A 70,660-nucleotide genomic window follows, 5' to 3' on the forward strand; every position below is an offset into this window, starting at 1 on the left:
TGGTGCTCCCCAGCCAGCCTGGGTCCAGAGGAGACTTCTCCTCTCCAACTCCCTGGCATGTCTCGGTGCAAGCCAGGCCCAGCATAAGAACCCAGGATCCTCTCCGTTTCTCAGGTTCTTCTTTCTCTCCTATTTTGAAATGTCTATTAGCTAGTTGGGGTCTTTGAACCTTGCAGAAGTCCTTTGTGGAACAAGGCAGTGTATCAATAAAAGAATAAAGCAAGCAATTAGTGTTTGCTGAGTTGATTTGCTCTATCTTTTGACCCCAAAGCATGCTAGTCACAGAGGAGAGCTTGGTGCGGGGCAGGGGTGTATGTGGGGGGGCGGGGGTTGCTAAATGAATGTGTGACCCCTGAAATTAGAAAGCAAAGCTGGGTCCCAACAGCCTTGGGGTAGATGGACCCTTGGTGCTAAAAGCCCCATGACTGGGGCCTGGCAGTGCCACAAAGAGACCAAGTCACATGTATGTAGGATAGCATTTATTTAATCATTACTTCACTTAGCAAATATTTGTTGAGCACTTACTGTGTGCCAGTCACTATTCTAGGGGGACACAGCAGTGAACAAAACGGACCAAACTCCTTGTCCTTCAAGTGCTACATTCTAGGAGAGGGACAGACAATGCGCAAAGACGGAAATAGGTACATGATTCGTCTGAAGTGCCCAGAGAGAGATTCAGTTGGGACGGGTGTGGCATGTGCTTTTGGAGGTTTGACAGGTGGCCAGAACTGACCTTACCTGACTTGGTCTCTTTTCATGAAAGATTTGAAGGAGGTGAGGGACTGAGTCAGGAGCTGTTGGGGGAACAATGGTCCAGGTTAGAGGGAACAGCCAATGCAAAGGCCCTGAGGTGTGTTTAAAGAACACACAGGCCATTGTGGCTGGAGCAGAGTGAGCCAGGGGACAGAGGGTGAGGCCAAGGGAATTGAGGGCAGGTGGAGGGCCCTTGCTGGCCACAGTGAAGGCTTCAGCTTTTACTCTGAACCAGGAAGGAGCCATGGGACAATTTTGAGCAGATCAGGGACATGACCTTAGGGTTTTGTTTTGTTTTTGTAAAACATTGGAAAATTTCAAACATATATGTAAATAGAGAGAATAAAATGAAGCCCAATATCCAGTATATACATCATGGCTGAAGTTTTTGTTTGTTTGTGGTTTTTTATTTACAAAATTTAAGGTAGTATTTACGTGCAGTAAAAAGTACACTTTTTGGGGTATGGTTTTGACAAATGTACATCCTCATGTAGCTACCAGCACAACCAAGTTATAAAGCAGTTTTATGACCCCCAATGCCCCCGTGCCCCTTTAACCCTCCCCCACTCCATCCCCAATCTATTTTCTGTTCCTATTGTTTTGCCTTTTCCAGCTTGTCGTATAAATGGAATCACGCAGCACGGGGCCTTCAGTGTCTGTTTCCTTTAGTCAGCATCACGCCTTTGCGACTGACCCACGGTGCTGTGCGTGTCAGCAGTCCGTTCTACGGAATGGCCTATCAGACTATGTTTTGAGGATCCCTCTGCCTGCCCCATGGGGGATGAACCAAGGAGAAGGAGGGTGAGAGGCCGGGGAACCCTGCGCTAGTCCAGACAAGCAGTGGCAACAATGGCCAGTGCCTGTTTTCCTGAGCTCTTCGGTTCGCATAGAAATGCTATTGTCAGCCTTCTTTTACAGATGAGGTTAAGTGACTTCCTTGGGTCACACAGCTGGCAAGTGGCAGAGTTAGATTCAAACCCAACACCTCCCTGCTCTGTCCCCAAGAGTGGGACGGTCTCTGTAGGGCATCCTGAGGGGCTCTGTGCACATTTGCAGATATTCTGACCCACTGTGGCAGGGCCAAGGGCCACCACCTCCAGGGAGGCAGCCGAGCTTGACCTCAGATCCTAAAAGCCAACCTCAACTGCCACCACCACCAGGGAACCCCAGCATGTGCAGGTAGCTCATGGGTTTGGCACCCACTGACACTACCACCCATTGTAGGAGAGGGGAACTGAAGCTCCATGAGGAGGAGGCTCTCAGGAGGGCTATGTGACAGATTTAGAATTTGAGCCAGTCTATCTCCAGAGCCTCGTTCTTAGCACCTCTTACTCTAATTACTGGACCTCGGTTTTCTCATCTGTGAAATAGAGTTACGGGGTATGAATAACTTCATCAACTGTCCAAATGTCCTGATGTTGGAGGCTGAGATCTGAGCAGGCCCTGCTCTGTGCCCCCAGGCCAGTGGCAAGTCTTCTCTGACCCTCACCATTCTTCCTGTGGCCCTAGCCTCACCAGGACCTCAGGTCTGCCAGGCCTGAGTGGAATGAATGTGGGTGGGGTGGAGTGGGATGCCTGCCCAGGTCACCAGCCCAACGTTCTTCCCAATGAACCCCCACCTCCTCACCTATCTGGACCCCGGCCACCCCATGCCCACAGGCAGAGGCTTCGCTTTTCTTTTTAATGCCTTCACTGTTTTTCCTTCCTTCTACCTGAGGGGTGCTCATTTAAAATTTTCAGCATACACGGAAATGAAGAAAATAAAAGTCCCTCATAAACCCACCTCCGAAGTCCACCACTGTTCAGTTTGGTGATGTGTCCTTCTATACATCTTCTTTGTCTTGTGTTCATTCATTCATTCATTTGCTTGCTTGTTCAATGCTTATTGAGGAACTACTATGTATTGTAGATTCCAGGAACACAATAGTGAATAAGGCAGATAATACCTTTCACATGGAGCTCTGTACACAGAGTCTCTTTTCCAACAAAAATATAAGCACATTCACTGTTTTGCAGTCTTTCTTTTTTCCACTGAACAACATACGGTGAGCAATTTGTATTGTTAATATATAGAAAACCACAGAATCATTCTTCAAGGACATTTTAATTTCATTTTTGATAAGGTCATAGAGTTACATGTTTCAAAAACTAAAGCAAAATATATACAGGCAACCGAGAACAACCTGCCTCATTCTCCTATCTTCCGTCTTGTCCCTTCTCCCCACCACAAAGAGGGAAGCATTTTTACTTTTTTCTTACCATTTTTTCCCATTTTTCTATACATAAACCCATGTAAATACAAATACATAATCATTCTTCCCATTTCCAACCCAAAAGTTAGCATCTACCATGAAAGGTAATCTTATCACTTATCAGTGTGTCCTGGAGCCCCATGTCGGCCACGGCCAGTGTCCTCAGCCTTCTCTCCAGCTGCGACATCTTCCACTGAATGAATATCATGATGTCATAACAGATGACAAGACCTGAACCATTCTCTTTGACACAATCCTTTATTGATGGCTATTTGGGTCATTTGTAAATATAGCATCTTTGTCTCAGCTGCTGATTCTTCCACCTTAAGGACACAATAATTATTTAACCAATTCCCTGTTGTTGGGCATTTAGGTCAATTTCCAATTTGTCACGGCACTGAGGTGAATACGTTCATGCAGATGTTTTTGCCCTCCTGCATGACTGTCTGCCCAGGAAACTTGTAAGGCAGCAGCATCTATTGTGCGCTCCTTACGTGGCAGGCAACGTGCAGAATGCTTCGTGTGCAGGACCTCATTCATCCTCACACCCGCCCTTGGCACCAGGGGTCATACAAATGAGGTCACGGGGCTCTGGAGAGGCTGAGAACTGTCCAATGTTCTCCTTGGTGGTAGATAGTGGAGCCACGATTCAAATCTGGGTCAGGCGAAGTCCAGAGTCTGACATCCGGGTGGAGGACAAGCCCCCAGAATGGCCCTGACTAATAGGACCCTCCTGAAGGGATAGGATGGCATCCTCCCGAGAAGACCTGGAGGCCTTCGGAGATCATCTGGAGAGGTTCTGAGGTTGAAAACACAGTGGCTGCAGGACCCAGGCAGGTTACATGACTGAGGATCTAGGCAGGGTGTCAGACAAAAGGGAACAGTGTGGAGTGTGACAAAGTGGGAGCTCCCTGCCTGACCAAAGGGGCAGCTACTGTTCACCCTGGCTGACTGGTCCGTATGGCAGACCTGTTCTGGGTCCTCCAGTTTTTCAAATAGGAGCTGGAAATTAAAGAATAAAGTGAAGTCTCCTGATTTTAAAGTGATGGCAACTGATTAAAAACACAATTACGTGTGTCTGCCACTACCTCTTCAATGGTTAGGTGAGACAGAGCATCTGGCAAACTATTAATATTAATAATTGATGGATCCAGAAAAAATCCTTCGTGTATATTCGTGGCAGGATTCTGGTTAATTTTCTGGAGATATAAGTTTTTTCAAAATACAAAGTTGGGGGGAAAAAGGGATAAAACCAAATAAAATATGCGAATCTAGATCCTGGTTCAAAAAAATTCAGATCCTGGTTCAAAAAATTTAGCTATATAAGACACTTTGGGGTTAATGTGGTAATTGAATATGGACCATATATTAGAAGTCTGTGGAAATATAACTTTTCTCTTAGGTGGGATAATCATACCATGCTTATAAGGAGAATGTATTTGTTCTCAGGGGACACATGCTGAGGGTTAAGAGCAAAAGGTTGTGTCAGAAACTTACCCTTAAACAATTCAGAAAATGATCTATATCTACATGGGGAGAAAGAAAGGCCAAGAGTGAGCGATGGCCATCCCAACCTTTAGTTTCCTGTGTGCTTGAAGTTTTTTATAATAAAAATTTGGGGGAAAGGGGAGAAACAGCAACCAAGGGGGTAAAACAAAATGTTTGTGGGTGCTAGAAGTGGACCCCAGTCTGCCAGGTGTCATTTAGCCCAATTCACTCCCGCTGCAAGATGGGGAAACTGAGGCCCAAAGAGAAGGAGAGAGTGTCTTTTATTTCCCCACTGATTTACCTTCCTAATTCATTTTCCTCACCCAGTGTGAGAGCTGGGTGTTTGGGCGGGTGGGGATGAAGCCAGAGTCAGCACTTCCTAACCCTTTGTTTTCCCTCTCTAGTCCTAGGGCTCTATGAGGGTGATTCTGTTATAGCTCCACTTTACAGAGGTGGAAACTGAGGCCCAGAGAGAAGAAATGGATTGACTGATCAAGTTGGGGAGCGAAGCTGGTCCTCAGGGTCTCCCATCTTCCCTTCTGTCCCGAGAGCAAGAACACTGACTTTGGAGTCAACAGGCCCGCTATGTACTGGCTTTGCTGTGTGACCTGGGGGACTCAACTAACTTCTCTGAGCCACAGCTTTGTGTGATGAGTAAGAAGGCTCCTGACCCCCCTGCCCTGTGCAGTCAGTACTGTCACATGTCCCTCTGCCCCTGCAGTCCCTGAAATCTCAGCATATCCAGGTCTTGTGCCCACACAGGCTGCCTCACAATGCCAGAGCCCCTGCCTCCAACTCTTCTTTTACCCCAGCCCCAGACCCACCTAGCTGCCGCTCCCCCCAAGCCTCACTGCAGGTCTCTGTGTGTCCCCTCCTGTCAGGGTTTGCCACCACGTCATCCTTCTGAAATTCAGTTTCCTCATCTGTAACACAACAGTCATCGGGCTGTTTTCCTTAATTAAACAGGCGTCCCTCCTCCTCCAGCTTTAATAAGGTATAATTTACATACAATAAAATTCACCAATTTAAGTGTGTGTGATGATTTCTGACAGATGTATACAGTACCACAAGTATCATATAGAACCTTTGCCTTTTACTCCCAAATTTCCCTTATGCCGTTTTGTGGTTAATTTCCCTTCCCCCCGCCCCCCAAGGCCCTGGAAACTGCTGACCTGTTTTGTGTCAGTATAGTTTTGCCTTTTCCAGAACGGCATACAAATGGAATTATACTGAACGTTGCCTTTTTAGTCTGGCTTCTTGGACTTGGCATAATGCACTTGAGACTCACCCATGTTGTTGCCTGTATCTGTAGTTCATTCCTTTTTTGTTGCTGAGAAGTATTCCATTGACCAATATACCATAATTTGTTTTTCCATTCTCAAGTTCATGGACATTTGGGTTCTTTGTTTTAGTTATAATAAATCTATTATAGTCATCCAGGTTTTGGGGGTTTTTTTTTTGGTGTGTGCAAATATAGATTTTCATTTCTCGTGGGAGTGGAAGGCCTGGGTTGTAGGTAGGTGTATATTAAATTTGATAAGAGATTGCCAAGCTGTTTACCAGAGTGGTCATGCCATTTTGCATTCCCACCAGCAATGTGTGAGAGTTCCGGTTTTTCGTTTGTTTGTTTGTTTCAGGTGTATAAACAATGTAATAGACATTTACATCCCTCACAAAGTGATAACCTCCCCCAATCTACTACCCTTCTAGCATCATATATAGCTGTTATGACTCCATTGACTCTATTCCCTATGCTGTACTCCATATCCCGTGGCTATCTATATATTACATTATCGTTGACATTCAATATTATTCAGCTTCAGCTTCAGGTGTACAGCGCAGTGGTCAGGCATCTACACCGTCCATGAAGTGGTCTCCCTAATAGGACAAGTGTCCATCGGATACCCTACAAAATCTTTACAACATTATTGATTATATTCCCCAAACTGTCTTTTATATCCCCATGACAATATTGTGGCTACCAATTTGTACTTTCTAATCCCCTCACCTTCTCCCTCATCCCCACCACCCTCCCATCTGGCAACCATCAGTTTTTGTCTCTGTATCTCTGAGACTGTTTCTGTTTAGTTTGCTCATTTATTCTGTTCTTTGGATTCCACATATAAGTGAGATCATATGGTATTTGTCTTTCTCTGTCTGACTTATTTCACTTAGCATAATGTTCTCTAGGTCCATCCATATTGTTGCAAATGGTAAGATTTCACTCTTATTTATGGCTGCGTAATACTCCATTGTATAAATGTACCACAATTTCTTAATCCAGTCATCTACCGATGGTCATTTAGATTGTTTCCAGGTCTTGGCTATTGTGAATAGTGCTGCAATAAACATAAGGGTGCATATATTTTTTTCAAATTAGCGTTTAGAATTTTTTGGATAGATACATAAGAGTGGAATTGCTGGGTCATAAGGTAGTTCCATTTCCAGTTTTTTGAGATACCGCCATACTGATTTCCATGGCTGCAATCCCACCACCAGTGCACAAGGGATCCCTTTTCTCCACATCCTCACCAGCACTTGTTGTTTGTTGATTTATTGATGATGGCCATTCAGACCGGAGTAAGGGGGTATCTCATTGTGGTTTTTCTTTGTATTTCTCTAATGATTAGTGAGGTTGAGCATTTTTTCTTCTCTGTTGGCCATCTGTATGTCCTCTTTAGAGAAATGTCTCTTCATGTCCTCTGCCCATTTTTTAATTGGGTTGTTTGTTTTTTTGGTGTTGAGTTGAATGAGTGTTTTATAAATTTTGGATATTAACCCCTTATCAGATATTTTTGTTTTATTGATGGTTTCCTTTGCTGTGAAAAAACTTTTTAGTTTGATGTAATCCCATATGTTTATTTTTTAATAAACATAATCCCATATGTTGATTGTATGAGGGGATATATCAGTAAAAATATTACTAAGGGTAATGTCTGCAAATTTACTTCCTATATTTTCTTCTAGGAGTTCTATAGTTTCAGATCTTACATTTAAGTCTTTAATCCTTTGAATTTATTCTCATATATGGTGTAAGGAAGTGGTCCAGCTTCATTTTTTTGCATGGGTCTGTCCAGTTTTCCCAGCACCATTTTTTTTTTATTAATTCATGTCTTTTATTAACCCATATATAATTACGTATCTTCTGGTTTGTTGAAGTAGTAGGTCAGATGACATTTGCCACAATAATGTCTGTCAAAGTGGCTGGCCGTAAAAACTCCAGCACCCCATTCATCTGAAGGGTACTCCCGACGAAGGCGACTACTTTTGCCATCATCATCCACCTTATCGTATTTCAGGACAGCCAGCTTAAACGTTCTTCTCTTTTGCTTATTCTTCTTGGTAGTGGTGTAAGACTTCTTCCCTTTCTTAACACCATCACGAAGTCTCAACACCAGATGAAGAGTGGACTCCTTTTGAATGTTGTAGTCAGACAAAGTACATCAATCTTCCAGCTGCTTGCCAGCAAAGATCAGTCTTTGCTGAGCAGGAGGAATTCCTTCCTTATCCTGGGTCTTGGCCTTTATATTTTCTATTGTACCCGAGGGTTCAACCTCAAGGGTGATGGTCTTCCCAGTAAGGGTTTTCACGAAAAGCTGCATCTTGGCGGAAATTCCACCGTTGATGGTGGATTGGAAAGGAAGCAAATTTCAGTTTTTGCACATCCTGGCCAACATTTGGAATTATCAGTCTTTCAAATTTTAGCCCATTTTAATAGGTTGTAGTGGAATCTCATTGTGGTTTTAGTTTGCATTCCCCTAGTGACTAATGATGCAAAGCATCTTTTCATGTGCTTATTTGTCATCTGGATATCTTCTTTGATGTGTTAAGGTCTTTTGCACATTTTTTTTTATTGAATTGTTTGTTTTCTTATGATTGAGTTGTAAGAATTCTTTGTATTCTGGGTATAAGCCCTTTATCAGAGATGTGTTTTGCAAATATTTTCTCTCTGGATTGTTTTGAGGATTAAATTACATAAACACTCAGTAAGTGGGTGCTCTTACTATTATTCTCACTGCTATTGTTATTTTATGACTAGGTTTTGTCATATAGCTAGAAAGAGGTCTCATGCCTCTCAACCCAGAACTCCCAGTGGCACCTGCCAATGGAGGCTCCTCGGTGCCAAAAACCCACCACTCATGTCCCCTTTGCTGGACTTCCCTGAGAGAGACTCAGACTCTGCTACAGCCCAGGACATCTCTGTGTCGTTTGTTGTTTGTAAGTGTCATTTATCAAAACCAACCAGCTGGCCTCAGCTGCTTGGCTGGGCCCAGAGGAGCCCTTGGAGATGGCCTCGCCCTCCCTACGCCACCCATGTGACAACGCTATACCCTTCCCTGTCTCCCAACCCACATCATGGCAACTGTGTGCCATGTGTGCACAGACATGTCCCCGCATTCGAGCCTAAACAGATAAGCCAGGATCTGGTTCTGACTTGTCAGATGAGACAATTGAGGCTTGATAAAGTGATGTGGCCCGCCAAAGTCCCACAGCCCAGAAGGGCTGGCACAGGTCCTCTTGCACTGACATTGTCATTTGCTCACACCCGCATTCAGCTTGTACATTACTGCCAGCTGAGCAGAGAACGGGAGGCAAACAGTGACTATCTATTGAGCACCTAGTAGGTGCCGAGCACTGGGATCTGAATGAATTATCTCACTCAAGGGAGTAGCTGTTAGTGTTCGATTTGACAGGTAAGGAAACTGACACTTGGAGAGATGACGTGACTCACTCAATAAATTAGTGGCAGAGCAGGATTTAAATCCAGGCATGCTGTGCCCTCAGCCTGAATGCCTGACTGCAGGGCCAAACTCACGGCCTCTGTCCCTTCCACGAGGCCTGCCCCAACCGGTGCAGCCAGCAGTCCTAGGGGCGCCCAGGCACGGCGTGTGTGCATCCTCACCAACCATCATGACAGCCCCTGGAAGTGGGTCATGCTGTCCCCGTTCCACCCCCTTCCTTTCTCCTTTCAAACTCATTATGACTCCCCATCTCTACACCTTATCCATGATGCAGTTCTGCTTCTTGGAGCACCCTGCCCACCCAAGTATCACTCTGTTCTTTATCATCTTCCAGTGGAAACAGGCTGACCCTGTCTGCTGGGGACCCTATGTGGAGGCAAGATCTGCCTATATTAAGATGCCCTTTGCCCCAGCTATCCCCCTTCTGGGACTATCTTCTTCAGATACACTCGCATGTGTGGGAAACAGTGTTTGCACGAGGATATTCATTGTAAATGCCAAAGACTGGAAGGCACCCAAATGCCGCCCAACAGGGGACCAGCTAACTGCAGTATGGGAGTCATTTGGTGGATACTCTGCAGCTAAGAAAAGCATGAGGCTGCTCCCCTTACACTGAAATGTAAAGACACACAGGCTCTCAGTGGGCTGTGCAGTCCCAGGGAGAAAAGAACAGACGTCGCCTCATACATGCCAGGATGTGCAAGGGGCTGAGTCCTGGGAAGGTACCCGAGTGGCTGGGGGACAGAGGCAGAGACACTTTCATTCTACACTTGTCACCTTTTGAATTTTGAGCTGAAATTTCCCCCTCTCTTGGGAAGCCACCTCTGATTCCACCATCTGAGGTGTCCCACCCACAGTATTGTTTTGAGTAATTTAGAGGTTCTGCCCTTCTCTAAATCTGGCTGCCCCAGGAGTTTTGGGGAGGTGCCTCCCACCAGCCCTTCTCTTGTGTGTCTTTGGGGCAGACTGAACACCCCTGAGGGAAGGCCAGGCTGAAGCGTATCCTTCAGGAGAGCCCAGGCGTGCAGCTCAGGACCCTAGAAGGTCCCTGAGTCAGCCCGGTTCCTGAGGCTTCCTCCTGCCCCCAAGCCTCGGGAGTGGGCTGATCACAGCCCAGCCTCACGGAGTTCCAGGCACATTCTAATCCTCATCCTAACTCTTTAAAGGGAGTATCATTCAAAACCCCACTTTACAGAGGAGGCAACTGAGGCTCAGAGCAGTTATGAAATCCCATAACTCACCTGAGGTCACACACTAGTAAACGGAGGAGCCAGAATTCAACCCTGGCTAAGTGCATTGTGGGTGTCATTCGGTAGCCTGTTGAGGGATACTGGGAGGTCTCTCAGCCTGGAGGTACCTTTCTCTTGCCCTGGATGAGGCTGGGGACCCAAAGATGCATCAGGCCAGGGCTTTTGGGTTCCTAACCATTGTGATCAGGGCAGCACAGGGTTTTCGGGGGAAGAGTAATTCCACCTGGAGCAGCAGGGAAGGCTTCCTGGAGAAGGTGGTACTGGCTCTCAGCCTAGAAAGATGAAGTGACCGTCAAACCCTTCAACTTGACTCACCATGCTCACTATCTTCTGTTTCCACACTTATTGCCCCACAGTTATCTTTGTGACTGGCACCCTCCTCCTGAGCCCAGAGGAGATTTCAAGCCTCCCCATGACCCTGGCCTCCTCCCTCAGCTTCCACCCCATTTCAACAAGCCAGTAAGGGTCTACATCTTTCTCAGATCCTGTCCCCACCTTCCACCCCCACAGTGGTCCCATCTGGACTTGCTCCAGCCTCCTCACTGGAGGAGGAAGTCCCCACCAGGATCCCTACGCTGGGAGACATGCTGACACACTGGAAAGTGTGGTAGGTGGCTCTGTGGATGATCACTGTCCGAGATCAATTGCAGAGGAGTGTGGAGGTTTTAAAAAATGACTGCAAATTCTGTCATTTCTCCCATTTCAAGGCAGGGTCTATGTCTCTTCCCCTTAAAACTGGGTTGGCTGCTTCAACCAACAGAGTAAGGCAGAAGTGACACAGTGTGACTTCAGAAAGGGCCAGGCAGCTTCCACAGGGTTCTCTTGCCACTCCTGCTCGGTGCCCTGAGGAATGCCCTGAGGCCATGCTGTGAGGAAGACCTGGCCAGACACAGAGGTTACATGCAGATGCCCCAGACCACAGACCTAGCTGGGCCCAGCCCTGGAGGCCTCCAAGCCCAGGTGCCTGACATAGAAGTGAAGGGGCCTCCAGATGAATCCAGCCAGAGGCAGATGCAGGACAGAGGCAGGCCACCCCTGCTGTGCCCTGAGCATAATAAAATAGTCACCTTACACCACTGAGTTTAGCAGGGATTGTAACGCAACACAAGATAAGAAGAGGGGGGAATTTGTGATTTTTTTCCATCTCTGATCATCATTCTTTTCTCAACATGTATCTTCTGGGACCTGTGCGGGGCTGGGGGCTGCAGAGGCAGTGCTGGCTTGGAACTCCGCCCAGGGTCAGAAGCTAGAGCCACTGTTTACCCCTTCCCTATGAAACAATGAGGCCAGATTAGGATCAGAGATCAGTAGCTGTGACCCCCTGCTAAACCCAAACCATTACACATACCCAGTCCTGACATCAGTGGAGTCTGATGCCTTGAGTCATGAGGTCCTGTCAAGTCCCATGAGGATCTCAGTTTAGAGATCCAGGAAGGCTGCATATAAGAGGCAGGATTTGAGTTGTAAAGAACAGGCAGAGTTAAAAGTAATTATGGCATTTGTTCACATTAAAATATTAAATTGACATTAATTATATTAACGAACTTCATTAATGCATTAAAATACTATGTATTTACTATATATTCAAAATAACAGGAGTCTTGCAGAAATGTTTGGCTGAGAAAAGCATAAAGAAGACAACTACATGCCTTGTAATCTCCATGCTCAGAAATCACATGGCTGACTTGTTGGAGTATTTCTTATATTCCCACCCTGCAACTTGGACCGGGCTAAAACGTTTAGCCAACTTCCCCTTAAGCTTCAATCAAGGCATAGACCAGATGGCAGAAGGAAGTTTCTACCTGCCGTGGAAGAGGTCATGTTTGGGGCATGTGGCCCAAAGGAAGATACTGGTTTGGTGCCCTCGTTCCAGCCCCCTGCACAGCTCCCAAGATCAAGGTCATCACAGCAGCTCCCTCTGCTGTGGCCCAAGCTCTAAGTCCTTCACAGAACAACCCGGTGGAGGGACACCTCCAAGTGTACAAGACCAAACACCTTTTCTGCCACTTCTTGGCTCACTAGTCCCCCAAGCACAAAATAAACTCTGCTAACCTAAATATAAAAAGGCCTTTCAAAGTGGGAGGCAACAAGCATTTATTTGAAATCAAAGAATGCTATTCGGGAGGCACTGATTCAAGCAGAAGCCTAAACAGTGTTCCGATGAGGAGAAAAGGCAACGGGCAAAGGGGAACAACTACATCAATAGAAGGAAAGCATTTCTATTGGTGCAGATAAGCTAACTAGTGATGTTAATTCTAAACAATGTTTTTAATTTTCAGTCTGGTAGTCATCAGTCCAGTAGTCATAATAACTACTTTCTTGTTATCTTTGCAAACAGTTCTTTGGGACGCAATATTGCCCTAGGCAGACTCCAAAGGCTATTTTGTCCATTTTTAACATTCCAAAGGTTTGAGGCCTAGATCATACAAGGCAATTCCTCTGGCGTGGCAGCTCCGCCTCCATTTTGAAGTGTCTCCCTTTATATTATTTATACCTCCAGACCCAGGGCCGTGGAAATCTATGCTTAGGAGGGCAAAGAAAATCACTTATCTAAGTGAACTTGGGACACACTGACCACCCGCCCATCAGATGTCTGAATCAATCTGAGTGCTGGGCACCAGGGGAGGAAATGAATTCCTTCACTGGAGGTCTCAAGGGCTCCCCAGCACCCCACCTTCCCCCACCGGACAAATTCTTCTTTCCAGCTAAGAATGCTTGCAGTTTCCCAAGATCAACCTCTCGAACACCCCTTCTCCCCTGATATGAGGAAGACCTGTTGGTTGCTGGAAAGGATCTGGAAACAACATTTGTGAGGCTGGAATGGCTGAGCTTTTGCCGAGCAAGCTGGGGTGGCAGCCAAGGGCATTTTGTGAGGCGGAGCATCTCCAGCACAAATCAGTTAGCAGCGCCCTTGCCCAGCTGGTCGGGAGTTTTCTCCTGAGGAGACACAGCCTCTTCACTGTGAAAGGAGGTGGGAAAAGCTCCTGAAAAAAAATCGATATTGTTTCTGCTAGAAAGCGTTTGTGAGCTCTGCGAAGTACCGTTCAGTTCCGGTCTGGGGCTTGACTTCGGGTCTGCATGGCTGCTTGGCCCAGCTATCTCCCCAGCAGGCCCCTCAGAGAGGCCCTTGGCCCCGAGGTAGCGTCCCAGCCAAGGTTTGCACCAGCAGCTGGAACCCGGACAGAGGCCTCCCCCGCGGATGGGCGTGTGGCCCTCCTTCACCTGACCCGCAGCAGACACTGCCCTAGGGGCCCCTCCACCTCCCCTCTCTCCCTGGCTGGACCGCCTCCACTAGAGACAAGGGACACGCCTGACCCTGCTGTCTCAGCGTGCTGTGCACCACGTGACTGGGCGCAGCCAATAGAACAGTCCTGGGCTCCGCGTGGAAACCACACTGGGGCCAGGCGGGGGAAGAGGGGCGCCCGGCCCTTCAGCGGGGGCGTGGCCGCAGTGCCAGGCCTGGTGTCTTTTCCCACGTGGCTTTTCCTCTTTTCCTGAGCGTGTGGCTTGCAGGCTGGAGAATCCCTGAATGACTCAAGATCCTCTAAAAATAGTGCTTTTTTTTGGTTTTTGGCCTTCCACCACTTTACCTCATGTCTTTTCTACCTCTTGTCTCCTCCCCCTCCCGCTTGTGCTATGCTCTAGACACGCTGTTCTTTTAATTGTTCCCAAAAGTTTCCTGTTTATTTTTATTAAAGCAATGCATGTACATAGTGTTAAAAGTCAAAGAGCACTACAAGACTTATATGAACAACAACAAAAACAGCGCTCGCACCAATGGGCAAACAGGAATTGAGCATTTACTGTGTACCAGGCTCTGTACTAGGCCCTGGGAATACAGCGGTGGCCCAAACCCACCAAATCCCTACCCTCCCACAGCTGATATCATAGTGTTTCCAACCCTTTTAGCTCTTCCTTATTTCTCAATCACATGCTTATATTGCTATTTCTTTTTTTTATTTCTTTTCAATTTTAGACAGTATCTGATGGTTTCCTACTACAGAAGATGAGGATTTAGTTGTCTTACACATGGATCCCTGCACTTCTCCCCCGAGTGCCCACTCTCATTTCAACATAACTTTTGGATGCATCAGTGTTTACAGTATTATGATTATGTAAATATTGTTCCCAGTTGAGCTGTGCAGTACTTTATGACCACATTTTCTATTTTGTGTTATTTTTCCAGGAGTTAGTAATTGCCTTGTTTTCTTCTTGCATCAAGCTGGGCACTCAGGATCTTTTCAACATGGGGACTCATGACCAGTGGTTCTGGGAAGTTGTAATGCATAACTCCCTTTACAAACTCTTAATTCATTTTGTTTACGTCCTCACTTGCTCCTCCACCTCCAGAGGAACCTGGTGCCTTCCAGGCTAAGTGTTTCTAGGGGGCCATAGTGGTCTGGCCTCAGATTGGCTTCCTCCCCCTGCACACTTCCATTTCACCTTCCTCCACTGTGCTACATTAGTTACCATGTTTCTGTTTATCTTCCAGGTTTGAAAAATTTGTAGGGCCAACCTGGTGGCTCAGGTGGTTGGAGCCCGTGCTCCTGACGCCGAGGTCGCCGGTCGAGGTCACTGGTTCCGTTGCCACATGGACCAGTGAGCTGTGCCCTCTACAACTAACATTATGAACAACAGCTCTCCCTGGAGCTGGGCTGCCCTGTGCTGTCGTGAGCTGCCCACCCACTACTGGTGACCGACTGCCTCAGCTGGGGGCGAGCGCGAAGCTCATAATACCCGCATGGGCCAGGGAGCTGTGTCCTACACAGCTAGACTGAGAATCAACAGCTTGAACCAGAGTGGGGAGGAAGAAAGGGGGTAAAAAAAAATTTGTAGATTCTTTTTGTGCCTGTCATTGACTTTCTCTTTTTCTTTTTTTTTTTAAAGGTTTTATTGGGGAAGTTTTATTAGGGAACAGTGTGTACTTCCAGGTCTTTTTTCCAAGTCAAGTTGTTGTCCTGTTTCAGTCTTAGTTGTGGAGGACGCAGCTCAGCTGCAGGTCCAGTTGCCGTTTCTAGTTGCCGTTTCTAGTTGCAGGGGGCACAGCCCACCATCCCTTGTAGGACTTGAGGAGTTGAACTGGCAACCTTGTGGTTGAGAGCCCACTGGCCCATGTGGGAATCGAACTGGCAGCCTTCGGAGTTAGGAGCATGGAGCTCTAACTGCCTGAGCCACCAGGCCGGCCTGTCATTGACTTTCTTGTTCTCTGTGCCCTTGTGAGTTTATGCCTTAAAGATTTTGTTTGTTTGTTTGTTTAATTAATTTTACTGTCATTTCAGTGGGTTGGGGAAAGGGAATATCCCTGTTCAGTTCACGGTTAACCAGAAGTTCCCCCCACCTTCTGTCTGAGCATCTTCCCATCTTCTGTGTACCATGGACTGTTTTAAGTCAGTTAAAAATAGATGCTTAAGAATTTATGTCGAATAGATGGATGGATTTGAGCTTGGGATCTCCAGGAGACAAACTTCGGCATAACTTAAGGAAGAAGCTGGTAATGGTCAGAATTTCCTGGGAATGGAAGACATTGCTAATGAGAGGGTGACACCCTCATCATGGGAGAGCTGTAACCCCAGGCTTGGGGATGGCTGAAAAGGGACAGAAACATTGATAAGAATGGATGTGATGATCTCAGAGGCCTGGCTGAAACAAGTGATTGGCTCAAGGTCACTCAGCTACTTCCTGAGGGAGCCAGGACACCCCTCAAATTCAAATACAGCACTTTGCGGGCAGATATTGGGATGCACCCAGGTCGTGGAGCCAGCCTGATCTACATGCATTTCTGCCTCTCTTTTCTCTGGTCGTGTGATCTTGAGCAAGTTGCTTGTCTCTGTGTTTGCAGTACGTCTCCCCCACACCATGGTGATAAGAACAACCCCGAGGTCCTGGAGTCTAGATAACAAGCATGAGCCTTCTAGTAAAATGCCCAATACATAGTATGAGGTTCTGATGATCTGGATTAGAAGCCTGTCTTCGTCTTTCCTATAAGTGGGACCTGGGCAAGCTGCTTGAAGCCTGGGCCTCAGTTTCCTTGCCTGTGAGATGAAGGTCTAACCACACTGGCCTCATCAGGTCATGCCAAGTGTCAGGCTTGGAGTGCAACAGGTGTCAATCAATGCTTGTCACCACCTCCCAGGCAGGAAGTACCACATGTGAGGACCAGACAAGGGACAGACAGGCTCTGAGCTGGGGCTCCTGGGGTGCTCCTGAGGCAGTCTTAGGGTTTCTGTGCAACTTTGCAGGGTATGGGACAGAACAGACCTGAGGGCTCCATCAGAAGCAAAAGAGCTTAGCATCGTTCCAGAAAGCTCAGGGGAAAGTTCCAGGGAGCTCAGGGGTAAGTTGTTTTGCTCAGAAGGGTCTTGTACACCATTTTAATGGAAGCATGTGCAGGAAAAGGCAGGGAAAACTCTCTCCATCTGACAGTTCCAAGAAAAGCTCCACCATTACCAGTGGCCTCCGGCACCTCTCGGAACCTCAGTTTTCCCATCTGTTTCTTACCTTGCTAAGGTGAGGTGAGTCTTCCTCCATTCCACAGTTGTTCACTGAGTGCCTGCTCTGTGTCGAGGACACCTCAGTGACCAAAGCAGTCACTGTCTCGATGCATCTTGCAATGGATTGAGTCTGTGAGATAATGTGCTTTAAGGGATTAGCACCCTTGCTCTAAAAATGGTACTGTTTTGCTAGTGGAGCCATCCAAAGCGTATGAATTCACCCTCTGATATCTGGGCATGGTGACAATTTAAATAGAGCTGTTGAGCACTGCCCTCCCTTGCAGTTTTCTCCTTCGTGTGCTGCAACTTCAGAGCCTGACCCTAAGAGGCTCACACCTCCCTCCAAACTCCTCAACCGTAGCTTCTTACTGCCACCAAGCACTACCTCTAGCCAGCCCGAAGTTGGGCCAGAAGGAACCAGCCACAGCCCCTGCTTTGGAGCAGCACAAGTCTGACGGAGAGGCAGATGGGGATGTGGCCACTGGCAGAGCTGGGGTCCCTGGTGAGAGGGGCCAGAGTGGGGGTACTGAGAGTGGTAGTGCCACGGAGAGTCTCCCCTCCTGGTTTCAGAACTGGCTGGTCCCACTTGAAGGGGGATGGAATGAGTCAGGTGCAGAAGGCAGGGAAGGGCATTCCTGGCTGCAGAAAGAGCCTTTGCAAAGAAAGGTCCGGGGAGGAGAGCATGGGTTGGGAGTGGCTGGACTGGGGAGACGTCTGGGGCAGTTCCCCCACTTAGGGAGCCTCGGCAGGGTTTGGAGCCTTGTGATTTGGAAGGCTTTTTCTGGCTGCATTGTGGAGGAACTGGGGGCAGAAAGCACAGAAGAGGAGGAGGGGCAGAGAGGGTCGATGACACTGCCCAGGGCTCCACAGAGTGACCAGCTCACGTCCAGCGCCATACAAGGACTGGCCACCAGAGGGCGCTGTGGGTCAGCAAGCCGTGGAATCCCCTGCCGGTGCCAGGGAGGTGTGTGGACACAACGTGCATGTGCATTGTGTCTGCGAATGTACCTGAGCCTGTGTGGCACGCCCCGTGCATGTACACTCTTGTGCACCACGCTGTATTCATGAGCGTGTGCGTGTGTATTACGGTGTGTGGACTTAACACAAGTGTGAAAGGGGGAATGTGAGGTTGAGACTGTGCAAAGGCCTGTGAATGAGCATGTGCAAGAATGCATAGGTGAGAATAGGGGCCCCATCATTTCCCACTACTCCAGCTGTACTGTTGTTTCCCTACAAGCCACCGACCTCAGGGCCTTTGCACATGGTATTCCCTCTGCCCTGGCATGTCTACGCCCAGACATCCTCATGATTCCTCCCTTAGTTCTGTGCTTACATGTCACCTTCCAGTGAGGCTTTTCCTGACCTCCCTCTTTAAAATTACAGTCCCCCACCCCCAGACACACTCCTTGTCCCCTTCTCTCCTTTTCTCCATAGCACTTATCCCCTGGCAAACTATAATTTCACTTAGGCATTTTGCTTGTGTGGTTCGCCCTCCAGACCATCACCTCCCGAGGGCAGGGAGTTGTGTTTGTATTATTCAGTATTGTGCTGTCTATAGTAGGCACACAGCAAGTGCTCAATAAATCGGTGTTGAATGAATGAATGAGCTTTCCCGATCCTGGGTTCAGACCATTCTACATCCAGCCCTCTGTTACCCCAGCTCCTGCCCACCTCTGCTCACACCCACGTCATGACTTTGGTCATATTCCTTTTTACTTGTGTCTTAGTTTCCCTGAGTCTACATGTTTGGGACTTTTCTTCTAGGAGTCAGGGTAAGGGGCAGCCTGTTGTGACCCTGTCAAATGCCCCTCCTGGTTTCTTGGTGGTTGTAGAATTCCCCAGCCTTACTGTGCTACTTAGAGGCAGAGGGAAGCCAACAGATGTTGCTGCAACCAGCAAGGAAGAGAAAAAGCAGCTCTCTGGTGGTGCTCCCTACCCCAGCAGCAATGCAGCTCTGCATCCGAGCCTGGCCCTCATGTGTGGTCCCTTTCATACCTCCAACCCTTTGCAGGGAGACTCTTTCTTGCTTCTCTGCCTGACAAGCTCCTACTGATCCTTAAAGGTCCAGTCTCAAAGTCATCTCCTCTGAGGAGCCTTCCCTGACCTCACCCAGGTGGAGTCTGGGACTCTTGCTCATGCGTCTATTTATAGCAGCCCACATGGAGTTTTGTGATTCTTGGGCTCTGTCAGGCTCCCTGACTAACCTTGTCAACTCCTCCAACTGGAGGGCCTTGTCTGAGTCATATGGGTGCCTGGGAGGCTGGTATGGGACTAGAGTTGTTTCATCGATGTCTGTGGCATGCCTTCCATCCTTCCTTTGTTCATTCCTCAAGTATTTATTAGGCACCTACTATGTGGCAGGCCTTGGGCTGTGCATCAGGAATGCAGCAGAGAGTGAGTTGGCAAGATTCCTGCCCAGGAGGGGCTGACAGTGTAGAAGGAGAGCCAGATTAAAAACAGTAAATAATAAAGGTGTTGGTGACACGAATGCTGTGTAGAGAATTAAGACCAATGTGGGACATGACTGGGACGGCCTCTTAGGGGAGTTCATTTACGAGGAGGCCCGTAGGATGAAAGGGAATCAGCCCAGGAATCATGGTGGGAAGGTAGGGGGGAAAGATGTTCCAGGTAGAGGGAATAGCAAAGTCGAAGGCCCTGAGGCAGGACTGGTATTGGTATGTTCAAGGGGCAGCACTAAGACCCTTGAACATAGCAAAGAGCAGAAAAGGTGAGGGGAAGCATGGGAGGAATGGAAGTCCCAGTGGTTGGCAGGGGCCTGAAACCAAAAAGCCACCGAACAAGGCTTACAGTACTGGTAGGGACATAGCTGCTGCTGGGTGCCCATTTTAGAGATGGATAAGCGGCAGGTCCTGAGGGGAAATGACTAGCCCAAGGTGACATGGCCCATTTGGGACACAGTGCTCTGGGCCACTCCAGACACCTAGGAGTGGGAAGGCCAGCATGGCTTCCTGTAGGAGGTAGCCCACAGTGTGTTTACAAACATTTCCTGGGTACCTAGTGAGTGCCAAGCCTTGAGCCAGGCATTCCCAAGCCTGACCTCATGAAATGATTTCAAAGAGGTCTCATTGTCCCCATGGGACAGGCACAGAGCTGTTGAGTGACATCTAGTAAGTGGCAGAGTTGACATTCCAATCTATACCTGTCGAGTCCATAGCTCATGACTTTCTACCCATTGCCTGGAAAGGGTGAGCAAGAGATGCAGGAAGAGAATAATGATAATTATAAGGTCTCCCCCCCCCCATCTCATCTGTCTCTCCCCATCATTGTGTGGGTGGGGCTCTGCAGGGATCACCCATGTTTTACTAAGGAGCAAGCAGAGGTCAGCCCCCTGCTCCAAGAGTTTCTAGCAGGTGGTGGAATCTGCTTCCATCACGTGAAGTCCCTGGCAGGCCACACAGTCATGCCTGCCTTGAGGCAAGGGGCTGACTCTTTGACCTTTGCCAGGTGCTTCCTGCCCTCAGTGGCCCATGGTTTTCAACAGTCTCTTGCTCCCAGCACCAGATTGGTCAGTGGCTCCTGAAATCCACCAAGCCTCCATGTGGGAGCAGAAGGTAGCGTTGGCCAGTCAGGCCATTATACAGATGAGCAGACTGAGGCCCCAGAGGAAAGGAGAGAACCAAAGGCCCAGGAGACAGCCAGGATGAGACCTTTGTTAAGGCTTACGACTGGAGTAAAATGCATTGAAATGATATCTTACGCCCATTGAGACTCAGTTTCCCCATGTGTAGAACTGGGGACAGTAGTGACACAACCATTAAAGCTCGTTTATTGGCTTCTCACTAGTTACCACCAAGTTCACCAGTGTATCACCACCGGTCACGGCGCCTGATGCACAGCCGGCGCTCAGTGGATATTTGCTGAAACGGAATGAATGCGCACATGCCAGGTATTATGCTAAACCCTTTCCAACATTCAGTCAACAAACACTAAGTGACCGCGAAAGCCCGGTCCTGTTCCCACAGCTGAGCCAGGACGGCAGGGTTGTTACCGTCGCTCTTTTACAAAGGCGAAAACTGAAGCTCAGAGGTTACCTGAGTTGCCCAAGGTCACCGCTAGAAAATAGCCAAGTCAGTATCTGAACCCAGGTCTCACTCCGGGGCGCACTTTTAATCCCTCCGGGGCGCACTTTTAATCCCTCCGCAGCACCCTGCCTTCCGGCTCCCTGGGGCCCCATGTGGGGCACTACAAGGGATCTAGGTTTTTTCTCCAGATTACGCACCCCGGGCGGGCCCACAAGGCGCACTGGCGGGGCGCAGCGGGCTCAGGGCTCGGGGGTGTAGGGACTACAGCCCTACAGGCGTGAGGCGGGCTCGGCAGATCCGGGGCAGTGAGCCGGAATTGCGTCTGGATAGGCAGAGGGTAGGACAAAGCTCAAACCTAGGAGGAGGCGGAGCCTCACTGGGCTTTGGTTTCCCGGGTGGTGGACCGACTTGACAGACAGTGGGAGGAGCCGGATTCCGGGCCAGCAGAGGGCGAGGCTTGTGCTTGACAGGCAGGGTCAGACCAGAGTTTCATAGGCAGGGGACGGGCCCTAGTGACTGGCAGGCCAATCGACGCGCGGGGGCGGGGCCTGTGCCGGCGCCATCGGTCCCGGGCCCCCGCGGCGCTGCCCAGTCTGGCTCCGGCGCCGCCCGTCGCGGACGCGTCCTTGTCGCTGCTGCCACTACTCCACCCGCTCCTGCTCCTCCGCCGCGCCCGGGCCCCCTGCCCGCAGCCATGAGCGCTCTCCGCCCGGGTCGAGCCCGCTGCCCTCTAGATTAGTCTCTGCCGTCGACCCCGGACCCGCCTGCACCATGGAGTCGCCCGCCCCGAGCCAGCCTGCCGGCATACCCCAGTCCAAAGGTAGGAACGGCCAGTCGGGACCGCGGCTTGACCCCCGCGCCCAATCCGGGCCCAGGCTGCGAACTGCGACCTCTGTGTGATCCCACCCCAGCCGGTCCCGGAGCCAGGCAGCATCCCGGCCCACTACCCCTCCCTACTCGGATCTGGGTCGCAGCCTAGGACCTCACCTGGACCCCCGCTTTAGGACTGCACCCAGGCCTGAACTCAGACTAGAATCTCGTTCTGATCACCCCGCTCCAGGTCGAGAACCTCACTCTGACCTTGTCGTTTAGGCCTGAACTGCACCCTGGACAGGAACTCGCCCAATCTGGGCTCCTTAGCTGGACCCAGGTGGGATTCACTCTGATCCTGCACCCTTCCACTCCTGGGTCCCAGGGCTGTATCCAGGCTGGGATTTGACTGACTCCCCATTTGGACCCCAGCGGTGCTTCCCTGCTGGGGATCTCACTGTAACCTTCCGCCCCCTCCGTGGGTTGCCCTGGCTACACTCCAGCTCAGAACTCCCTGTCTTCTTCTCCCCAAACTCTCGCCATCCTTGTGGGCCCCACATTGCCCCATCCCTGGCCATCCCGCATCCTGTCCTGCAGCCCAGTCCCCTGGAAACCGTTCTTGACCTCTCACCCTACCCTAACACACAGCCCTCTCCGTGGGCTCCTCCTTGTCAGGACTTGCATGCTTCTCTCTGCACTTGGGGAGCTCACCCTCCCTTGCGCCCCAGTGTCTCCAGAGTTGTTTGCTACCAGGCCTGTCCTGGCTGTCTGTGGGTCCTGGGCCAGCTGCCAGTTCACGGTGCTAGCTGTGCAATGGGCTTGCTCTTGTGTTCTCCAAGTAGCCAGCCTTCCTGGAAATTTTTATGAGGTGGCGGCTGCGGTGGCAGCAGAATTTGTCATGCGGAGGGGGCGGGGAGATGAGACTTGGAGGGTGGAAGGGGGATTTTTTTTCAGGAAGAGGAAAGGATGTTTTTGGCATGTTGGTGTCTCAGCAGGCTGGGCTGTGTGAGAGATTTCCAAACCGGACATAGCTGTAATGAATAGGCTGCCTCACCCCAGCAGCAGGAGTGTAACTGGGCCTCAGTTTCCTTATCTGTAAAATGGGAGTAATTGCACCTACCTTCTTTGGACTCTGGAATATGATGTGAAATGGTGAATACTAGAGTTTTAAGCAAGCGTGGGTGATGAGATGAAGACCTCAGTATGGCGCCTAATGCATAGTAGATGCTTAGGAAGGTACTAAGCAGTGCAGTCCTGTTATCGTTACCTTTTTGTTTTTTAGTCTGGAAAGGGCTCAGCCTTGTGGAGTCAAGGCCTTGCCTCTGCTTGGGTTGCAGCTGCAGAGTTGGGGTGGGGGGGGGAGAAAGGTAACAGCTTGCACTTAGTGGGTCCCTAATTAGAGGTTGTCCCTGCCTCTTTTTCTCTGGAGGGGCCTGGACAGTGGGAGGGTACATGGGGTCCTGGGGAGGGGCTGTGGTGGCTGTGAGCCAGAGCCCAACCGCCGGTGGGCAGCATAATTGCGTCTTACATAAGTGGGAGGTCGGATCCCTGACCATTGCCCAACAAATGGCACTGGAGATGGGGAGGTGACTGTGGAGGGACTTGTACTGCACAGACCTTGTCGAGCTTGGCAACCAGGAAACCGTAAGCTTCTCTGCTCTAGAGAACTGGGAAATCAGACACTTGTCTTCTCCAGCTCAGGGTCTAGGCTCGCCTTGGTTTGTAGTGGGACTTAGGGCAGGTCCCTCAGTCTCTCTGGGACACTGTGTTTCCATGGGCGGAAGGAAGAGGTTGGAAGCAGTGTTTGTTGTTGAAGGCCCTTTCGTCAGTTCTTCCAAGTAGGTAATGCATCATCAATACAAAAGGTAAAGTTGCAGGGTTGAGAAGGGAGAGGGGGCATGGGTGTAAAGGGAAAAGCACTGTGGGGAGACACTGCTTGATCCCCCTTTGTGACTTGGATCCTGGCATTACCCTCCCTGAGCCTCTCTGCAGAGAAAGGAGCAGGTTGAATTTCCTGTTTGTGAGTACAGGGAACAGTTGATGCTGGGTGGGTTGGATGGAGGGTCAGGGGTCTCCCCAAGGCCCAGGGACCCTCTCAGCCTCTTTGGGGTCTGTGAAAGGATGTGGTAAGGGATCCACAATGCCCTCTCACCAAACATCGCCAAAGCTGCCGCTTATCAAGCTTTCCTTCATGTGCCATGACCTTTTTTATTTATCACAGCCCTATTTACAGACAAGGAAACTGAGACTCAGAGGAGGTCCGTGCTTTGCCTGAGGACACACCGCTGTGACAGATGGAGCTAGGGTGCCCCCCAGGACTGTGTGTCTCCAAAGGCCTCCCTAGTGCTCCGCTATTCCTGCGCCGGGCGCTTGAGCTCAGCTGTGGCGCACTCCCCCCACCCCATTACACCTGTGTCCGGTCACGGTCTCCTCCAGTCCATGCCCAACCTGGAGGACAGACTAAGCCAGAGGTGGTGCCTCTTGCATGCCCAGCCCTTTACAGTTGGCACATTTCATATTCACTGCAGTCCCACCCATTTGACTGATGGCAGAAACGGAAGTCAGACTTGGGGGGTGGCTGGACTGAGTCCACAGAACTAGATGCTCACCTGCGCCCTCCCCGTCCTGGGCACAGGGCCCCAGTGTGCTGGTCCTCTCTGGCTCCTCAGAGGAATTTGAACAAAGAAAGTCGTGCTTGGCACTTGACCTTAAGGGAACTTTACCTTTGAACTTCCTGCCTTGCAGTGGGTGCCCTGCCTCATCCTCCGTACCTCTGGCCAAGGGAGTTTTCCGTGAGTGCTGGAGGCCCCAGGCCCCGCAGCCCTGCTGGCTTTTCCTGGCCTTATTGCCCACGTGCCATCTTTGGCTGGGGTCAGAAGCCAAGGGCAGCTGGCACTGAGGCCAGTGGGCAGAGGCACGTTTGGTTAGCATGGTCTGGGTCTGCTGCTTCAAAGCACATTTGTCCTTGGGGGCGCCACACATGTCCTGTCACTGCCCCACTACACCTGAGTGCTGCCCATGCGGGCATCTATGGTTGATCTTCGTGCTGCTCCCAGCTGCCCGATGGGACACTAAGGCTGCAAGAAGCACTGTCTGTGCTGGTCCTGCTGGCCATGGCCGATGCCCTGCCTTCATCCCCCCTCCCACAAGTCCTGTCCCTTCCCAGCTGTTGGAAAGACTGGAGGGTGCCACCTTGGGGACTTCCCCCACCCCTGGCATGACGCACAGGAAATTATCAGCCAGCCTGTGGCTCGGGGCCTGAAGGGATCAAAGTTCTCAGTTGTCTGTGTGGGGCGAGAGCCAGGACAGCAGGAGGCTTCCGGTGGGTGAGTCAGCCGGCACTGGGCGCTGAGTCACCCGCTGGGCATGCCAGCCGGCTGGCTGCTTAAAGGGGTGATGGCCTGCCGGCTGGTGGGTGAGAAGGGGCTGTGAGCCCCAGCCTCGCAGGTTGGCATCCGGCTCTGAGCTGGGCACTGGGGGTGACTGCCTTCCTGGACCTCGGACCAGGCTGGGACCCCCGGGCAGGCCCTCTTGGCCCCATGTCCGCCCCACCCAGGAACTTCCTCTGTTAGGCAACGGCCCTGCTTCCTCTTGCTCACAGAGCAGGAACAGTTGGCGGCTGTTCACTGCTCTTGGCCCAGGGGCTCCTCAGGTTCAGACGCGCTGCTGGGGGCTCTGGAGACCGAGGGGCAGAGGTGGTACAGGGTTCGCCTGAGCTGGGAAGACGGGTAGGGAGAGGAGAAGACTGTAGTCAAATTCCAGCTCAGCCCCTTTTGCTGTGTGACGCGGGACAAGTCGTGCACGATACAATCACTGCACTCTGTCAATGATTTCAGTCCCCTGGGCATGGCCTACTTTTTTGATGAGGGGCCTTGGTTTCCTTACCTGCAGAATGGGGGTGGGGACCCCACCTGCCAGTCTTGCTGGCAGCCACAAGGATGAATGCAGATAAACTCATTCCACTCTTGCTAGGGGTCAGATACTGGGCACAGCAAGGTTGTCCCCTGCATACAAAGAGTCTGGCAGGACAGGAAGTGGGGGCAGAACCTGAGCTTGCAGGGTGGATGGGCCAGCATTGGCATTCTCACTCGCTCCACTGCTTACCAACTTTCTCACATGCCCTCTCTGACCCTCAGTCTCCTCTTCTGTAAAGTGGGTGTAAACACCCCTCCCTTGCAGGTTGTTCGTAAAGATTGGAGATAGTGTTTGTCAAACGAATGACATCTGTTATTATTTTCTTACTGTTATGGTTATGGCAGTTGTTTATTGGAGGATGAATAAACTGGACCAGGACCTCTGATGACGGACTTGGAAGCTCTGTGACATGAGGATTCTCTGGTTGCAGGGTCCTCTAATGCCTGCCAGAATGTACCAGCCTCTTTCCCCACTGGTCTACAAGCTGGAGCTGGGGGCTCCCATTGCCTCTTGAGCCTTCCTGGGGAGGACCCATGGGGAACAGAGAGAGCTGGGTGCTACAGGTCTGCCTCCCCAAAGCATGGGGAGGTGTGGGATGGGGAATCAGGAGGATGGGAGCCTCTCGGGCCAGGACCTCAATTGGTAGAACTTCGTTAGTGTCAGGCGTGGTACTGGCTGCAGGAATACAGGGCTGAGAGAAGTGCCCTGACTCTCAGAGAGCTCCACCTGGGAAACAGGAGGCCTTGGGAATAGTGGTCCTGAGAGTAGAGACCCAAGGCCAGGTGTGCAGTGGACCGCAGGGTAGATCTGAGGGATGCCTTAGCAACCATGGGCAGATTCAGGAGGGGTGCCTTGTCACCATTTGGTCCCAGAGAAAGAACCCCGGGGAGCAGCATGGAGGATGCCACACTGAGCCCATCCCAGACGGATAGGGTGATGAGATTGGCCTGCCGAGCTCCGGCAGGTCAGGTTTGTGCCTCTTGGCACTGCCCACATAAGTCAGGCTGGCTTGCCCAGCTGCTTCTGTCGATGCCTCCACCAGCAGTGGCAGTGGCAACCTTGTAGGCCCCTCTGTAGCTCCCAGACACCAAGTTTGGGACTGAATCCAACTCCAGAGAGGGTGACGAGACTCACCCTGAAGCAGCTTTCGTCCCCCTCCCCCCAGTCCTGGCACAGGTCGCTGTCACCCCCCTCCTGCCCTGAGTGTCTCTTTCTGGGGCATCATGATTGGGCAGGCATTCCGGGGGCTGCCCTAGCTTCTCTCCCCTCTCCCGGCTGCTGCCCTGCCCCGACGGCTCCGTACCCACCCTCCTGCCCTGTCTGGGCTGGGCCTGGACCCGCTGTGTGGATCCCTCCTGGCCCAGCCCCCCAGCAAGTGGAGCCTTCTATTCTTTTTTAATTTTTTAATTGTAAATGTATCTCAGACACCAAAAGAATATATAGAATGCACCTCTATATTTTAAAGAATAAAAATACAATGAATCCTGTGTACCCAATACCCAGCTAAAGAACTTAAACATTATTATACCCCTGGAGTCCCCGCTGGAATTGCATCTTCCTAACAACTGTCCTGACTTTTTATAGTAATCATTTCTTTATTATTTGTCTATTTATTTTATTTAAATATTTCATTTTATTTTTAAATTCCTTTTTTGAGAATTTTTATGAGAGTTTATTTGAGCCAAAATGATGACATATGTCAGGGAGTAAGATCGCAAATGCTCCCTCATTGTTTTTTTAAATTGAACTCTAGCTTACATGTGGTATATTTAAGCTCACTGTCCTGCAGAATTCCCGGCCCAGTGTCTACACCATGGTCCATGGGGCTAGCACTGGTATGTGGTGGTGGGGAGGCTAGAGCCAGCCTGCTGGATTCAGGCCTGCCTCCTCCACTCATGAGCTGTGTGGCCTCAGTTTCCTCATCCGCATTATGGGGATGATACCAGAACTTAAATTGCAGGGTTGTTATGAGGATTCAATGGGTTAATATATGGAAGTGCTAAGTATGGGGGCTGGCTCAGAGTTTGTATATGTGAGTGTTTGCAGCTGTTGTTGTTGTTGCTTTAGGTGAATCTTAAATTGCTGGGCCCAAATTGTGCAGTGCTCGGCCTGTGCAGGTGTACTGACGGCCCTGACTTTCTGCATCCACATCACTGTGCTAATGACTCCAGCTTCAAAGGTTTGTCCTAAGGATTGCATGAGCCAGTGGGTGTGGTGACAAGAGAGGGGCCTTGGAATTCAGTGCAGGTGTCTGGGCACAATTAGGAAGTAAATAGGGAGCTACGGAGCATTGTTGTACACCCAGTAAGTAGGTGCTTTGTTGGTGTTGGTGGTCAGTGGCTGCTGAGGCCTGGTCAGGAGGCCTGCCCAAGACTGCTCTGGGTGTCGGGGCTGGAGAATGTTCCCTGCCCTGTTTGTCCTTCTGTGTATCTGTGACTTGGCCTTCTGGTCAACCCCGGGCCCTCCTGCTACCGGCATAGCTTGCCCACCCCAGGTTGCTTGGGGCAGATCCTAGGATGGTGCCGTTGAACCCTTGATGGGTGGGTCTGGAGGACTTCCAGGTGGAAGGCGCTGGTTCTAGGCCCAGCTCTGCCCCAGCTCCCTTTGTGACCTCTTGAGTCTCACATGACCCAAGTTCTCATGTGACCCAAAGGAGTAAAAATACCCGCCTCTCAGGCCGCTGCTGAGGGTGAGAAGCAACGAGACCTGTCAAGTCCAGGGACACCATAGGTGCCCAATCAGTGCTGAACTTGAATCTGTGCTACATATTAGTGTTTTTACCACCAAGAATACATTTTTAGGTATTTCTCCCCCATCGACCCCATGTATTGTCAGATTTTGCATTGATACTGATGATAATAAAAGCAAGAATAGCATTTTTAAAGAAAGGTGTTTCCACGAACATTTTCCCCTGAGCAGGAGCGTGGGCCCATCAGTGTTCCCCGGTGGCCTGGGGTGGCCTGGGTGATCTCACACTGGCCCCACATGGAGACCTCTGGGGACTCATCCCACGAGCCCGCCCACCAGGAGGGCCCGTTTCCCTGAGGCTCTGGGAAGGTTGCGGTCACTCAGGGAACAGCCTCTCCAGCCATAGCCTCTTGAAGCCTGGAACTTGGGTTCCACAGTCTGGGAACCCACCTGGCCCTTTGGGGGCTCACCCTGACATATGGGGGTTCACCCTGCTGACTGGGGGCTCATCCTGCCCGCTGGAGTCCCACCCTCCTGTCTGAGAATCCACCTCAGTAACTGGGGGCCTTTGGGCCAGGGTAGCTCTGACACACCCGTTTCGTGCCAGGCATTTTATTTGCAGGATCTCATTCGGCCTCTCATGGTTACCCAGCAATGTGTGTGTTTCCATCGCGGAGTTTTACGAGTACACAGGCCTAGAGTAGAGGGCGTGACTTACCTGAGCTCACACAGGTCTGTCCTGGGAGCTTGGCTTTGTCTTTCCAAGCCCTGGCCTGTGCTCATTCTCTCCTGGAGGTCAAGGCCACTGTTCAGAGAGAGGGTGTGGCTTGCCCACGGTCACGCAGTAGCTCGGGCATCCTGATGCCAAAGCCTGTCTGTCCTCACTTATTTTCTGTTGGCCTCTACCAGAGTGGCTTGGGGGATGCCTCAGTCAAGGCCGAGGTGAGAGGAGCCAGGATCTGGTGGCCCCATGAGAAACGCTGCCTAGGAGTTTGGGGCCTGAGTTTGAGTCTTGGCTGTGCTGTTGCCCTGGTGTGTGACCCTAGGCGAGTCCCAGGCCTCTGGCCCAGTATTTTCCCTCGACAGTGTCTGAGGCACCATCCAGTTCTGAGCAGGCCCTGCTGCTCGGAGCTCCTGGGAAGGACGACAGCGAGCCGGACTGCCCACTGTAGATGGAGGGGGACACTGAGTCCCAGCCCCACAGCAGGACGTGGGGTTTAAATAGGGCTTTTCTTACTATTTTATTTAAATTACTTCCATTTCAGTAGCTGGCACGGCATGTGGTTGGGCATCTCCAAGTAACACAAAAAGGCAGTGTCTTGCTTCTCCTGGACTCTGCATGAAGAGACCGGCATTTTTTCTCTGTCACAAATTCTCCTCTCCTCCCCTTGCTCCTAATGTGCCTGAGACTTGACTCCGTGTCACCACCGAGAGAGTGCTTGCCCCGCCGTCCTGCTGAGGGGCCCACTGGACCCTCGCCACTCCAGGTGCCAGGCTCTTGATTTTATAAACCCTTGGCCTCAAGTGTCGTCGTCTGTAAAATGGAGATCCCTGTGTCCCTGCCTCTTGGGGCTGCTGAAGGGATCAAATGGCATGTGAGTCAATGTTTAGCACACGTCTGGCACACAGTAGGTGCTCACCAAATGTTGGTAGCTGTGTATTCTTTTTATCTTGCCGGAGTTGTGTCTGTGGGATGAGTTCCTTGAGATGAGATTTCTGGGTCAGTGGGGCATTTGGATAGTACTGAGTCACCCTCCAGAGGGGGGCCCTGTGAACCCACACAGCCACCAGCACCAAGGGGGCAGCCCCGAGCTGCCCTCCGTGCTCCACTGGCTGACTGTAGCCTCTCCCCCTTCCCTCCCTTCCTCCTGGCCCAGCCGCCTATGCGTTCATCCCTTGTGCTTGGGCTGTCTTTGCTCCAGAGCTTTCCATGGCTGCCTCCTCATCACCAAGTCATCGCAGCTCAGGATGGGGCAATTTGCTAGCCCACCTCTCAGAGGTTCTGGAGATGTCCCAGTGCCCTGCTCCCTTTCTCTTCAGAGCACTTAGCATTCTGTGTAAACGTTACACACAGACTTTGTTGGTTCATTGTTTTGTGGCCAGCTGTTTTTGGGGGGCTGGATTTATTTTCGGTTGTGGGGGCTGGGTGTGCATTGTGGATTGTGGAGTGGCATCTCTGGCCTCTACCCACTGGATGCCAGTAGCACCCCCCCAAGTTGTGACAGTCAGAATGTCCTCAGACATTATCACATGTCCGTGGTTGGAGCATAGTCAGAGGCGTGCAGGGCCCTGTCTGCTCATTGCAGAACGGGTGGCTGCCGCAAGGTGGGCAGGCACGGAATCCTCCCCACGTGCTGTGCAGATAAGAGAGGCTTGAGAGGTGGAGGGGCAAGGAGGGGGTGCCAAGGGCCTTGGAGCCCAGGGATTGGCCAGCACACAGCTGGGAGAAGAGAGGGCAGTGCCAAGGAGTTGAGCGCTCCCCCGGGCCAGCCGATTGTTCACTTGTGGGCTAGGGTACAGATGGTGCCTGTGGTAGGTGCCAAGTGTGGCACATAGAGGCGCTCAGTAAACAAGGGAGCCCTTCCCCTCTTCCAGGACCTCTGGGAAAGGGCGCCCCATGCCTGGGGAAGATAGGTCTGTCCTTGCTTCCTGCCAATGCTTCATTGCAGCGGCCCCTGAAATCTCCAAAGGGAACTCTGAGAGGAGAGACCGTGGGTCAGGGACTCGAGCCTCAGACACATGTGAGCCTGATTGTCTGTCCTCACTGCTCCTGTTTAACGGCTCTGAGCCTCAGTGGTCCTCTCTGTGAACTGGGTGCTCTGAGCACCTCACGCCGGTGGGGCTAGTGAGCAGAGACAGTGAATGTCAAATGCTGGGTACAGGCTTTGGCTTTTCAAAGCCAGTAAACATTAGCTATCCAGGTGAGTCTATTGCCTACCTAAAAGCCTGCTCCTCCCCTTCTTGGGGCCTCAGTTTACACACCTGTGCAGTGGGAGTGGGTTGGCCTAGTTGATCTCTCTCTAAGGACCGCCACAGGGTAGAGGTGACCAGATTAGTGGGGCAGGGGCTGTGAAGGGGCGCGAGGAACCTCTGGACACCTGGCCTCCCACAGCTCCATGGCAGTATGTGCTTCTGTATCTGATGGGCACAGATGCTCCGGGCCCAGAGCTTCTCCGGTGGAATCAGAAACCCGGAGAAACACTCTCAATACTCAAAAGTGGGGGTGAGAAGAATAAACGGGGGGTATTGCTTTCATTATCGGAAACTGTGGGATAGGACTGAATGCAACGAGGAGTGGGGGGCTCTCTTTGTGAGTGTAGGGCCTGCAGGGTCCGTGGAGAGGGGTCGTCCCACTCCTGCCCGCCCCCCCCACGATGGACCTGAGAGAGAGTGGCACAGACCAGTCTACTGAGAATCCCCCCGAGGCCCTGGGGCGGGGATAGCAGCAGGGGTTAGGGAGGTCCCCTCTTTGGCTTTCTGTTGATGTCTGGTCATTGGAGCCAGATAGGCCTGTCTTCTGTCTGCTTCCTACCAGACACTCACTGTGTGACCTCCATCAAGTCTGTCCTCTCTGAGCCCCTTGGTACAACAGACACGAGAAAACACTTCCCTCATGGTGCTGCTGAGACTATTAACAGAATGGCCATCTGTGGCTGAGCGCCTGGTGTTATCTTGGGTACTTTGGGTTTCCGGGTGGCTAAGTCTAATCTTCCATGTGTCAGGCACTGGTAAGGCATGACACTGATAACCTCATTGGATGTTCCTGATAACGCTGGGAGGTTGGTTCCTTATCCCATTTCACAGTTGAGGCCATGATGCCCAGAGTGGTTAAGTCACTTGCCCGAGGCAACACAGCTAGGAAGTGGCTGAGATGTAATTTGAACTCAGGATTCGTGGCTCCAATCAGTGCTCATAAGCATTTGCCAGCTGCCTCTCAAATAGTAACTACAGAATGGTGACTTGTGAGAAGTGACAGGAGAGAAGCCAGCTGGACACGAGCAGAGCTGGTAAGAAGGGTGCTTAGCTGGAGAAATCAGGACAACCTCAGGTGAAAGGTGAGAATCATATAGCAGCTGGGACAAAGTTGCAAGGAAGAGCATTCTAGGCAGAGGGAACAGAACATGCAAAAGCCCTGAGGTGGGAAAGAAGGTGGCTTATTCAAAGAACGGTGAGTGGAGGAGATGAAGGCAGGGCCGACGCCGTGGTGGGACTTGTGTCCAAGGCTAGGACACTTCTCTTTACTGTCTGTGTATCTCAGGTCAGTGGCTAAATGCCTTGTTCCCTGCCTGTGGTACTGCTGGGAGGCTTGTGCGGGCCAAGGACACACAGATGCCTGGCACTGTGCCCTCCTGTGCTGGGGGCCCTGCAAGCCTAGGCTGGCAGGCTTGTTGTGATTTGCCAGTGGTGGCCTGTGAACCTGTTTGTTGTGGTGACGGTCGCCACAATGAGCCTGCACCTGGGCAGCCCTGGGCTGCCTGGCCATCTGGGCCCAGTGCTGACGTCTGTGGCACACAGTAGCAGCTGGCGGCCTGCGACCTGTTTCTGGGCTGTCTCTATGGTGGCCACACCCACTCTCTCCCACAGCTGGCACGGCTGCTCCATGGAGCCATGTCCCTCCAGACGTAGGCCTGGTGACCTTGACAGGCAGATGGGCGAGAAGGCCAGGACCACTCTCCCCCCCACCCTCCCAGCCCATGTGCTCTCAGCAGCCTGTGGGACCCACCTTCACTGAGTGCCTCATGGCTCTTCACATCGTCCTCACCCACCTGGCCCCGCCACAGGTGTGGAAGCTCCCTTGACATATTGGGAAACTGAGGCTTGGTGAAGGGGAGCATATCTGATGACATTCTCAAATCCCAGGGCAGGAGACGTGTGTGCAGGCTAGAGGGGGGAAGGTGCGGGGCCAAGAGCAGTGTGGGAGGGCTGTGGCTGTGAGCCCCAGCAGAACCCCAAGGGCTGTTAACTTTTAACCTAAGATAGTTTATAGTTAACAAAAGAATCAAGTCAGGAATAAAAGGTAGCTATAATTCTTACTATTTAGGATGAAATTTTCACCTGTGTGGAGAGGCTAACAGTAACCATGGCGACCATTTCTACTGTTATAGGACCACCTACTGTGTGCCTGGCTCTGTGCTGAGTGCCTCGGGATGAGACCTCGCCTTGTTGGGCAGGTGCACATTTCTCCAAGCAACTGTTTTGGAGATTTGGAACCTGAAGTGCAGAGAGGAGGGTGCTGTGCTAGGTCTCAGTCAGGTTGCGAAGCTGGACTTCCTCAGGCTGCCCCATGCCAAATGCAGGGTTGGCAACACCGGCCTGACCAGTGGCCTCCACCCCAGGGCCTGTGTCCCTACCCCAGAGGTCAGTGTTGAACTAGTCTGACCCAAGGGCAGCACAGAACTGGCCTCGGGAATTGATGGCCCTGATGCCTTGGATTTTCTGTTTTCTTCTTACTGTGTAGAATGTGCTGCCCGGGAGGCCCCTGGGGTCAGCATGAGATACCGCAGTGCTTCCCATTGGGGAGTGTAGAAGGCCTGTCCCTCTGGCCACAAGGAGAAGCTCCCTGCAGGAGGGGCGCTGTGAGCTGCTGGCCTGGCCCACCTGCCTCCCGGGCCAGCATGTTGACTCGCTGTGCGGCTGCTTCGCCTCTGAGCCTCAGTTTCCTCAAGTAAAGTCAAGTGAAGATCTTCTCCCTTAGGTTGTGGAGCATCTGGAATAGTTGGAAAGGGCCACGCGTGTGACCTGCAGGCTGCTGCTTTGATGGATGAAGGCTTGGGAGTGAGACCCTCCCAGACCCCGACAACCAGCCACATTGCCTCTTCTGTAAAGTAGGGTGAAGACACCTCACATGCAAGGCTGGGATTAGGTGACTGGTCTATCCTGGTGCCAGGGGAGCAATGGCGGGTGCCCAGTGAGTACAGCTGCTGCTGCTGCTGCTATTAGTACTATTTGTGGAAACTGTTGTTTCCTGCAGCCTCTGGGTCAGGCCCTGGACAGGTGCCGTAGCTGTGATGCAGGCCAAGTGCTGTTCTAAGTGCTTTATTCAGTAACTCTACCAAACAGGTGCTGTGTTTATCCCCGTTGCGTGGATGAGGATACTGAGGCTCAGAGAGGCGTGGGGAGTTATCTGAGGTTACCCAGTCTGTATGGGGCAAAGGTAGGATTTGAACTTGAGGCAGAGAGCCCATGCTTTTGGCCTGACATGTGGGGGGTCCCTGGGGTGGCTTCTGTGGAGAGGCTGCAGGTGTCTGCTGAGCTCTGCCCACCCACGTTATTGCAGATACTGGGACCCATCCCCACTGGGCTGCTCTGTTTCCTGGAGGTTCATCTGCTCCAAGGACAGCTGGACCTGGGCTTCGTCTTCCCAGTGGCAGTTACAACCCCATCCCATCCCTTGACAGTGGTGTCAGGCAGCCTGGCTGCTGGGCCTGAGAGTGTGGGGCCCCCATGCCAGCTTCACAGATGAGGCACTGAGGCCACATGCTGGGGCATAGAAGAGGCTGGATTTGAACCTGATTCAGAGGTGGCTTTGGGGCTGGGGTTTCCCAGTGCTTCCTGCCCACCCATGGCAGGTGGCGGCAGAGCCTCGGGGGGTTCTTAGTTCCCTGGTGGCCAGAGTGCATTATCAGTAGCAGTGTTGGGTGGGCTGGGAGGGCGGAGCAGGTGGCAGTACAGACTCTCCTGCTGGAGCAGGAAGGTGGGAGGCACCGTTTCTGCTGTGGGTGGTTTGGGGAGTCATGGTTGAGTCACAGCACTGCCACTCACACACTCAGTGACCTGGGCAAGTCACTTCCCTTCTTTGGAAAATGGAGCCCCTCATCTGGATGCTTGGGAGCAGGGGCTGCAGACTCAAGCCCACCTCCCTCCTCACTGATGGCTCCCTGATATAGTCGAACCTTCGTTCCCACCTGTGAGGTGATGCTGCGCCTTCTTCAAAGGGTGGCCCCCATGAAAGCTCCCTTTGCTGTGTCCAGCGCTCCACAATGCCGAGTCTTACTTAGCACCGGCCGCGGGCTGGCGCCCGGCCACACGTAGCTGGGTTGAGAGGCATGGAGCTCAGCCACAATGGGGCTCTGAGAGGCCAAGTCCCTCACGCATCCTCAGGGGAGGGCGAGGGAGGCCCCTACCTTGGGACTCAGGCCAGCCCTGCAACCTGAAAGGGGAGCCGGCTTCCTGAAATGTCCTTGGAGGGAGCAGCAAAGGCAAGAACTAGGGAAGTGGAAGAGACATGAGCACCCCAGGGGTTTCAGGCAGGGGTTCCCCAGCCTGCGTAACCTTCAAGCCTCCCAGCCACCCCTGAGGGGGGCGTTTGTGTTCTAAGGTGAGCGCCGGGAAAATCAAGGGTCAGAGAAGGCGTGGGCTGCAGAGCTGGGACCTGAAAGGAGCTTTGCTGCCTCAGATGCCCCCGCAAGGCTAGCACCACACTGGGGGAAGGCATCTGCCAGAACAAAGCACCAGCGACTGGAGGAGCTTCATAGAAACTTACTGTCTCACAAACACTGCGCTGTCTCTCCCTGTTAGGAAAATCCAAGAAGAAGAAGGATTTACGGATCTCCTGCATGTCCAAGCCGCCCATGCCCAACCCCACGTGAGTCTGCCTCAGTTTCTCCCCTGGCTCAGCCTAGAGAGTCTTCCTGGAGGGGAGCAAGCAGCAGGAAGTGTGTCCCAGGCAGTGTCTCCTGTGAGCCGGGTGGGGTGGCCGTAGGGGCTCAGGCATTGTGCATTTGCTCTGTGCCCCTTCTTGCCCCATCTCAGAGATGGGAAAGACAGGCATCTTGTGCCTGGCGCAGCAGACGCTCAGTGCCTTGGGTGAGGTGCCTTGAGGAGTGCCGCCTCTCAGGGACGGGACTTGCTTCTGGTCCCTGTGCCGGCCTGATTTGCTCCTCTCGGGCAGGGTGTGGTTCTCTCTGAGGCTCACAGGGTTGCTTTCTCCCTGCAGCCCTCCCCGGAACCTGGACTCCCGGACCTTCATCACCATTGGAGACAGGGTATGTGCTGGCTGCAGCCTTCACGTTTCCGAGCCTTGGTGTCTTCATCTGACAGTAGGCCAAGCTGACCCCGTAGGGCCACTGGGAGGTAGCTGTGGGTGTCGGACAGAGCTGGGCTTTGGAGAGGAGCCTTGCTCCCCAGATGTTGGCTGTGTAACCCTGGGCCTCCCATCTAGAATGGGGACAGTGGCCTGCCTCATGGGTCCCTGGTGAGTTTCCTGACTTCAGAGTTTGACCACCTGTGCCCATATCAGCCATGGGAACAGTGTGTGGAACATGCAGACTCCTGGCCTACCCTTTGGGCCAACGCCTGGGAACCTGTGTTCCATACGTACCTCCCGGCTCCGCTCGCCCCCTGCTGTGTGGCTCCTTAACTACAGCCTACAGATAATTTGGGCAGCGGGGACTGAGAATCCTGGCTCAGGGACCGCATTTAACTCACTGGACATGCTGAGGGGCTTCAGGCAGAGATCTCACTCTGGAGGCCTCTCCTTGGCTGACAGCCCCTCTCATGCTTAGTTTTCCTCCCCGACACGTATCACTGTTTGATGTCCAGCTCGCGTATTCCTTTTTGTCTGCCTCCTGAAATAGAAGGCAAGAGAGAAGGTAGGTAGGCCAAGGTCACACTGCTCACTGTGAGGGCAAGGCCTTTGTCTTGTTCTCTCTGTGTCCCCAGTGCCTAAACAGGGACTTGTACAAAGTAGGTGCTCAGTAAGTGAATGATTCAGTTTCCCCATCTCAGTCGGGGTGGGGGGCAAGAGGAAGAGGCATCCATCTCTTGAGCTCCCTGTGCCTGCTGGGACATCTTATTTATACCTCACAACAGCCCTTGGATATTGGTGCCTGTTTTATAAACGGTAAGGTGAGGCTCAGAGAGGTTAAGTGACTTGTCTCAGGTCACACATCAGGATTTAATGTTGGTGCAGGATTTGAGCCCATATCTGACTAACTGGCCATCTTCTCTTTCCACTGCCCCAGCTGTCTCCACTGAGGTGTTAGGGCTACCTCCTGACCTTTGGCCACCAACCCTCTCCCTTTTCTGTCCCCCAAGAACTTTGAGGTAGAGGCTGATGACCTAGTGACCATCTCGGAGCTGGGGCGTGGAGCCTATGGGGTGGTGGAGAAGGTGCGGCATGCCCAGAGTGGCACCATCATGGCTGTTAAGGTAAGCAGGGTCCCACCCTGACAGGGATCCCTGGGCCAGGGGATACCTGGGAGGCAGCCTGGAGGAGGTGTGGGGTCTGCGCCTGCCTGTGAGTCCCCTCAGAGCTCCCGGCCCTGCTCGCCCCCTGCTGTGTGGCTCCTTAACTACAGCCTCTCACCTGCAGCGGATCCGGGCCACCGTGAACTCGCAGGAGCAGAAGCGTCTGCTCATGGACTTGGATGTCAACATGCGCACAGTCGACTGCTTCTACACCGTCACCTTCTATGGGGCCCTCTTCAGAGAGGTGCGGCTTTAGAGGGAGGGTGGGAGGTGGGTACTGGGCTAGGGGCTGGGACTCAAGCTGCCCTGACCCCACCTTCAGTCTGCACACCTGCCCTCGTCCATCTAGCCTGCAGCCTGCTCTGGCTCCTTCCGGGCCCCCAGGAGACATTTGCTAAGTGCCCTTCTGTGCCAGGTGCTGGGCACAGGAATGAAACAGGCCCTGCCCACTTGTGAAACAATAAAGCAGGGCTCTTGAATGCTCAGGCCCAGGAGCCAGACTGCCTGGCTCCTTAGCTTCCTGCCTCAGTTTCCTCATCTATGAAATGAGGCCAGTAATTGTACCCACCTCAGAAGGTTATCATGAAGGTGAAATGATATGCCTAGGGGCTGGCACTCAGTGAGTGTTCCACCAAGTTGTGTGACCACCTGCCTTACTAGTGACCTGGCCAGCAGGTTGGGGCTCTGAGCAGGTGCAGCCGTGGAGGTGTGTGAGGGTTTGATTCTGGGTCTATGGAAGAACCAGATGACTGGCTGGGGGAGAATTCAGTGATGCCAAGGGGGTGTGGCCTGAGGGTGCAAGGATGGGCTTCCGCTGGAAGGCGTAAAGGGCTGGTGTGGGGCGTGAATGGACACCAGGAGCCTGGGTTAGATGTGCTGGGTTTGCGATGGTGATTTGCCACCTACAGTTCAGGGGCGAGGTCAGGGCTGCCCCTGCCTGGCCTCATTCTGAGCACCTGCTGGGTCCCTGAGCTTGCTGGTGTGACAGACCCACCAGTGGGTCAGTGCCTCATCATCCACTTGTCTGATTGGCTAAGCACCCACTGCATGCCAGGTTCACGCCATCTGTCCCCTTGCCACTGGGGGCACAGGCCCACACCCAAGCCTTGCCGCATGCTGAGTCAGAGCTAGCTGGGAGGCCCACGGGCCTGTGGATACCCCAAGGAGATGCTGCACCAAGCTTTCCCAGAAAGCTGTCCTGAAGGCCACCCAGGAACTTGCTGGGGGCCTGGACGGGGTAGGCAAGGCATTGCAGGTAGAGGAAGGAACCGTCCATTAAGGTCGGAGCAGGGATGAGCCACGTGTGTTGGGGCCATCAGGGTTGAAGCTGGAGGAGGCTGCAGAGCTGGGTCATGGAGCCGAGCTGCAGCCGGATCCCTAAAGTCTCCATTGGAGGAACACAACCAGGTGTTTTAATCACGTCTCCCTGGAAATTGCCATAGAATTAGGGATCAGATAGGGGCAACCAGAGACGACAGAGCTGGCGGAGGCTAGTGTGTGGCCCTAGCAGTGTAGGCAAGCCTGGGAGGTGGAGAAGTGGGCAGGTCGAGAGATTTTGGGAGGCAGGATGGGAGGAGCTGGGAGCTCAGTAAATCTCTGTGGGTTGAAGAATGAGCAGATGTGCCCGCCGGAGGCCTGGCTGGCGCTGGCACCAGGGCAGGCTGCCCAGGCACAGGTGCTGCCTCAGGCGGGCATGGGCTGACCTCTGGGCATCCACCCACAGGGAGATGTGTGGATCTGCATGGAGCTTATGGACACATCCCTGGACAAGTTCTACCGGAAGGTGCTTGAGAAGAACATGACAATTCCGGAGGACATTCTGGGGGAGATTGCTGTGTCTGTAAGTGGCCTGCATGGGGTCGGGAGTTCCAGGTACATAGCCAGCGGCCTCAGCAGGCACCACGCCCAGTCTGATGGTAGTATCTTGGGCAGAACCGGGCCCCAGTATGGCCCTAAACCTGGGCTCCTGTCCCCTCCCAGGGCTCAACTTCTTTACCCCGTACCAGAGCCTTCTTGCTGAGGAGACATCGGAGTCAGGGGCCCCTGGAACCACACTGATTTGGCAGCTCTTGGGTCTCTAGGCTTTTGTGTGCAACACCTGAGATTCCTAGACCACTTTTAAAAAGGGAGTTTTACAACTTCCTCATGCTGAAAGGTCCCTGAGGGAACTCAAAGAGGTACAAGCTAAGTTGGAAAGGTTAGCATCCAAAATGTTTGCCTTTTGAGTTTGAACATCGCTAGAGGGCAGCAGCCCTGGGTTCAAGCATCCCAGCAGCCAAACCAAATGTATACACCGGTGGTCCTCAATCCTGACTGCATCTGGGACCATGTCAAACATACCCATGCATAGGTATTGAGTCAGAATCTCGGGGGTAATTGCCCAGGCTCTCCCACCATGTCTTCCTGAGGGGAACAGCTCAAGCATGTTGTCCGCTGTCTCTGCTGACAAGGGGAGAGGAGCCACGCAGGTTGCAGAAGGGCTGGGTTTTACCCAAGAGCCTGGTAGGGGGTGGTGATGGTGCCCTGGGGGGTCACAGGCCAGGGACTCTGCAGGGGTCTCCGGTACATCATTTCCATGGTAGTGGCTTGGGCGCAAGACCCTGGCTCACTCAGGTGAGCAGGAGGCCAGGTGTGTCAGCACCAAGGTTGCCAGGCCACTGGGGAGAGTGTTGGGATTCGGGCAGGAGCCTGGGTTAATGGGGGGCTGGGTATGTAAGTGGAAGAGGGAGACAGATGGACACAGACGGCTGTGTGGGGGGAGGGGGTCTTATTGCTCTATCATTGTTGATGTGACCGGAAGTAACCTCAATTCTGTTTTCTCTGCTCCCCCCGGTCCTACACGCCAGATCGTGAGGGCGCTGGAGCACCTGCACAGCAAGCTGTCCGTGATCCACAGAGGTCAGTGCCCGGCCCCAACCATGAGGGCAAGGCCCACAGTCTGCTCACACGCGTGGGTTTGCTCTGTCCTGTGAGGCAGGTGGACCTCTCCCCTTTTACAAGATGACTCGGCTGAGGCTCAGAGGGGGGATAGGCAGGGATTTGCCTGCTGGGGTCAGGTGAGCCTGCTTCCCAATTTAGGCCACTTTCTACTTCGCCAAGCCATTTTCCTTGGCCTGCACCCCAGAACCAGTCCTACCCCCCAGCCACCTCCCCTTAGGATTGCTGGTACTTGGAGTAAGGACTGGATGGACTCTTGCCCTGGGAAGACTGACTCATTTTGTTTGGATGTATCATTTACATATTGGGAAACGCAAAGATCTGTAGTTACTATTTGGTGAATCTGTTCAGAGTTTATACCCATGTAACTCCTGCTCCTGGCAAGATGCAGTATGTTTCCATTCCCCACCTCACCTCAGGAAGTTTTCCTGGCCCTTCCTGGCCGGTCCCTGACCCCACATTCCCTCACGTTCCTTGTCTGATTTTTCCCACCATAGATTGCTTTTTCTTGTTCTTGAACTTCCTAGAAATGGACTCACACGCATGTTCCCTCTGTCTGGCCTCTTTTACTTGGCCTAGTGTTTCTGATCCACCCAGGTTGTGTATGTTGTAGTTTCTTCTTTTTCATTACTAGTGGTTGTCTTACCCCAACGTATTGCTTTTTCACAACGTTAATTAGATTAAGCCCCCTTTGGCCGCTCAGTGGCCATGCCATCCCCCAGCTCTCCACTGTTGGCAGTTCAGCATGGAACCGAACCTGTCAGTCCTTTTTCTGTGCATTTCTGTCCTTATGCACGTCCCCATGGAAAGCACATGGCATGTGTGTGTTGTGTGTGTGCGTTTGCTGGAAGATTCCCTGCTATGTGTCCTGCAGCCTGCTCTGTGTGACCTGGAGTCGTTTGGTGGGCTCCACGTTTCCTGCAGACGCACCTCCTGTGTTTCAGCTGCTGCCCTGTGCTTCCTGGCTGAATCTGCCGACTTCTCGGCGTGTACACTTGGGTGGTTTTCGGGCCTCTCCCTGTCAGTGATCCCCTGCCCCTGCCCCCAGAGCAAGAGGTCATACTGGGAAGTGGGAGTCGAGTCCTGGCCGTGAGGTCCCTCGGGACCTCTTGTCCAAAGTGCTGATGATGGCGCCAAGACGCCATCCTGCGAAGCAGCTGAACCCCAACTCCCTTCCCCACTGGTGGCTGGGGCATGTCCTCACTGTACTGCCACCTCTTGGAGCCTCGGTCCCTCATCTGTTCCCTGGGCACTTGCGGTATAGGAGGAGCCTGCTGCCCTCCAGCCAGGGCTCCCAGAGCTGAAAAGGGGTGTTCTGTCTCTGGCAGATGTGAAGCCATCTAATGTCCTCATCAACAAGGAGGGCCATGTGAAGATGTGTGACTTCGGGATCAGCGGCTATTTGGTGGATTCTGTGGCCAAGACGATGGATGCCGGCTGCAAGCCGTACATGGCCGTGAGTGGTCCCCTGCCACCCCAGGGCCTCGGTCTCGGCTGAGGGTCAGGAGAGGATGTGCCGAGAAATGACTATCAGGTCATGTCCTCTGTCCATCAGGGACGGGGCCTCCCCGAGACCCTGCATTTCCTGCCACAGAGGGGCCCCCTGCCACCTGGGCTGCCCAAGTAGCCCCTCTTACCCATTATTAACTGTGTCCTGAAGTATTCATTTGGATAAGTTTCATGGACACCCATGCGGAGGCGACTTGTGGGTTCTGTGCAGGTCCCGCCCAGTCCCTGGTGTCCTGTAGGTACTTTTCCCACCCACCCCCACCCCCCCGCCAGATTTGGCCTTCACTACGTGACCCTGGCCCTCGCTGGCCTGTTTCCTCATCTGTCCCATAAGAAGGTGGGATAGAATGAGCACTGACCCCGCAGTTTCAGGTCGGGGAGGCAAGACCTAGGCGAGGGGGCTTGGGTAGCCCCTGGTCTGGCCCCTCCCCATAGGGTGTGTTCACGCCTCACTGGTCTCTCTTACAGCCTGAGAGAATCAACCCGGAGCTGAACCAGAAGGGCTACAATGTCAAGTCCGACGTCTGGAGCCTGGGCATCACCATGGTACTGCCTGGGGCCTGGTACCGCCTGGCTAGTCGGGTGGGGTATCCAGTCAGTGAGCTTTTGGGAGCCTATCAAATAGTTCAGGCCCTAGAAGAAAGTGTTGGTTTCACAATCTGAGAAGAAAATGTGCCATCCCCAATTACAGTATATCGAAGGTATGTCACACTGCATGTGACAGTAAGCCCTTCCCTAGTGTGAGGGCTGCTGTGCCCTTCATGAAAGTTCTCAACAGCTTAGGATTCCTTGTCTGTTGGACTTTCCCCAGAGCTCATTGTGCTTAAGGGACCTCATGGCCAGGACTCGACTCCCACTTCCCAGCCAACCCCAAATTAAGTGAGGCTCTGGTATAAAAATAACTTTAAAAGGAAAATGGTAAAAATCTTTAAAAATCGTTTTTACTGATGTTGAAGTTATTATCATTGTAATCTTTGTCGTCACTGTATCACTAACTTTAGAAGCTGTGTCTCTTTACAGTGACTGGGAAAGGGTCACAATCATTTTGTCAGGGACATGGAACTGGGTGATACCTTCAATTTTCCTTAATACTGCTGACACATCACTTTCCAATTCAAATTTTTTTGTTTTTGAAGCAGAAAGGAATATTCTCAGTCGAAAGGTAGATACTATACCTGCAGATAGAAGTTTTCCAACTCCTCAGTTAAGAAATAAGAAGACCAAGTTCTTGCTATATTTACAGGTGACAGACAACTGGTTGGATGTTAGAGACCCCACTCATAAACACCTCACACACACACTCATCCCTGCTTGCTTCCCTCCTCTGACCCTCCCTTCCTTGCACCTCACCGTACATCATTATTGCGGACCCACCACAAGTTGTCACCACCTGTTGTCTCTGGTGCAACTTGGAAAAGTGTGTGCTAGGTATATATTTCAGTTACCAAATGCTGCAGAACAATCCACTTCTGGACCTAGTGACTCGAACCAACAACTGTTCATTTCTCATGTTTCTGCACTCTGGGCTGGACTCAGCTGGGCGGGTCTTCTACTCCACCTGGCTCTGGCCGGGGTCAGGGGTGGGGTCACAGCTGAAGTCAGGGCTGGCCTGGGCTGGAAGATTCAAGAAGCCGTTACAAACGGGCTTGCACACGGCTTCCTTAGGGCTGGCTGCTCGCTGGGCGTCATAGCAGGCGGGGAGGGAAGTTGAAGTCTTTCATGGTGAGTGGCTTCCATCACGAGGGAAGTGCTATTAAGTGCTAGGCTGGGGACTGGCACAGCATCACTCTGCCTCATTGTGTGGGTCAAAACAAGTCACAAGCCAGCCAGGTTCAAGGGGAAATAGACTCCACCTCTGGATGGGGGCATTGGTGAGTGCACGCAGAGAGGAGAAGCCGTGGTGGCCATGTAGGAGACTCGCTGCCATCACACAACAGACCCGGTTCCCCCCACAAGTTACAAAGTAACAGAGACACAATATAAAAATACAGAGGATAAAAATACAAAAGGGACAAAAATCGCCCTGGTTGTTCCACTCCAGATACACAGCCCCTTCTCCCATGTCAACTGCCAACACTCTGCATTTCCTTCTAGGTGTTTTGCCTCTGTAAATATATATACATATCTAGTTTATACATAAATACCATATGTATATATATATAGTTTTTATTTTGCTGTTTTCACTTAGTCTCACATCATTCATATTTCTCTGGATTGCTATAAACCCTGATAGCCCTCTCTTCCAAAGACTTTACAACTATCTGCCACTATCTAGTCAGCCAGTCTCCTAATTCGGGACATTTCACGTGCTCCTTTTTTATCCCTTTGCATTTAAAATCGCTGGTCATCCTGGGTAAGCAACTGGTGAAGCATTGCGTGCCAGGCTCACTCCTGTGGGTGGTCTCCCTCCTGTCCTGGCTGAACCCACCCTGGGTAGCTCTCTGCGGTCACTTGACCACAGCCACGGAACATAAAGGGCATTTACCAGAATAGACAGGGAATAATATTTGAGAAGGCTTTCAGCCATAATGAGTGTCGACCGAGTGCTGATCACGTGAACTCTTGTCTGGTGTCAGAGGACACAACTCACAGTCACCGCAGGCTGGTCCTTGGCGCTGGGTGTTTAGACTGCTTCTCAGTATTTACTATTACAAATAACCACCTCGTGCAACTCTGTGCCTCGAGGCTGTTTTTATTTTGTTATCCATTTTTTGAGCTCTTTAGAAAAAATTACCAGGAAATGGATTACCACGTCGAGGGTAATGTTTCCATTTTCCTAATTATAAACTCTGGTAGGCCTCTGGGTCCTTCTCTGCCAGTCCATACAGGATCCTCACTTCTGCTTGTTGGAATCAGAGAAAATTCTAGGAAAGAGCAGACTGAGCTTGTCCTGTGAAAATACACACGCAGAATCACACCCAGTGCGCATGCTCCATCTGTGTGGTGTGTTTATATCTTGGCTGAAAGGGGCCTTTAGCCTAATGCAAAGGCTTTTTTTAGCACGATAATTAGTGATCTGTTCAGGCACCAGTTGCCAACATGAAGCATTTGTTTGAGCTGAGGTATTGTCTGTTCATTATGGTCATTATGCCCTGTCAGTGAGAAGCCTCTGTGCTGTTTCAGACAGGGCCCTGTCTGTTTTTTTTTCATTTCGGCCGTCAAAATCGGAACTCTGAGTTTGTCGTAAGCGAGCCAGTTTTTTCCATAAATGACTTCCAGCCCACTGCAGGCAAGGCACAGGGCTAGGTGCCTGGCATGGGTGCAAAGGCTGGTGGCCCCAATGTTGCCTGCATGGTGGCCACGTGTCCAGGGGTCAGGGAGAAACAGTGATGGGGCAGAGGAGAAGGCTTCTTGGATAGGAGACGTCAGAGATGGGCCTTACAGGATGCCGGTGGGTGGGCAGTGGGGCTATGTACGAGAAAGGGCTGCAAACTTCAATTCCTGAGAGGGCCTGGAACGTGCTGTTGCAGAGTGAAGGTGCCGATCACATGTGGGCCTCACGGTGCAACATTCCTCTACAGCCTTGGGGGAAAGACGGGCAGATGGACATCATTTCATTTCCTGTTTGCCTCGTCTGTAATAACAGCCACCCAAATCAATGGCAGCAGAGACTAAGACATCATGGAGACATTAGGGAGGGGAGTGGCCTGTAGTGAGTGAACAGTGAAGCTGTTACCTGTCCGAGTTCCTCTGCTGACTGGTACCTTGTGGGAAGGTGGCCCAGGGCTGCCAGCTTCTCTTAATTTTTTCTACATTAGCTGGAACTTGGGTTTTTATGTAAAATTTTCAGAATTCAGATTGTTTGAAAATCCGAGGTTGATAAAACCAGTCACAACCCAGGACAGGATCTGCTCTATGAGCTATAGTCTGCTGACTGGGTCAGAGCAGCCAACTGCTGTGTCCACCTAGCTTTCATCTTTGGTTTGATGTCACATGTCAACTCCCCAACCTGCCTCTCGGCCCAGCTCCAAATACTGAGCCAGGACAGGTAGGTTCTGAAACTGCCCTGCTTCTGGGTGCAGTGTGGATACATCTGATTCAGTGCCACTGTCCCCACTGCAGATCGAGATGGCCATTCTACGGTTTCCTTATGAGTCCTGGGGGACCCCGTTCCAGCAGCTGAAGCAGGTGGTGGAGGAGCCGTCCCCCCAGCTCCCAGCTGACCGTTTCTCCCCTGAGTTTGTGGACTTCACTGCACAGTGGTGAGTCTCCAGCCCTGCGCTGGCCAGATCCCAGCTCCTCCTAGGGCCCAGTCCCCTTCTCTTTTAGCAAATAACCCCCAAACAATATAACATCAAAATATATAAGGCAGAAATAGAGCACAAGGAAAATAGGGCAAATTATGGTCCTTATGGGGATTTTAATACAGTCCTAGATGTGGAGAGACCAGGTAGACCAAAAAAGAAAACAAAAAGCTTGTAGGATTTGAATTGCATAAAGAAAGTTGCTTTTATTGATGTTTAGAACTTTGTACCAAATTAAAGAATGCCTGTGGGAGCCTTATAAAAATTGTGTTTGAGGTTACATAGGAAATGGAAAAAGGAAAACGGCAAAGTCATACAGGCCACATTCCCTGCCCATAATGAAATAAAACAAGAAGTGCAAAACTAAAGAGAAAAAAGCTACATGGAAATTCAAAGTAAATTCTTCTGACTCACTCTTGGGTTATGAAAGAGATTTGACAAAATTACAAGATATTCAGAAGTGAAAGACAGAACATAAAATGTCAACATCTGTGGGTTGTGGGTAAAGAGATATTCAGAGGAAAAATTGTAGCCTTGCTTTTATTAGGGAATAAAAAAGGCTGAAAACAAATGAGCCTTGCAAACAGTTGGGGCCTTTCCTCTCCCAGGACCTGTGATAGGAATTTCCCCTCCTGATTAAGGGCACCAGCATGCGATTGTTAATGGTAGCATTTCCGTATCATTTTATTATTAGGGTTATTGGAAATTTCCTAGATTGTTGTAGAGACAAGAAGGCTATCACCCCAAGAGGCAGAGAACTTGGTCCAAGTCTATAGTTCGCATCCGCAGATCCCACCCCGCCCTTGGGAACTCCCCAGAACAGTCCCAGCACTTCTTTCCTTGAGCCCCAGGAACACACATGTCCCCTTGCAGTGCTGTCAGAGTTAAGCCCAGCTGGCTTGGTCAGCCTGGAGGAGCTGGACTTGCCTCCTCTGTGCCAGCCTGACCCCAGCGTGCCCTGTTCTCTCCTAGCCTGAGGAAGAACCCTGCGGAGCGCATGAGCTACTTGGAGCTGATGGTGAGTGTGGGTGGGAGCAGCACTGGGCAGGCTCTTTGGGGAGAGGGCTGCATCCGCGAACACAGCTCCTCTGGCTTGCTCCTGCATTCATTCATTCAGGTACTCCGTCACTCATTTGCTCACGCCTACGCTGGCTGCCTCCTTCCTCCTCCATGCCAGGCCCTGTGGAGGGGCCTACAGGCAGTGCTGTGACAGACGGTGCAGAGGGATTGGGGTGGGGTCGGCTGGTTGACCATTTTATCCAAAGGCATCAGGGGAGCCTTCACAGAGGAGATGTGATTTGAGTTGGGCTTGGAAGGATGACTAAAGATTTATCCACTGATGGAGAGGGCGTTCCAAGTGCAATGCCCATCATGGGGAGAGGCCTGCAATGTGGGGAAAAGAGAGTTTAGTGTGGCTGGAGGACAGCTACAGGAGGTCTGAAGAGGAAGCCATCAATGTCTCTGACAAGGAGGGCCTCCTGGGGGTGGAGGTCCTAGAGGAATGAGTAGGAGTTTGCCAGGCAGAAGGAGCACATGGGCTGGGTGGGACTGGTTTCGGGGGTGGGGGCACCTCCACCTTATGCCTTCTCCTGTTTCCCACCAGGAGCACCCTTTCTTCACATTGCACAAAACAAAGAAGACAGACATCACTGCTTTTGTGAAGGAGATCCTGGGAGAGGACTCATAGGGGGCAGGGCTTTGGACCCCACTCTAGCCCTCCAGCACCCCTCTGCTAGGGCAGTGCTTGCCCACACCCATAAGCTACTGCCACACTGGCCTTGGGCATTCCAGGAGGAATTGAAGGGGCTGCTCCCAAGTGCCAAAGAACCAGACTGTCGGGGCCCCCTGCCAGGCCCACTTGGGGCCCACCAGTGCCTCTGTCATGCTACTCCAAGGACCCCAAGTCTCCATCCCTGGAGGCCCTGGACTTGGAGGGGCCCGGATGCCCCTGCCAGATGCTGCTGCCCCTCACAGAGAAGGCAGCTGGTGCCTATGCATAGGCCACTGCCTTGGCCCAGCCCTGGATGCCACCCAAGTTGTATATTTTTTTATCTCTCAACTGAATGGACTTTGCACACTTTGATCCAGGGTGGCTACACCTCTGTCCTGGCATCAGTAGGGGGGACACAGGGATGAGCCACATGAATCCCCCTGAGCCTACTATGAGGGAGATGCCAGAGCCATCCCGGCCTTCAGCCAGGCAAACGGCCTCTAAGGGGCACCAAAGATACCTAGCCTCTGCCTGCCACTTCTAGGGGTAGTGGTTCACTTTTTTAAAAAAATGTTTTTCCTCTTCTTTTTTTTTGTTTCTTTTGCTTTGTGGGTTTGGCTGGTTTTTCTTGCATGGTTTGGAGCTGGTAACTTTTCTGCCGCCCCCTAGGGGACCAGCTGGCTGAGACCCACCCTCTCTGCTCAGGCTGGGGTCTTGGAGGATGGGCCCAAGGTCTCTCCTTGGAGAGGTGCTCTTCTTGCGAACCAGCTTGATAGGGGCTATGGATTTGCTTTTGGTGTTGTTTAAAAAAAAAAAAAAAAAAGAAAATATATTTTTTTGAAGAAAGGACTGCCTGTCCTGGGTCCTATCCCTGATGAGTTGGGGCGGTTACCTGATTGCTGTTTTGATTTTAAAAACAAAAGTGGGTCAAAAGGTTGTGTGAGACTATGTGTGACAGCGGCGAGCCCCACATCTCGGTGAAGGTCTGTGGCCCCTGGAAGGACCCATTCTCCCTGGGACAGGGCCAGGGCAGTGTGATCAGGGGAGCAGGGGCTTGCTGACCTGCCAGGGTCCTGCACTTGCACATCTGAGGACACCGATGCTCCCATAGGACCGTGATGAGGCACCAGGCCATGTGCTGGACACAGGCCCAACCACTGGTGGGTGCCTGTCTCCCTGTCATCGAAGAGCGCTTTGCCAGAGGCACAGTGATGAGCACTGCTGGGCCTTGATGTTGTCACCTCATAGAGGGTGTTATGTTATTGTCTCAGGTTAGAATGTTTTATCCCCAGTTTACAGATGAGGAAACAGGCCCAGAGACGTGAAGTAACTTGCCCAAAGCCACATAGCTTGTAAGATGGAGAAACTGAGTCTTGGGGACAGATAGTAGTCCCCTGGAGAGGGCTCTCGGGAGTGGTGGCAACTCAAGGAAGGCCCCTCCTTTTCAGGGTCATCTGGGTCTGTCGTCCTTGAAGCCTGGGCTGGGGCAGAAATGGTCCTCCATCCTACTTCAGCAGAAGGGAGTTTGTTTGCTCATGGAAGCAGAACTGTATGCTTCAGGTACAGTTGGATCCAGGAGCATGGTTAATACCCTGTAAAACTTGTGTCCACCTTAGCTCTGTTTTCTGTCTCAGTTTCATACTCATGGGGACAAGTCAGGAAGCAGTGGCTCCCACCAGCTTAGCAGAGGGGTCCAGGGCTCCAGCTGAAGTCCCAGGGTTGGCTTGGTGGGAAGGGGTCACAATGCACATCCCCAAGCCAATCAAGCCAGAGGCTCAAACGGGGTGAGGAGGGGAGTCAGCCTCCCCACATCGTCAAGTCAGAGCAGCGCCTTCCATGGGAAATCGGGGCATGTTCCCAGAAGGAATGGATCCCCTTGGCGTCCATCTCTCTACCTCAGTCCACCACTCCTCCCATCCTTAGCTCAGCCGGCAAACATCCCTCAATCTGGGACAGGCCTCTGCCTATTAACTTCTGCAGCACAGCATTTAACAATTTCAAGGAGCTTTTCTGCCCGCCCCTTCCTCCATGATGAAGACTTGTTCTCACCTCCGGGCCTTTGCACCGACTGTACCCTCTGCGTGGAAACCCCTTCCGCACCATTCCTGGTCTCCCATGGCACCTTCTCAGGGAGGCCACCGCCCCACACCTGGTCCAGCCAGTCTAGCTAGTCTGTCAGCTTTATCTGGGCAGATTTGATCTGCCACTATTGTGTCCCCAATGCCGACACCTAGTAAGTGCTCAGTCAACATTTGGTCAATGAAAACACGAATGAATGAATCCCGAAGCCGTATGTGTGTGTGGGTGCGCACGTAGATGTGTGCGCATGCGCGGATTGGCCCGCGTGCGAGTGTGTGTGTGTGTGTGTGTGTGCACGCGCGTGTGGAGTGTGCGCGCATGCGGCTGTCGAGCTCGCGCGCTCAGGGCAGGCGGAACCTGAGTCCCGGGGCGCGGCCCCAGTCGTGCCTCCTGCAGCCACCAGGCGGCGGCAGAATCCCGACCTTCGAGCGCTCCCTCCGCCAACTCTGCCCCCAGGATCCAAGAGGGCGCAGGGTCTGCAGGTGAGCCAGGAGCCTGCGCGGAGGTTCTGACCCGCTCAGCTCAGTTCTCTACCCTTGCACCATAAGCCGACTGTCCCACCTGTGTGCGCGTCCTCCCCACCCCACGTCCATGCATAGGCCCTGTTGGGCTGATGTAGGGTGACAGGGTGGGAGTTCTCATGCGCAGATTTTCATGGGTGCACAGCCTTCTATAGCTGGCAAATACCTCTACAGTTTACAAAAGACTGCAGTTTGCAAAGTCCACTGCAGAATTACAAGGCACGTTATTGTTTACCAAATAGTTTAGTTTGCCAAGCAATGGCCAGATTAGCAAGCACCTTAGGGTTTGCAGATTCTTCTCCACAGTAGTTCAAACACTGGTTGTTTACAGGTTCAGTTACTATTTCATAGACCCTTACAGCTTTTAGAAAGGTTGTCCAGGCATCCAAGTTGGGGAAGCCGTGCGCAGATTGCTTTGACATTTACACAGTACCTGTACAGTCCTGTCCCTTGACAGTTTATACAACTAATGACCTCCCCCCATGCGCCTTGTCCAAGTAGCAGGGCCCTCTTCCCTGTCCCCAGGCACAGGCACAGGGGCTGAACTGAGCCCTCTGCCAAGGCCAGATGTCTCCATTGCCCTCCTGGCAGCAGGAGTTGGGCAGCCACATGTCCCAGACCAGGGCTACGGAGTCTTTTCTGGACTAACAAAGGGGCAGAGGCATGTGAACTTTCTGTTTCAGTTACAGTTATGAGAACCTCCTCATCAGGCAACGTAAAAAATGCACCATTCAGGCGTGGTCTTGAGTTGGGAGGTGACCCCTAAGGGAGGATTTGGTCAATTCCCTTCTGGAGGCCAGGGAATGCAGCCTCCTTGTTAAACATCAGCTCAGGCTCTCCTCTCCTCAGGATTGTGCTGTGGCTCCTAGCTTCCCCAGTCCAAGCCTCCCAATGGCACATAACGCCCACACCAGCTGGCCCAGCTGGACTGCCCTCCCAGTCCTCTCCTAGTTGCTCCCTGAGCTGCAGCCTCTCCGTGCTCCAGCACATCAAGCCCAGACCCGCCTCAGGGCCTTACAATTGCTGTCCTCTCTGCCCAGAATGTCTCCCCTGGGATGTTCTGCTGTCTGGCTCAGACATCTGTGCTCAGACACCACCTCCTCACAGAGGCCTCCCTGACCTCCCATCACTTTATCCCCTCACTCTGCTGTATTTCCTTCAGATTTATTTTGTAAACAATAATATAAATGGAGCCACTTCAAAATGGGGACAGCGCTGCCATGCCAGAGGAACTGCCTTGCATGTCTTATGCCTCAAACCTTGGAATGTTAAAAACAGGGCAAAATAACCTTTGGACTGGGCCTAAGCAGCCTTGTTTCCCAAAAAACTGCTTGCAAAGATAACAAAAAAGCAGCTATGACTACAGGACTGATGACTACCGGAATGAAAATTAAAAACATTGTTTAGAATTAGCATCACTATGTTATGTTGTCTGCTCCAATAGAAATGCCTTATTTCTAGTGACGTAATTGTTCCCCTTCCCTTTCTAATACGTACCCACTGCTTTTTCTCCTAATCAGAACATTAGTTGGGCTTCTGCCTGAATCAGTGCTTCCCGAATAGCTATTCTTATTGATCTCAATAAATGCTTGTTGCCTCTCACTTTGAAAGGCCCTTTTATTTTTAGGTTAGCAATTTATTCACGTTGTTGTCCACTGTCCACCTCCCCCACTAGATTGGGAGCTCTTCTAGGGTCAGGATAAGTCTGTTTTGCTCAGAGCCTGACACAGAGGGTGACATACTTAGGAAATGGCAAGCACAGGGAAGGTGCCCTCCAGCCCCAAGACCAAGTCCTGAACCAGGGCAGTGGGGTCCAGGGAGCTGGGTCTGCCTACTGTGCCAAGGTTTGGGCCACATTAAAGTTTATTCCCCAGCTCCCTTTTTAAAGCCTGTCCAGTAATTCTGGCCCAGGGAAGGGGGAAGGGGCCAGCAAGTGTCTTTACCAGCTTTATCTCCGGCTGTGTGAGTAGGGGCAGTGAATGAACTGGCAGGGCTGGTGTCATCTTCTCTTCCAGCAGAGACGTAACAGCATCTGGCTCGGCCTCCATCTAATGCACAGATCCCTTCCCAGCCACACCCCCACTAAGGACTGCAGAGTTTACACATGAGGCCCTCACGTCACAGGCCTCAGGGAGTAGAACCAGGACAAGAAGAATCTCTGATTCCTCCAGGAATCATGTCTCAACGGGAATGAGCTCCCCATCGGTGGAGGTGTGCAAGCAGGTGCTGCAGCCCCTGGTGGTGTATTGTTGGGAAGGGATCTATTCATTAGATGGAGGCCGAGCCAGATGCTGTTACGTCTCTGCTGGGAGAGGAGATGACAGCAGCCCTGCCAGTTCATTCACTGCCCCTACTCACACAGCCGGAGATAAAGCTGGTGAAGCCACTTGCTGGCTCCTTCCCCCTTCCCTGGGCCAGAATTACTGGACAGGCTTTAAAAAGGGAGCTGGGGAGTAAACATTAATCTCAGTTCCTGGGACTGCTGTGAAATCTGCAGGCACACAAGGGAGCCTTGCCCTCAGACACAGAGCAAGGCTACCCCACGTCTGGGAGATCCAGAGCACGTAATCATTCAGTTCCTGGCTTTGGTGCTGCTCGCTGTGTGGCCTTGGGCTGGTTGCCTCCCTTCTCTGAGCGCACAGTCCCTAGTCAGTACAATGAGGGGTTTGCCTTGCTCCTGGAGAGTCTTCCCAGGACTGTTGCTGAGCAAACATAGCTGCAGCCCCCACCTGCCCTCCTGGAATGTTTTAAATGCTCATTTCTTTGCCTCTCGTGAAAGCCATTGTGAATCCTTTTGGAAACCAGGTGGGAGGGTGCACATAAACATCAGCTGTGTTATGTTTATCGTAGCTTGTCTATCCTCATGCCCAGGGAAGTCAGGCTCTCCTGGAAGTTGCAAAGGCTCAGCCAGGGTCCAGCCCTGCCCAAGTGTCATGCAGGGTCTCAGCTCCCGTTCCCTGCACAAGAACGCAGGATACGGTGAGGCCAAAAATGAACACGCACGTAGCCATAGATGGGGGAGTCATACCACTATTTTCTCGCGGCAGCTGCGTTGGAGACACAGGAAGCAGGAGCCACACGATCCACAATCCGCTGTCCCTTTCTCTGCCTGCCAACCAACCAACGCAGCCACAGCAGTTATATCAGTGGCTAGTTGGCTAACAGCTGATGGCCATCTACTACCTGAGCCAGCAACTTTCCACGTGAGTCTGAGAGCCTGGAAACTACTCTCTGGGACTCCGTCCCCACACCAAGGCACCCCAGATAGTGAGGCAGAGCCAAGTGAGCCCAGGAGTCCCAGGAGTCCTGCCACACTCCCCACACCCCGCCCAGGCTTCACCCACCCAGGGAGCCACCTGCTAAGCCTGGTTTAGCTGCATCCACCCCCTCCAGCCTTGCAGAAGCTGTGGACTGCTCTATTCCTGTCCTGGACCGGTCTTGTGGTGGGTCTTGTGTGGGAGGAGGCTTGGGAGGCAGCAGCAACTGTGATCTCTGGTTGGGGAACCCAGGAAGTTCTTCCCTCCCCAGCTCCCAAAATTTCCACAGTTCCCCGATGCCCAGGGATCCAGGGAAAGGAGACCCAGCATGGATTCTCTACAGCAGAGCCTTGTCTAGATTGTTCTCTACAAGGCTTGGCACATGGGAACATCTACTGTGTGCCAGGCAGCATTCTAGAACTGGAGCTTCAACAGGAGTAAGATAGACCTGGGCCTGCCCTGGCAGATGTGAGGGCATCAGACGCAGCAGAAGCAAACTCACGGATGCTTTAAGAAGCGTCTTCTACTTTTTTTCATTACCACTCCCTAAGGAGAAACATTGAATTAAATCAGTGAATTAATTAAATTATTTAAGTTAATTAAACTTAATTACAATTATTTAAATTTAATTTCTTCTTAGTGAGACTTACAATACAAAGGAATAAGATTTTGTTGTGTAGTGCCACAAATCATTGTACCATCTAAGTTTTTTTCACTCTCCCGAGAACCAACTTTTGCCTCCCTTGAAAATGGAAGGCTAAGAAAATTATAAACTACTCAGTGCTGTGAAAGAAAAGGGGGCATATGAGAGTGGGATCCTTACTGGGTGCTGGTCATGGGAGACAGCCCATAGCTCCAGAAGACTTCATGTAAGGGAGGAGGGCAGCAGCTGGAAGAGTAGAAATTAAGTAGATGAGGAGTGAAGAGAGCATGCCAGGAACAGCCTGTGCAAAGGCCCTGAGGCAGGAGGGGAATTGGTGCCACTGAAGAGAATATTAGCGGTTGGGGGGCATATCACACGGGGCCCTGCAGGCCGTGGTAAAGACTCTGGACTTTATTTTCAGGGCAAAAGGGATATCACTGGAGGGTAGATGTAATCTGATTTACATTAAGAACAGCAGTAACAGGATCACCTTTCTGAAATGTTCTTGCTCTGCCAGGTTGCCTTTCTGCTTCAAAGCCCCGCTCCAAACCCCCACCTACATGAAGGTTTATGTACCCCCCACCTCAGCTCTTGGGTCAGACAGCTTTGATTGAACTCTGTCACTCTCTCTGACACTCAGTTTCCTCATCTGCACATCAGAGGTACTACCATCGAACTTGCAGGACTACAGCTGATTTCAATAAAACCCTGGAGGGCACAAAGGCCTATTATAAGCCTGGTACACAGTAGGTGCTCAGTTAATAAACATGTCCCTCTGGTTCCTGTCCTCCACCCCCGCCCCCTCTTGGGCTGCCCAGTACCAGAGAGTGATGGATGAGCATTAGGCACTGTGTTCCTCAGGTTCCAAAGTCATTCTCCTTAGACAGTTATCTTTAAAAAAAATTTTTTTTTTTAAATTGGGGAATAGTGTGTTTCTCCAGGGCCCATCAGCTCCAAGTCGTTGTCCTTCAGTCTAGTTGTGGAGGGCGCAGCTCAGCTCCAGGTCCAGTCACTGGTTTCAATCTTTAGTTGCAGGGGGCGCATCGAACCCGCAACCCTGTTATTCATAGCTCGCGCTCTAACCAACTGAGCCATCTGGCCACCCCAAAGACAGTTATCTTTAAACCAAAACCTCATTCCCTATGGTCCCCCTAGGATGCACATCTGTGGCCGAGATAGGCTTCCCTTTTAAACCTTGGTCTCAGTGTCTGCCCTGGGACTATAAGATTTCACAGGCTTCTGTGGCAGGTGGGAACAGACCTGCCCATCTTGGGGTCCCGGGGCCCCTGACTGGAGCAAGGGCAGAGCCTGTATCCGACCCTCTGTTCAAGTCCACTTGGTTCCCTCTGTCTGCGGGTGACCTTCAGCAAGTCACCAGTTCTTTCAGGGCTCAGTTTGGTTAGTTGTGAAATGGAGTGGAGAGCCACCTCTCACCCCAGCCTGCCTCCTTGGTTGATCTCAGTGAGAAAAGCTTGGGGAAGGGGGAGGATTGGGGTCAGAACTACTAGAGCAGGTGCTAACAGATACTATATACAAAGTCAGAGGGGTAGTAGATTGGGTGGGTCACTTTGTGAGGGGTGTAAATGCCTAACTATTACATTGTTTTATACACCTGAAACTAATAAAAAAAAGATATTGATAACCTAAAAAAATAAAATAAAATCAAAGGGCCTTTCAAAGTGAGAGGCAACAAGACTTTATTTGAAATCAAATAATGTTATTCGGGAGGCACTGATTCAGGTAGAAGCCCACACAGTTGCGATGGGTATTTGTGAGGAACGGAAGGGGAACAACTACATCAATCGAAGGAAAGCATTTCTATTGAGGCAGATAACATAACAGTGATGTTAATTCTAAACAATATTTTAACATTTCAGTCTGGTAGTCATCAGTCCAGTAGTCATAATAACTACTTTCTTGTTATCTTTGCAGTTTTTTGGGAAACAAGGCTGTTTAGGCCCAGTCCAAAGGTTATTTTTCCCTGTTTTTAACATTCCAAGGTTTGAGGCATAAGACATGCAAGGCAGTTCCTCTAGCATGGCAGCTCCGCCTCCATTTTGAAGTGGCTCCTTTTATATTATTATTTAGAATCTCTTGCGCTTTCTGGTCTTTCTGCCAGAAATTCCCTCTAGAATTTTTGGTTGCAAGCAACAGAAGTGACTGTGTCTATTCTGGGTGAAAGGGGGATTTCTTGGCTCAATCTCAGGGCTTACACAGTGGACAGGAGAACTCTCAGGGGCTGAGGAGGCTACAGGGGCCTGGGCATCCCGGCTAATCTGGTCAGGACTCGGCTGTGGCCCGTGCCCCAGATCTTAGGTTTAAGAGTCCCAGGCAGGAGTGGCCTGTTGACCAAACCAAAGTCTGGTTCGTTCAGCATCTGTAGTGGGAAATAGGACTGTCCACCTGGGATTCTACACAGAACGCTGGCTCCCAAATAAGAAGAGGTTTGGATGTTGTGCAGACACCCTACCCCAACACACATAATCGTCGCACCTCCCCTTTTCTGCCTGTGAACTCCTGCTCATCCCTCAAAACTCACTTCTGCTGGCTCTACCTTGATGAGGTTCCTGTTTCAGTCCCTCCTTTCTCAGGGTTCCCACAGCCTTCCTTCCCTCTCTGTAGCCCCAGTCACACAGGGTGGCCACGTCTCTGTCCAAGTCTTCTTCCCGCAGCAGACTCTGCTCCCTTGAGACAGAGGTTGATCCAACGTTTATTAAGCACCAGGCACAGTTATGAGCACTTTGCACGGATTATGACATTGAATTTTCACAACAGCCGTAGGAGGCGGATTCTATTGCCTTTCCCATTTTACAGATGAGGAAAACCAGGCACAGAGATGCTAGGCAGTATGTCCAAATTACACAGCTGGGGTGGCGGGCAGGCCTGGGATCTGAACCCAGGTAGCCTGGCTCTAAGGACTGGTGAGTGAAGGCGTGTCCAGCCCCCCAGGGCTTTCTCCCTCCAGATGGGGTCTGGCCACTTGGCTGCTCTTCCTCTCCTAGGTATTTGAAGACAGTGATCGTCTTCCCCCCAGGGTGGATTAATTGCGCTGAGTAAATAAAATGCCAATGCCTAAGTAAAAGCTCTGCATCATTCACATCTTGAAGTTGATGAAATAAAGAAAGCACACAGGTCTGAAAACATTGGCAAGTCTATTTTTAGAACTAAAAGAGAGAAAGAGCTGGAAAGAGTTGAGAAGATCTTATGCCCAGGGTCAAATAGGCCTGGGTGGCCATGTCTCCCAGCCACGTGCCATGGACATTTCCTTGCCTCTGTGGGAGAATAAAAGTACCTACCTTTAGCGGGTCTGCCATGCCTGCCCCTGCCACAGTCACCGCAGCTCTGCCCACGAGCTTTTTCAGGACCAGCGCAGGTCTGTCTCCTGGCTTCCTCAGCTGGATGGAGCTCCAGGCACCCCCAGAGGGAACCTTGTTGAGAATACACCCTAATTGGCTCCTTCCAGCTCTGTCTCACTTCTCTGTGTGTATTTCCAAGGATTAACTTGGACTCAAATCCTTCTCTCAGTGTCTGTTACTGGGAGAACCCAAGGAGATGGTGCCTCTTAGAATTATGGTGGAGAATGCAGGAGATAACAGAGGTCAGGATTTTTAGTCCACAGAAGTGCTTGGTAAATGACCACTGATGTCATTCTGGGGTCCTCTGGAGCCACTGGGGCCATCTGGCCTCATAAGTTCTCCTGGCTCCCCACAGAGTCTGGGGTCTACTTCACCCAGGGTCTCTCACAATTTGAAGCTTTTCTGTAACATTGCTCCTCCCCTTGCCCTCCCACCTCAGTCCCTCCACTCTATCTGTGTGGCCTTGAGCACGTCACTGCACCTCTCTGATTCTCCATTTCTCAGCCCCCTGTGCTGGCACCTCTTGCCTTCTCAGGGCAAATACCGACATGGTTTACTCAGCGACCCGGTCCCAGTTCTCACAGCATCTGCCAGCACTCCTGGCTTAGGGTCCCAGGACAGTGCCCTTCGGGCTGTCGTTGTTCATCTTGTCTGGGCCACAGTGTGCGGAGCGCAGCAGAGGCTGCTGGGAATCACAAAAGGCTGAGCCCCCGCTCCCCACCACCCAGGTTCAGTGTATAAAGATCTCTTTATGGGAACCTCACACCTAATGCCTCTCCTCTGCATTCTCGGCTGACAGCGCACATCTTAAGCCTTTATCAGAGAATCTCCCTCAGGCCTGCTTCACCCCGTACAACAGAGTTGGAGTGCCTGGGAGATGATACCCATATCCCTGGGCACTGCCAGCCACTCTACGATAGCACAAAAGCCCAGCTCCTTGCCTTAAGAGCACAAATTCAGAGGTGTAATCTGCACACCGGAGCTCCCAGGGATCCGGCCTCGGCCAGGACCAAAATGCATGCTTGCTGGGCTTCTCTTGCTGTCTCCTGTTTCTCTTGCTTCCTTACTGGTTTATGCCAAGGGAAATTCCTTCCTGAAGGACCCATACTTCAATCCTTGCCTCAGGCTCTGCTTCTGGGAGAACCTGACGTAAGACAACTTGCTGGCACTGGACGTCATGGGTGCATTTTAATAGAGCAAGTTTATTGGGTAGGATCTTAGGTTTGGCTGCTTATTAAAAACAACAACAACAAAAAAAAACAATTTGATGATTGTTTAAACCAGACTGATGACTATTTCTCTCTCTCCAGTAACAGTTTGAGGCTCAGTGGTCTATAGTAACAATGGTAGCTGCGTGGTGCTAGGGCCTAAATTCCTTCATCTTGTTGCGCTGTCATTCCTAAAGTGTTTGATGCCTTTATCCATATGACCCAAGATGGTTCCTGAGTGCCCAGCCCATGTTTTGGGTGTCAGGATAGGGGAATAGATGAAGAAGCAGCACACCCCTCCTCTTGAAGGGCATAACCCAGAAGCAGTCTGTCAGTGGTTCATCCATAGCTGCAAGGGAGGCTGGAAAATGTAGTGTTTATACAGGCAGCCAGGTGCCTGCCTAAATACCAGAGGTTCTATGATTGTAGGTGGGTAGAGGTGGAAATGGGAGAAATCTATCAATTCCGACCCAAAATAAGGACAAAATAGTATTTTAAAGCTGGAACAAAATTCTTCTTCCAGAGAGAACAGTCTTTGTTTAAGCAGATATGCTGAGGATTCTGTGAGTGTGTAAGGGGCCTCCAGTCGGGGAGCTATGGGACGCTGTGGAGTTTTCTGGAGACGTGCGGTACACCAGAGCATCCTGGAGAAAGGCGCTGGGGAGGAAGAGACAAAAAGTGGCCAGGGAGGAGCTGCCTGTAATGAGGAGACCCTTACTGTGAAACACAACGTGGAGAGGGTTGCAGATCAAGGAGAAGGAGCCGTGTCCACGGGACGCTTGCCAGGTAGGCCGTGGGAATGGCTGCAAAAGACAAACCAAACTGAGGATGTGAGAGGCACAGGGCACTGGAGCAAGTGGGGCTTCAGGGACATCAGCCTCCTGAGGGTGTCGGAGGGACTTTGAGAAAGCCATATTTCCCCCATAACGGGTCAGGACATTTTAATTTGAAATATTAATGGGTGTCCCATGAGGCCGATAACTGGGTTCCATTCACTTTCCACCTGTTTGCCAAACTGGAATCATGCCAAACATACAGATGTACATCCTTGGTTCACACACATTAAGTCTGAGGTGTTCTGTCCAATAATCACCATTTTGATGGCTGCTTAGCATTCAATTGTCATAATGTGCCATTCTTCACCAAGATAATTCCCTGTTGTCGGATGTAACCTCCAACTCCACATTTTCACTCCAGTAACCCTGGAATGGGCGTCCTTGAGCAGGGAACTTGGTTGGCGTTTCAGGTGTTATATGACTTCTCTGGGCACGACTCCCAGAAGAGAAGTTGGGCCAAGCAAATCACACTTGCCTGTGAGGGCCATGGTTTGTGCAGCCAAATAGCTCCCTGGCCTGTTTTTGCTGTTATCTGTCCACCTGAGAGCCTGAGAGAAAACTCCTGTAAGAAGGGTGGGCTATTTTGGCTTAATCCTTCTTTCCTAGATTTTTAATGTGCTGTGTGTTCATTGCAGAAATTTTAGGAGATATTGAGCAATTTAAAAAGAAAACTTACCTATAATCCCATCTGCCAGAATTATTTATGGCTAACATTTTTAAAAATTTATTTTTATTGAGATATATTTGACATATAACATTGTGTAAGTTTAAGGTGTACAGCTAGCATTTGGATTTATATCCTTTCAGCCTTTTTTCTCTTTATATATATTTTTCTACTCAGCAAAAGTTTACATACATAAGTTTTTTATTATGAAAGTTTCAAACATATACAAGATTAGACCAAGTGATGAGCCTTCAGGTACCCAGCAGCCAGTTTCAACAGTGATCAGCGTATGCCAGTCTTGTCTCATCTCTACCCTCACCCACTTTCCCTCCCAAATTATTGGGACATTCATCTCATTCGTCCTAGACATCATATAATTTCATCCACAAATATTTCAGTGTATTACTGAAATATTAGGACTTAAAAAACAATGCCAATGCCATTATTTAATATTTCACATGTAACAATAATTACAGTCTCTGTTTAAATATAGAATCATCTCAGAAACGTCAAAATGAACAAAAATGCTTTTCATCAGCATCTGAATAAGGTCCCCACATCACACTGGCTAATGTCTTTCCCAAGTGTCACACGTCTCAAGGTTGGCCCTCCACACTGCCAGGCCTGCAGAGTTTCCCACTATTTCTGCATTTCCTGTAAATTGGGAGCTGGGTCTAGATACTTGATCTATTGGTGGGATTTTTTTTTTTCATTTTGGCAAGAATACTTAGTAGGGAGTCCTGTGTTTCCCTAGTGGGAGGCACGAAGTCCTACCATCTCTCTGGTGTTAGCAGCTGCTGATGCTAATTTATTAGTTGTAAACTGGTAATATCCTAAATCAGTCATTCCTGCTTCATTTGTTTGCTAAAATATTTCTATGGAGAGAAACTTCCCCTCCTCTACTATTTGGCTTCTTGGTGGTACGGTTTGTAAAGGAAAGGCAGGATAGATGCTTGCCTCGGTTGCTCTAACACTTTTGTAACTTGAATTGGTCTTCCAGTGGTGATCCAGTAGGAATTAAAAAATTATGAACTCATAGATTCAAAGATATTTTATGTTTCAACTGATTGCGATAATTACCCTTATTGAGGGACTCTCCGTCCATGTAACTATTAGAAGAATACGGTTTATTCTTGGTGGCAGTTGTAAAACATGGCCACAATTCTTGGCCACTCATCCCATTGAGAGGTGTGGTCTATGTCCCTCCCCTTGCCTCTGAGGACTTATGACCGCTTCAGCCACACGTGACACTCAGTCCTTTGGAACTGGGTTTGTTTATGACCTTTACACTTGAAAGTCAGTTTAGTTAGATATACCATTCTTCGCTCATGCTGTCCTCCCTTAAAATGTAAATATGCTTCTGTTCCTTCTGGCAGGAAGTGTTGATGCAGATAAGTCTGATGCCAACCTGATGTTCCAGTTAAGTGCCTTTGTCTTTTTTGCCTGGATTCCCAAAGGCATCCACAGACTATGTCTTAGAATATGTGTATGTGATGGACATTCTGGGTCAGTTTTTCCAAGAACCCAACATTGTTTCAAGTTATTTATTTCAGGGAAGTGTTTTTTTTCTTTCTTTCTTTTTCTTTTTATTTATTTATAGTGTTTAGCTTCTGACTGATTCCCTAGCTTGGTTTCCTTCTTCAGTGACTTCTATTATACATATGTTAGCTCTTTTTGCCTGCTCTCTACATAGTGACTTTTTCTTGAATCTTAATTATTGCTTTCATTTTTTCATTTGTTTAAAAATCTCCCACCATTTTATCTTCTGATTCTCTTAGGCATCATCTGTTGTGATTATTTGTTCTTGTGTTCCTTCTAGTTTAGTTTTCAATCTTTAGTGAGTTTTTTCTTTTATTTCTGATTCTTTCCTCAGTTCTAGCACACCTATTCTGAGGCCTCTCATTTTAATTTTTATTCTTTTGTATCTTTTATTGCTTTCTTAATTTTGGTTGAGGCATTTTTGAGTATTAGGATACAGGTTTTATGTTTTGGGGCATGATTCTGTAGGCATATATTTCTGGAATGCCTTCATTATCTGTAGAGACATTGCTCATTATTCTAATTTTTTCTTATGATACCTTTGTATGAGATTTTAACTACAATCTCTTTCTGATGCTCTTTTTTTTTTTAACAGGACTTTATTGGGGGAACAGTGTGTACTTCCAGGACTTTTTTCAAGTCAAGTTGTTGTCTTTTCAGCCTTAGTTGTGGAGGGCGCAGCTCAGCTCCAGGTCCAGTTGCCATTGCTAGTTGCAGGGGGCGCAGCCCACCATCCCTTGAGGAAGTTGAACCGGCAACCTTGTGGTTGAGAGGACGCGCTCCAACCAACTGAGCCATTCGGGAGCTCAGCGGCAGCTCAGCTCAAGGTGCCGTGTTCAATCTTAGTTGCAGGGGGCAGAGCCCACCATCCCTTCCGGGACTCGAGGAATTGAACTGGCAACCTTGTGGTTGAGAGCCCACTGGCCCATGTGGGAATCGAACCCGCAGCCTTCGGAGTTAGGAGCACGGAGCTCTAACTGCCTGAGTCACCGGGCCGGCCCCTGATGCTCATTTTTATACAAAACGAATTTTCTGAACTTTCAAGAGGAGGGGTGGGTCAGAATCACTTTTTAAGCTTCATGGCTCGAGAGTTCCTTCTTCTGTTGTTTTTAATGAAATGTTAAAAGAAAACAACAAGGTCTTGTATCACCTCTTCCCTTTTATCTAGACTCTCTCATCCTTCCCTCCTTTCCCTCTCCTCTTCCTCCTCCTCCCCCTCCTCCTCCTCCTCCCCCTCCTCCTCCTCCTCCCCCTCCCCCTCCCCCTCCCCCTCCCCCTCCCCCTCCCCCTCCCCCTCCCCCTCCCCCTCCCCCTCCCCCTCTTCTTCTTCTTCTTCTTCTTCTTCTTCTTCTTCTTCTTCTTCTTCTTCTTCTTCTTCTTCTTCTTCTTCTTCTTCTTCTTCTCTCTCTCCGTGCTCTTTCTTTTGTTTCTATGTTTTGATCCCTATAGTCTCTGTTCTGCCCAATTTTGATTTTACTCTCAGCAAGTCCTTGACAGTGTGGGGACCTGCCCTGGAAGGGAGTTTCTTTGATTAGTATTGAGAGTTCATAGGGCCAGCACTGTTCCCACCCCTTCAGACCTTTCCATGGGCCCCTTGCGATCACCCACTCCTGGGAGTGTGTAGTAAGTCCTTCCAGTTTCCACAATGCATGTCACTTCCAGGCTGAAGCAGCTAAGACGTGGTGTGTGCGCTTCGTCCAGCTTTCTTTCAGAGCTGTGGTCACCGTGGATGACACAGCTGCATCTGAGATGAAGGGCCTGGACCCCTGAGTCCTGGATTCCCCATCAGTCCGTATCAGACTTAATGTGAGCAAACAGTGAACTTCTAGAGTGTAAGCCATGGAATTTTGGGGGCTTCTTAACACAGCCTGTCCTACTTTGACCCATACAGAAATTGATATGAAAGAGAAATTCTGCCATTACAAAGCCCTGAAATAGGTGACACTGGCTTAGTAGTATAGGGACAGGTGGCAAGGAAAGCAATATGAGAGACTGGAAAGACAGAGATCATGTAGCGCAGAGGCAAACCATTTTGCAAACCTGTCTCCCATGACAATTTGGATGACACACCAAGTGACTCCTTAATTTATCATTCTAGTGGAGGAAGTTGGAAAAGAGTGTTACCAGAGAGTGGGCTGTTCTCGGAGTTGTGTCCATGTTCTTGGCGTCTCAAGCAAAGAATTGAACCAGACACAGAAATAAAGTGGTGAAAGAATAGTTTTTTAGAAGAGATAGTGCACTCCAAGAAATAGGAGCAGACCCGAGCAACAGAGAATGGCTCAAGGGCTATTATTAGAAGAGAACGTACACTCCGAAGGGTTTGGAGCGGGCCCTGAGCAAAGGCGAGGCTCAAGAGGCTCAAAAGGGCTCCGACTTGCCAGGACTTGGAGTTTTTATCTTTTTTCTCTAGAATGGGCTGCTCCTTTCTGGGCGTGGGACCACTTGATTGACAAGAGGCTATTTACGGTGCAGGTGTGAGTGGCCGGTTTAATCTAGTTGGGTATTTTGTACCCATTTATTCCTCATAGGGGTAGATAATTACAATGAAAAGTGGAAGTTCTGGCAGTGGCATTCTGTGGATTATGCAGGAATGCAGAGACCCAATGTCTATCTCTAACTGCCTGCCTTGTTTTCCCCTTGAGAGACATGATCCCCATAAAATCTCTATGGGAAGTTGAGGGACAGGAGGTCTTTTCTTCTGTATCTGCTTCCTGCTGGACAGTGGCGTAGAGCTGTCCCTACCTATTGGGGGATTCATGGAACTCTTGCCCTCTCTGATCTTAGATGAGAGGTCGGGTCTCGAGATCCGCCTAGAAGACCGCATTGGCTTCTTTGGTTGCGACTGGCAACCTTGCTGGGATATCCTCTGTATCCCCAAGGGCCCTGAATGAGGAAAAATAGATTTTAATTAATAAATCCATTAGCTCTGTAGAGCCTGTGGCCATTCAACCCGTCATTCAGGTGGCGTTAATTGTCCAGGAGTTAGGCCTGGAATGGGTAGGAGAGAACATTAGGCTTCAATGATTACAATCAACAAGTATGAATCACAAGTTTTAGGGTCATTATCTAAAGCAGGGGGAGGAGATTTCTATGATTTAGGTTAAAAACAATCTGTTATTTATGATTAAGAAACTAACGGAGTTAAAACACTAAAAGAAAACTTAGAGTTTCTGTAGCAAGAAGCCCTTTCATTTGGTCCCTATCAAGATGTTGGTAACGTGTCTTCACTACTGTTGGCTGCATTTGGGAAGGATTACACGACAGAAATCAGCTCAAAAGAATGGAAAGGAGTTCAGATAAGTCAGAAGCTCAGGACAGAGCCGGGCTGAAACACACAGCTGCTTCTGGATTCCTAACAGCCTGAGATGATATTTAAAAAGCTTTGGGCCAGAAACCCAGCAACAGCTCTCACAGGATTAAGGTGCCTGAAGATAGATATTAGGTTAAGGGCATGGCTTCCCACCTATTGTTTCAGGTAGTTTCCATCATTAAATTGAGAGAAAGCGGCTGGTGATAAAGCAAAGGCAAATAGTAAGAACGCTTTCTTGTAAACAAATTTGAATTCAGTGACCGGTGAATAAAACAGACCTGAGACAAATAGATCAGATGCCTGCTAGGTTATTAAAGAGAATATAATTCCAATGAAATCCACGCCTGGCCTACAAAATCCTTTGATGATTTGAGACTTTAAATGGGATGAAATGACATTCGAGCCTTCACCCCTTCTAGGAGACAGGAAATGGGCTGAGAAAGTGAGTTGGCTCACTTGAGATATGGCCCAGAAGGAAAATAGACGAGGGAGGGGAAGAAGCACACCTACAAAAGCCAGTGTGAGGGGCCGTAGAGGACACGGGACTGGGAGTTTTTATTAGAGAGAGGACTCAGGGCCGAATTCAAGTCCCTTCTTACCCTCCAGGTGGGGGCTGAGCAAAGTGTGCCTCGTGGGTTCTCAAGATTGCTATGAATTTTGAAGTTCTAGATGTTTTTTATTTGGAAATCTAGATAAATTTGAAGTGTCTTGATGGGCTCCAAATGGGAATCCTTATTGTGGTTATCTGATCTCTGTTCCACTGTCATATATTGGACAACCATTCAACTTATTTTAGACTGGGACGTGAGTATGAGATGAAACTTAGTTTGATTAAACTACCAAGATTGTGGTGTTTTGTTATCACAGTGCATCTTAATCTATCCTGACCAACATAGATGTGTACTATTTTTTTACACAAAATTGAGACCCTACTGAGACAGGTTAGTTAGCCTGTTGTTAGGTAAACAGGGAGGTCCCTGGTGGAATAAAAAGGCAGCCATATCCTGAAACTCCAGGTTCTGGAATGTTTCCTTCATTCCAGGACAAAGATATGAGAACACGCCTTGAGGTTAATAAATTATCTCATAAATCCCTTTTGGCCGGACAAAGGAGCAGATCTGATAGGAATGGGTTTATTAATCCCTTTAGGGTGGGTAAACAGGACAAACCCGATAGACGAATTCCGTTAGAAGGCACTAGTCCCCTTCCCCAAGCATGCAGGGGAAAGTATTAAAAAAGAAAAAGTAAGAACTTTTGTCTGTCACTGGGCAACCTAGCGGGGACCCCGTTGCTCTGAGAGCCACGACTCTTTACTCTTGACTTTTAAGAAACTATCCTCTTTTGCAACTCCTCGCCTCTCCTTGGTCCCTGCTTCCATTCTTCGGTTTCACGAGACACGATCCCCCGCTCATGCACAGACAAATCTCCTACATCATCTGGGGGCTCGCCATGGATTGAAGAAGAGCTCTTGAGATGTTGGTCCAGGGTCCCTGACCTGTGAGACCTCCTCAACACTCTCCGAACATATTTTGACAAGCCAGCCAGGAGGTAAGCCCCTTTTAGGGGATCTCAAAACTTCTTGTTCATTCTTTTGTAACCTCTGTTTGTTTGCCATCCTTTGCACGCACCAGTCGGACAGTTAAATGGCCATTAGGGCCTCCGCTGCTTGAAGGCTCCCTTGACAGGATAACCCGGTCTTGGAACAGGTCATCTAGGACCTGCCGGGCTCAAGACAAATCCAAGAACCAGTGAGGTCTGTGTTTGTACGGCATAATGTCTCTCTGGAGACTTGATTTTTCATCTCTGTTCTTTCACCATCTCACTGAACTCCTCTGGGGATACAGTCGGCTGCTTCTCTGCTGCCTGGCTCCGCCCCCAGCTCAGGGCCACTACAGCGACAGCAGAGGGGGAAAGGCCGCAAGAGGGCAGCTCCTCCGGAGCACCGGGCCGCCAGGACTCCGTGAGCGGCGCCCAAGCTCCTGTCTCCACCTCTATACCCACTTTTACGTCATCTCTTCTCTTGCCTAACCTGATGGTCCTGCAGTCAATGTAAGAAAGAAGGCCTCCACTGACTTTACACATCTTAGCCGTGTAACGTCCCACAGGCAGGCTCCCTCCCTCCAGATCGGGGCCATTTGCTCCCTTGTCTCCACTCCTAGTTGGCGCCATCAATTTTCGAGACGCCGAGAGTCGAGCCATACATCCCCCAACTTTAAAGCACCTCATTATCAGCCACAGACTTTATCGGCCTGTGTGCCTGTGCTAAACAACCAGGCGGGGTCTCCCACGGATTTGGGTAGGTGCCCACCAGAGGCCCGGGCTGGGCAGCCCAGGTAAGCGCAACTAACCCTGGCACGCCGTGTCCCCCTACTCACACGGAACCGGTGGCACAGTCTCCGTGGCCCAAGATTTCTAAGGGACGCCCTAGACCAAGTTGTGGGAGATGAATTGCAAAGGGACGCCTTTCTGTTCTTCCTCGGTTCCACATGGGCAATCAGCCCCCTTGCGCCTTCAGCCCGCTGGATTACATCTTGAAACAAATTTGACCCTCAGACTCTGAAAAAATGGCACCTGGTCTTTCGTTCTGAGGTTTGGCCGCAATACAAATTAGAAGATAGGGAAACTTGGCCTCCTGAGGGAAATGACAACTATGATACTATCTTACAGTTAGATTTATTTTGTAAAAGGCATGGCCAGATGTGCCAGGTTTCTAGAGACCTTCTTTGGGGACATAAAAAAGGGAACTAATTCGGGGGGGGGGGGGGGGGGGAGGAGCTCCACCCATCTCCTAATCCACCTATAAACATAAATTCCTGAGGCTGAGGTAACAGAAGGAAAAAAAGTGGCACTTTTGAAACCAAGCGGCTAATTCTCAAGCCAGACCCCTCCCCTTACTCCACTGCTCTAAGTCCTCCAGGGACCACCTGCCCTGGGATTCATTGGAAGGGAAAGAACCTTTAGACTGCAGTCCCAGACTTATTCTAAATCAGTCTACTTTTAAAATCCTATTAACAGATAAAATTTTTCAGTAATAATATAGTGTGGATGTTTGGACAAGGTTTTTCACCATCTGTTGGTAAGTCAAAATTTCAATTTTACTAAGTTGTGTTAAATGATAAAAATTATTGAATATGTAGGTATTTCAAAATAACAAAATGCTGAGGTGTTAATTATTAGGTAGGTCCAAATTCATCTATTTCTGGCTTCTTTTTACAGGAATGTTAAGAGATAAATTAAGATCTGTTAGTAAATATATCTTGTATTTTATTACAAAAGCCTATGCTTTTGAAGGTTGCCAGATATATTCCTGGATTTGCCCCAGGCATGTCACTTCTTTAGTGAAAGTTTTTAAGCAAGGTCTGCCCACTGTTTCTGTGCTTCTAGGTTAGCACACTTTGAAATAAGCATAACCGCCCTCAAAAGAGCACATAATCTTGTTAATTAGCCTGTAATCCAATCTCCGCCTTGTTCTCCCACCTCCATGTAATCTTTTTTACCTTCCCTCCTTAATTTCAGATGCATAAAAGAAACTGCAAAACTGTTGTTCTCCAGAGCATTTGAGATCTTGCTCCCAGGCATATGTCGTCAGTTTGGCTCAAATAAACTTTTATAAAAATTCTCTACAGGCTTGGACGTTTCTTAAATTAACAACTGTGAAATAAAGCAAGGAAATGATGAACACAGCACTCTGAAAGGTAGTTTCTTCTACAGGAGGAATAGGCTGAAAGGGAGCAGGGACACTTAGAATTTCAAATATATTGTATGCTCTATTTCTGCAGATGAGTGGCGGGCCTAGCATTCTGGTTTAAACTCTAACACAATCAGTGTATACACCCTTTTGTACATATATACTCCACATAGCATTTAAAATATTTTTAATTGTGGTAAAATACACATAACCAAGTTTACCTTCATAACAATTTTTAAGTGTATGGTTCAGTGGTGTTGAATACATTCACCTTGTTGTGCTACCATCACCATCATCCATCTCCAGATATTTTTTCTTTGTAAATCTGAAACCCTGCACCCATTCAACAGTAACTCCCCATTTCACACCACCTCCCAGCCCCTGGCAACCACCATTCTACTTTCTGTCTTGATAAACGTGAACTGACATCTTAAGATGCTTAACCATAGAGCTGGAAGGACTATGGGTGGAGCTGGGCCCCTTGTTAATTCTAGTCTTGACTTCCTGTTGTACTTTATGGTAACTTCCATGGGAGGGATGCAAATACAGGGTGAAGCCATATTGGTCTCAGCCCTTTTTTTTTTTTTCCACGTCAGGACGCTTGTTGGAAAAGCGGCCAGCAAGTATGCTTACACATACACCTTGGTAGCTTTGTTTCTTTTTCTTCTCAAAACCACTCTTTTGGTAGATTACCTGGAGAATTATTTGTCCAATCGACAGTCTCTATAAATTTTACTGCTATAGGTGCCTCATATAAGTAATCATTTTGTGACTGGTTTATTTCACTTAGCATAATGTTCTTAAGGTTCATCCATGTTGTAACATGTCAGAATTTCCTTCCTTTTTAAGGCTGAATAATATTCCATTGTACGTGTATGCCCTATTTTGTTTACCCATTTAACCATGCGTGGACTCCACGTAGAATTTTTTTAAAAATAAATTAAAATGTCAACTCTTTGCTTCTACATTTGACTCTAATTTACTAGGATGTCTTTGGGTTTATGGTGTGAGGTAGTAGTAGGCAGCCTACTTGGAATTTTGGAATTTCTCCACTTCTGAGAACTGTGAGAAACTCACTCCTTCATTTCATAAGCTGTAGTGTAAATTTACACATGTGTAGAGCATGGTGGGGATGCTAAAATAAAGCATCTATTCTTTATATATTCACCAAATATAACTTGAGTACCTGCTACTTGTCAAGCACTTTTGTAGGATCTGGGAGTACAGCTCCATGACGATGGATACAGACTCTGCCCCCACTCTGCCAGTGACTGCTGCCAAGTGCTAGAAGGCAAGTGCTAGACAGGAGGGAGTGGTCACGTCTGGCTTTGTAGGGGATCTTAAGAGAAGCCTTCTAAGGGAAGGAGGCCCTTGATCTGTGCCCTAAAACATGGATGGAATTTTGAAAGAGGTGAGAAGAGAGACATTTTAGTTAGAGGGAGCAATTTACTCAGAGCCCTGAAAGTTGCATGCAGGTGTCAATTAGAAAGCATGCAGCTGTAGGTGACAGAAATTCCCAAGGACAGTGGTTTGAATA

The 70,660-nt window shown here is 50.5% G+C and overlaps 1 protein-coding gene and 1 pseudogene across 1 annotated transcript; one reads left to right on the forward strand and one right to left on the reverse strand.

Annotated features, from left to right (window-relative positions):
* Positions 1-7,644: 7,644 nt before the first annotated feature.
* Positions 7,645-8,097, reverse strand: LOC109437034 (ubiquitin-ribosomal protein eS31 fusion protein pseudogene; annotated as a pseudogene).
* Positions 8,098-21,584: 13,487 nt separating this feature from the next.
* MAP2K3 (mitogen-activated protein kinase kinase 3) lies at positions 21,585-48,871 on the forward strand. Its single transcript, XM_019715980.3, has 12 exons — positions 21,585-21,839; positions 35,951-36,017; positions 36,369-36,417; positions 37,469-37,582; positions 37,746-37,865; positions 39,345-39,461; positions 40,468-40,519; positions 41,887-42,014; positions 42,536-42,613; positions 46,130-46,269; positions 47,284-47,329; positions 47,915-48,871. Exons 1-12 carry the CDS (start codon positions 21,791-21,793, stop codon positions 47,996-47,998), a joined length of 1,044 nt encoding a protein of 347 aa, XP_019571539.3. The 5' UTR covers positions 21,585-21,790; the 3' UTR covers positions 47,999-48,871.
* The last annotated feature ends 21,789 nt before the right edge of the window (positions 48,872-70,660 follow it).

This window comes from Rhinolophus sinicus, chromosome 12, assembly GCF_057876585.1.
Source record: "Rhinolophus sinicus isolate RSI-liver-muscle chromosome 12, RSI-T2T, whole genome shotgun sequence".
Classification (NCBI taxonomy): Eukaryota; Metazoa; Chordata; class Mammalia; order Chiroptera; family Rhinolophidae; genus Rhinolophus; species Rhinolophus sinicus.

Coding starts and splice junctions, on each gene's coding strand:
- MAP2K3 (XM_019715980.3), top strand. CDS start 21,791: ATGGAGTCGCCCGCCCCGAGCCAGCCTGCCGGCATACCCCAGTCCAAA. Junction 42,015..42,535: donor GCTGCAAGCCGTACATGGCC/GTGAGTGGTCCC, acceptor TCTCTCTTACAG/CCTGAGAGAATCAACCCGGA. Junction 46,270..47,283: donor GTGGACTTCACTGCACAGTG/GTGAGTCTCCAG, acceptor GTTCTCTCCTAG/CCTGAGGAAGAACCCTGCGG.